Source organism: Lissotriton vulgaris, chromosome 8 (genome assembly GCF_964263255.1).
Source record: "Lissotriton vulgaris chromosome 8, aLisVul1.2, whole genome shotgun sequence".
NCBI classification, from domain to species: Eukaryota; Metazoa; Chordata; class Amphibia; order Caudata; family Salamandridae; genus Lissotriton; species Lissotriton vulgaris.
In genome coordinates, this window is record NC_141696.1 from 368308990 (window position 1) to 368381078 (window position 72089).

The 72089-nt window shown below is 44.7% G+C and overlaps 1 long non-coding RNA gene across 1 annotated transcript; it reads right to left on the reverse strand.

Moving 5' to 3' along the window:
- Positions 1–1750: 1750 nt before the first annotated feature.
- LOC147697057 (uncharacterized) lies at positions 1751–60459 on the reverse strand. Its single transcript, XR_015299137.1, has 3 exons — positions 60300–60459; positions 11554–11706; positions 1751–2100 (listed from the first exon to the last, which is right to left on the reverse strand). It is a non-coding gene; the product is annotated as an uncharacterized LOC147697057 (long non-coding RNA).
- Positions 60460–72089: the final 11630 nt, after the last annotated feature.

Consider the following 72089-nt stretch of genomic DNA (forward strand, 5'->3'; position numbering starts at 1 on the left):
GGCAATCCGGGGACGTCCGGTCCACAACAACTTCCTTAGAAGGCTCTCGATCTCATGGAAATAGCTGGTAGGTACAAGGTCAAGAGGGTTTTGGAGTGCATACAAAAACCTGGGGAGGGACATCGTTTTGAAGAGAGCTGCCCTGCCCACTAGGGACAGCGGCAGCTTACACCAAGCTTTCACATCAGCCTTCAAACGGAGAAGCGGAGGGAGCAAGTTGCGTTGATACCTAACAGCAGGATCAGGTGAGATATATATACCCAAATACTTGAAGCCGGAGGGCGAGACTTGTATCGGGCAGTTGCGCGGCACAAGTGGCGTATCGTCAGTGAGCGAATAGACACAGGACTTACTCCAGTTGATCACCAGTCCAGAGTTTCTGCCGAAGGAGCTAAGGACATCGAACAGTACCCCCAAAGATTTCCGAGGGGAGGTGAGATAAAGGAAAATATTGTCCGCATACAATGAGATGCGGTCTTCGAAGCCAGGGGACCACCGAATACCCTTAAGCGAAGGTTCCCACCGCAGCCAGGCGGCCAGGGGTTCCAGAGCCAAAGCAAAGAGCAGCCGGGACAGGGGGCACCCTTGTCGCGTACCTCTCCCGAGGACAAAAGAAGCCGAAACCCTACCATTAACGACCACCTGAGCCAGGGGCTCTTCATAAAGTAGCCAAACCCAGCTAATGAATATCGGACCAAAGCCAAATTTCGTCAGAGCCGCCCATAGGTACGGCCATTCCACGGTATCGAATGCCATGGTGGCATCTAGAGAAACCAAAATGGCCCGCTCACGTAACGTCTCCGCCCTCACCAGAACGCTGTGTAGACGACGTAAATTCAACGCAGTGTTGCGGGTTGGAATAAAGCCAGACTGATCCGGGTGCACCAAGTCCCCAATCACTGTAATCAATCGATTCGCTAACAGTTTTGCCAGGATCTTGGGTTCGGCATTGAGGAGTGAAATGGGTCTATAGGAAGTGCACAACTCACAGGGTTTCCCTTCTTTATGTATTACGGCTATAGATGCCAATCTCTGGTCTCGGGGAAGTGAGCCTTTCTCCCTGGACTCCATATACATCGAGCGAAAGTACTGCGCCATTTTGTTCGGACATGATCCAGCGTCACTGTAGAAATTCTGTCTCATATGCGTCACCAATCACTACCTAATACTCACCAAACTAATCAATAACTAGGCCCATGCAACCAGGACAGAATATCATGAAGCTGAATCATGTGGCCTAATTAATCACACTGTCTCATATATACATATTTACAACTGCAGTATAACATTTATATTCATGGATTTATCAAAGGAACATTAATTAGACCACTGAGGCCAATGGAAATATACTAATGGTAACGACTAAATAATCAAGACCAGCTTGACGTTTTAAGTCTTTTATTTTTAATATTCAAAATCTTTATTAGCTCATTTATTAATTCCAAGCATTTAATTTAATTAGTTTTATTCATTAAATCATTGGCTCAAAAGGTCTGGCACTTCAACATTGTATAGAATAATGAATTAGAATAATGAATTAAAGAAAACATCAACCCTATTCCCTAAGTTAGCTATCTGACCTGAAAAAGAAAACAATTTATTAAGCAAACATGCCTTACGTGTCCAAAGGAAAACGGAAAGCACTTCGCCCTCAGGAAACAGTCAGCCCGCTCCCTTCAAGAGGCCAGATTTTTATACCTTTGTTACTCACTAATCTAACTAGAAATGATATTTTTTAAAGAAAGCAGCAACCTAATTGGTTGACATCCATCAGACCACCGTGAGGCCAACGCATCAGTCTCTGTGACATCATTATGTAATTGTCCATTGACACGAAGCAACTTTGGCTTCCCAAAGTTGTAACATTTAACTAAAGTGCATATTCGTTTCCTCCAGGATTTTAGCCAAGCTGCCTCTACACGCTTCCTTGGCCTTGACGCTTTTACTTTCGGAGCTGTACTGAACGTCCATTGTTTGAGCTTCTGCACATTTCCGTGCGTGGAAGTTTTTCAATGACAACATCGTCTCTGTCACGCTCAGCTCCTTTTGTCAGGCCAACCAACTTTTTCATAGAACTAGGCCCCAAACCTTTCACTCGAGCTAGTATTTAAACAAACACAAAAAGGTGATTAATTCAAGTAAAATAAACCCTTCTGTTACCCACCCTACCATTGCTAATAATTAACCCATCACTAAATGTCACTCTTGCAAAAGCAAACAAATAAAGCAGCACATTTAATATCTACCATTCTTCATAATGTCCAGCTGGAATCTTTATGTATCTGAAAGAGTAAAAAGATGATCGAATAATACACAGACAAACAGTCACGACATAAGACAAACATATAAGCACACATAATGAAAGCACATGCCATAAAATGATCAGCCGCATTAATAGTGACAAGGACAATAGGACGAACAAGACAATATTAATCATGTTGTTACAAGACAAACTCGCAAATGCAACAAGAGCACATAACATTAGACCCGCGTGTTTGTGAGAATGCAATTTTACTCTAGGTTGAATTAATTAAACAAAATTGTGCAACAATTTATTAACAGATTAGTTCATGTTACAGAGAATTAATTTTGCGAGTCAGAATAAAATAATTTCTGAAACTCGCTCCATCAACTCCCTCATCTGGTGATTTAAAAATCACCAAACAACACCCAAAAATTTCAAGAAAATTTTGAACCCATTTTAGAGACATCACACTTTGAATTCTCTCTGTATTAGTCTCCCTAAAACCCTGTTTCTGCTGTCTGGTCATCTCTTTCAAACTGAGCCCTTCGCATTTCTTCTAACTCATATTCCTTATCCTGTTCCTTTCTGAGTTTGTAAATCCTCCTCTTTTCCTTCTGATGCTTCTTCCTCTTGTGAATCATGCAACTAATTTTTAGCAACATTATCACTATAATGATGACAATTACTGGATAGAGCACTTTGCCAATGATGGAGCTACCAACTTCCGAAAACCATTCTTTTATTGCCTCCATTCTTTTGCCTATTCGTTCTGTGAAACTTTCTTCTTCCGGGGGTTCTATTTCTGTGTGAAATTCAGTGATATTTTTAATAAGCGACTCTATATTCCGACTCTTGTCAGGAATATAAGTACAGCAATGCTGGACATGTAAGACCCCACAGACTCCTCCCTCTTTTGCAAGCAGAATGTCTAATGCAAGACAATTCTGCATAACCATGCTTCTGGTAGCAACAAGTTCTGTATTGACTAATTGAAAACTACTTGCAGTATCTGTTGACAATCTATCTACTTTTGTAGAAACCTTTCTGATTTTGATTGAATTCATGGTAATTCCTACCATAGGAATGACAGCACCAAAGATGTCTCCCAGGACTTCGGTAAAACTTTCTCTTTTGTACCTATTCAGATGTTCACCAAATTCAAGGGTACCCTTTTCATTTCTGTCAACATGAAAAAATTTTGGAAAAACTAATCCAAGATAACATGTCCCATACCAATGGTCTGGGAGGCTAAAATATGCTATATTGCCACAAATAAAATAAATTCCAGGAAAAATTGGATCCTTACCACCTTTAAATCCCAATCCCCCTATGATACGATAGGTATCCTCACATTGACTAGCACCCACAAAGAAGTTATCATAAAGAGTGTTATCTCTTCTAATGCAAAATTTACCACTAACTGGTTCATCTATGTGTATAGCAGCATTTGTGTTAACACCGTTAAGCTTAGCGTCCTCCATTTGCCAGTACTTTGACTTGACATGTTTAAGCATCTCATTTCTCTTGTAAACAGCCCTTCTCTCCTCAACCATGTTCAGGAAAGTCTTTTCTTCTGTTCTCATTTTGCATGTTAAATTATTTCTATAAGCATACTCATAGTTGAGTTCATTAGTAACTAAAAAGAATTCCCTCATCTGTTTCGCAGGTTTTACTTTATTCAAGCTATTTACAACTTTGAGATTCGCAAAAACCTCATCAAAGTCTGAATAATAATATTCCAGACGACCAGTTTGATAAAACAAGCTAGCAATTACACTGCAAGTAATGCCATAAGTGAGAGGTAACATATTATAAGTCACCCCCTCTGAAACAGAAGCAGGCAGCTTCACGCAAACATAACAATCTTTAAAATTCATTACTTTAACATATTCAGACAGAAGCCTTGAAAATGAATTGCTTGAGAAATCTCCAACAGATCTGTCTTGATGAATCTCTGGATCATGCTCAATAACTCTATTAGACTTGCCAGCATGTTTCTCATGTTTAGTCTCTGCCTTACTTGTTATATTAGTCTTGAGTTTTTGTTTGTCAATACCAAAAGGGTAAACGACAGCTAATATTAACCAAAGTAAAATTAATAAAACCACACAAATTGAAGTCATTTTGCAACATCTTCTCAGTATTGAACACCTTGAAGTATCTGATCTAGGCATTCTGAAAAACGATTTGAAAAACAAAAATTTAAAATAATGTGAATTAACTAAAAATAATGTGAATTAACTAAAATGTGAGTAAACTATTAAACTATAAACTATATCCCCCCTTTTAAATTTTTTTTTTTAGAATAAAACCCTAAACAGCTTTTCTTCGACCTTGTGTCACATAAATATGTGCTTTCCAACTAAACACAATTTATTCGACCTAAAGTCACCTAACACATTTTCTTCAGCCTTATGCCAGGAAACAAAACCCTTATCTAAAATTTGAACAATATCAATCTTTGTCACTGAGTTCTTCCAAATCTTCCTGACTACTGCTTTGCACCTCTACAATTGGTGGTATTATGATATAGGTCCACTCTGGCGACTTATACTTTTGGTTCGGCTTTATTACTCTTTTTGTCTTTCGAGTGATTACTTCAATCTTTTTATTCTCGTTTTTCTTATCAAAGTCACCCCCCTGACTAGAAATTTTGTTGATCTGCTCTTTTGATTTCTTCACCAGTTTGAATTTCAAATTATCTCCAGGCCAAATATCTCCTTTCCTCAGGTTTTTTTTCTTTGGCACGTTTTCATTACATTCAGCTTTCCAAGCTCTTTTTCTGAATTTTCTTATTTCAGATTCTTCATCCCTCTCATCAGTATCTGTATCTGAGACTTCAAATCTGTACCTAGGAACTTCTTTACTCAGCAGCTTCACTCCATTAGGAACAATATCCTTACAACTGGTACTTGGTAATTCATCCTCTTCTTCAGGAATCACCTTCAGCTTCCCAGTTTCAGGCTTCTTGCTCCTGTACACAGAGTTACTTCTTTGCTTTTCAATACTGGATTAGATTTTCTTCTTGCTCAGAATCTTCTGCTCCTGAATCTCCCTTTTCTTTTTGAGATTCTTTTTCTAGCAGGTCTTCATCAACACCTTGATTTCCAGCCTCGATATTCAGATCTTCTTCATTCAAGTTCTGATTCTCATCTATATTTTCTTGATGTTGATTTTCTTGTTGATCATCAGACTCAGGATCTTCTGGATCTCCTTCTGAATCTGAATCAGTTGTCACTTCACTGTCTTCGTCAGGAATTTCAGGAGGTGGTACACGAATTGTGTGGCTCGCATGCACCCACCTTTTCAACCCCTTACACTTGACAGCATTTGTTGTGACCAAAATCACTTGCCTTGCTTTTTGCCACCTTGGTACTAAACAGTTTCTTCTTCGATGGACTTTAGTCCTCACCCAGTCTCCAGGCAACAAATCATGCGCTTGCACTTTCTCCTTTGAGATTACATCTGTTCCCACCTGATGAAATACAGAATTAACTACATCAGAAAGATTCTGACAGTATTCAATGATTGCACTATCATTAATACTCAATAATTTGCCAACTGGAACAAATGCTTGCCTCATTACTCTACCCATTACAATATCATGGGGACTAAATGATTTGATTTGATAAAAATTTATAACGCGCAGAACAATAACCCGCAGGTATCAAGGCGCCTAACAATACCATCAGAAAATTGAGACATACATCCTTACACATAGGCTTGCAGAAAGAGGCGAGTTTTAAGGGCACTTCGGAATTTCTGTAGGGAAGGTAGAGACCTAAGGTCCAGAGGAAGATCATTCCACCATTTGGGAGCCTGGGTAGAGAAGGCCCTGCCACCCCACTTGGCTGTCCGTATGCGGGGAACTGTCAAGAGCGATTTCCCGGAGGAACGCAAATTCCTTCCGGGAATGTAGTGGGAGATGATGGAACCAACTCCCATAACGCTGTTTTTTGCAATGGCTCTATAGGTCATGCATAGGACTTTGAACCGTACTCGGTGTTCTACCGGTAGCCAGTGCAGCGTTTTCCTGGCCAACGTGGCCGAGGAGCGTCTGGGAACATCCAGAACAAATCTGGCTGTGGCATTCTGAACTACCTGTAAGCGCTGCAGGAGGCTCCTATTTAGCCCCGCATACAGCGCATTACAGTAGTCCAGACGTGAGCCAATGAGTGCAACAGCTATTTGCTTTCTGGACTGTAAAGAGAGGTATTTCCTGATCCTTCGCAGGGTGTGAATTAAGCCCCAACAGGTGGAGATGGTTCTACTCACCTGCCTGCCCATATCCAGGGCAGGGTCTATCATCACCCCAAGATTCTTAGCAGATGTTGTGGGGGAAGGGCACTCTCCTAGCGAATCAGGCCACCAGCTGGCTGACCAGATGTTCTCTCTCCCTCCAAAAACCATCACCTCAGTCTTCTCCCCATTCAGTTTGAGTGAATTCTGGATCATCCAATGACCAACCGCCTCCATACAGGATCTAAACTTGGAGGCAGTTTGTACATCTGAATGGGGAAGAGAGACGAGTATTTGGGTGTCATCTGCGTAAGAAACTACCTCCATCCCGAAAGTTCTTATTAGTCTGGCTAGTGGGGTCACGTAGATGTTGAATAGGGTCGGACTAAGGGCCAACCCTTGTGGGACCCCCACACAGCACTGGTCGGGATGGAGATAGGAACTCCCCCAGCTTGACTCTTTGTTCCCGCCCATCAAGGAAGGAAGTTAATAGATCTAGAGCTGCGTCCTTCACCCCCACATCCCTCAGGCAAGATGTAAGTACTGAGGGGGAGAGGGTATCGAAGGCCGCAGTTAGATCTAGTAGGACCAGGAGGGTGGTCTGGCCCCCATCCACTGTCGTGCGGATCTTATCAAGCACGATGGTGAGGGCCGACTCGGTAATATGTTCCCTCCTGAATCTGTGCTGGGAGGAGTCCAAGCAACCCGAGCTTTCCACAAAGGCAGCGAGATGCTTGTTTAGATGTGACTCTAGCATCTTCGCTGGAGCTGGGAGCAGCAAGATTGGACGGAAGTTTTTTAGAACTTCCGGATCAAGGGAGGCCTTCTTTAGCAGGGGTTTCACTACTGCGCTCTTCCACTCCGAGGGGAAGATACCGTCTCTCATAGCTAGATTCATTATTTCTAGCAGAGGAGGTAGGAAGGTCTCCCTACACTGCTTGATGATTTTCAATGGGCAGGTATCCAGGGGGAACCAGATTTGGTCTTATTAAGCAAGATCTCCAGATCCTGCAAAGATAGCGGGGGAAAGGAGTCCAGAGTGCATGATGGGGAGATGTCAATAGTGGTCATATTCATCTCAACCCGACCAGGGGGCACACTGGTACATGCTCTTCGCTCCTCGAGAGCCAGGTGGATGTCCTGTGTTTTGGTGTGAAAGAAGGAGGCAATCCTATCACATAGATCTTGCGATGGTACAACAGGGTCAGGGGCTTGTAGGTTGACTAAGGAATCAACGATTTTAAAAAGCTCCTTCGGCGAGGAGAGCGACGTTGTCAAGGCCACAAAGTGATCTTGTTTGGCCTGTACAATCTCAGCCTTGTATTTCCTGACAAGGAGTTTATAGGCTTCCTTGTTCTTAAGGTCCCAACTAGAGTGTCAGAGCCTCTCCTTCCTCCTCACTTCTTGCCTGAGGAGTCTAAGGGAATCTGAGAACCATGGGGCAGATGGTCTCTTTCTGGCTCGGCGGCGGGTCTGTACTGGGGCCAGTTCATTCAAGGCCTTAGTAGTGACCTGTTCGAAACGGCCAACCGCGGTCTGTACGCTGTCCAAGCCAGTAATAGAAAGGCTGGCAGCCCAGGGCGCAAAGGAGTCACTGCTGATATTCCTAAAATTTCTGGCAGTTTCCATTATGTGAATCCCTTTTTTAGGCCTGTCTTTTTCTCAGGAGTACTTCTCAATGACATCAGAACAAGTGGAAGAGCATCTGTCCACTTTACTCCTGTAGCTAGACACATTTTTGAAATTCTATTTTTGATAGTTCCATTTATTTGTTCAACAACACCTGATGCTTCTGGTCTGCATGCACAATGCAGCTTTTGCTCAATATTTAAAGCTTCAAAAATCAATTTCATCAATCTGTTTTCAAAATGGGTTCCGCAATCACTTTCAATGGTCACTGGAAATCCATACCTAGGTATGATCTCTCTCAAAAGCAATTTTGCCACAGTGACTGAGTCATTGTGACGAGTTGGGAAAGCTTCCACCCATCTTGAAAACAGACAAACAAACACAAGCACATATTTTAGCCTGTTGTGCATCGGCAGTTCAATGAAATCCATCTGTAACCTGGTAAAAGGACCACCCTCCCGTCCTATGGTTCCCATGCTTACAACAGTTTTCCTATTCGGATTCATCTGTTGACAGGTCAAACATCTTTGGCAAAGTGACTCTGCAATGATTCTAAATTTTGGACTGAACCATGTTTCTCTGAATAGTCTAATCATAGAATCTCTCCCTAAATGCCCTGGACCATGGTACATCCGTGCCATGTCAGCAATCATGCAGTCTGGCATAACAGGCCTTCCATCTGTGTAAACCCAAACTCCATCTTCCCCTCGCTGTCTGCATTCTTTTTTTAACCATGTGTTTTTCTCTTCATCATCTGCCTCATCCTGTAATTCTTTTACCTCCTGCCATGTTTCAACTACAGAAATTAGCATGAGAGAATTCAACGTGTGACTTTTGTCTTTTTCCCGATTGATTGAATAATTGTTCTTTTCGCAGTACTTTGCGATTTCGTCTGCATAGGCGTTGCCTTTAGTGATGTAATCTTCTCCTTTCCTATGAGCCGCACATTTGACAATAGCAATATGCTCTGGTAACTGAATGCCATCGATCAATCTCTTGATCAATTTTGCATTTCGGATTGGCGTACCAGCAGAGGTTAAATAACCTCTTTGAGACCATAGCTGTCCATAGTCATGAACTACACCATATCCATACTGACTATCAGTCACTATGGTTACCTTTTTTGCCAGCTGCTTTTTCACAAGCTCGAATTAGACCAATTAGCTCTGCAATTTGAGCAGAACGAATTCCGTCAAGAGGTGAACCTTCAACAACATCCGAAACTGTACACACAGAATATGCTGCTCTCAGAATCCCTTCATCAGTTCTCAAACAGGACCCATCCACAAAGTACACTAAATCTGATTCAGGCAAAGGAACATCTTTTATGTCCTGTTGTGGTTTTGTACAGTAATCTACAACATCCAGGCATTCATAATCAATGTCATTTTCATTATTTACCTCAGTAACGACTCCATCTGGCAACAGTGTGGAGGGATTCAAGTCCACGCATCTCGCAATTGATACGTTATCTGATCCCAGAATTGTTTTCTCATATTTTGTCAGTCTACTACTTGTCAAATGTTGAGTTTTACTTCTGGTAAGAAGAATTTCAACTGAATGAGGTACATATACTTTTACAGGAAATCCCATAATGATACCCTCACTTTGTTCAAGACTTACACTTGTTGCAGCCACTGCTTTTAAGCAACCTGGCAAAGCTTTTGCAACAGGATCCAAAACAGTTGAGAAATATGGAATTGGCTTTCTCAGTTTTCCATGTCTCTGTATCAAAACAGACAATGCACATCCTTCCCTTTCACTACAGTACAGTTCAAATTATTTCTCATAATCTGGCATACCCAGAGCTGGAGCTTCACATAAGCTCTTTTTTAATTGTTCAAAAGCTTCTAGTTCCATTTTTGACAATCTGATTTGATCTTTTATGTCTGCTTTTGTTAGTCTCTGAAGTGGCTTTGCAATTACTGAAAATCCACTAATTCATTGTCGACAGTAACCAACCATTCCCAGAAACATTCTGACCTGTCTTTGTGTTGTCGGTGGCTGAATTGCTCGAATCATTTTATTCTTTCAACTGTCACTTTTCTTGTTCCTTTTGCAATTCTGTGACCAAGATACTTTACTTCTTGTTTACAAAACTGCAATTTTGCAGGTGACACTTTATGTCCCTCATCTGCCAAACGATTTAAAAGAGTAATGGTATCAGTCACACAATTTTCTCGTGTTTTTTCTGCCACAAGCAAATCATCAATGTACTGTACCAGTGTGGAATTACCAGGCAATATCAGATCTTCCAGAGACTTCTTTAATAACTGATTAAAGATAGATGGACTCTCAGTATACCCTTGTGGGATACGACACCATGCTAGGATGCAATTCTGGAACCTGAAAGCAAACATTTGCTGGCTTTCTGGATGCAATGGAACTGTAAAGAAGGCATTACACAAGTCAATGACTGTGTACCATTCTGCATCATGCGGAATCTGGTAAAGAATTACCGCAGGGTTTGGAACAATTGGGCAACATGGAACAACAATTTGGTTAATTTTTCTCAGGTCCTGAACAATTCTATATGTTCCTTTTGGCTTTTTAATACCCATAATCGGTGAATTACATGGGCTGCTCTCAATTTCTTTTAGCACACCTTGACTTATGAATTTTTCAATGACTGGAATGACACCTTCAATTGTCTCAGCTTTCATTTTGTATTGAGGAACATTTGGAAAATCTATTCCCTGCTTTACAGTAATTTTTACTGGGTCTACATTTTTCATAAGACCCATGTCATTTCCTGTTAAGTCCCAAATTGCTGGATTAACTGGCTTTTTGAGCTCTTCTGGCAAATCATTTTTATCAAAAACAGGAAACAGTAATGTCTTTTCTTCATCAACCATTAACATTGTCAATTTATAAAGCCCATCTTCTTCTGATGTTTGCATTTCAATGCCATCTGGTGAGCAATATATCTTGCAATTCATTTTGCACAATATATCACGACCCAACAGATTCACAGGACTGCTGTCACAAACTAGAAATCTGTGTTTATCTTTGTAGTTCCCTATTTCCACTTTAACTGGTTCTGTTAAACTTGTTTTAATTTGCTGATTACCTACACCTACAACTTGCATGGACTCACCAGAGAGAGGAAGATTTTCTATTTCTGCTGATCTAACAGTAGAACGGGTAGCACCTGTATCCACAAGGAAAGTGATATCAACGTCATTCACTTTCCCATTTACAAATGGACCAGACTGATCTACCTCAAGAGTGGGTCCAAGCACACACTCTTCTTCCTCTCTCAGGCACCGTCATGAGTAATCTTCTGATGAATCACTCTCTTCTTTATCTTTCAGCCAAAATTGAGAAGCGTTTGACATGTTAACTTTTGGCACATTATTTACCAAATTACCTCCACAGAAACCTGTTTCAGGTGAAAAACTCTAAGCATTAGCACTATTAGGGAATGGTGCTTGTGGTACCTGACTCTGCTGAATTTGGCTCTGCTGTATCTGGCTCTGCTGAATCTGGCTCTGCTGATTTGCTATCTGTCGCTGTAGCTGTCGCTGCTGACTTAACTTGTTTAACTGTTGCTGTAGCTGTTGCTGTTGCTGCTGATTTAACTCACACTGCACCTGTGGATTCAATTAATTATTTTTAAAATTTCTGGGCGGGTATTCACACTCGCGCTTCCAGTGTCCAATCTCGCCGCAAATTAAAACATGGGAGCTTCTGTTTAAGCTCTTCAACATTTACATTAAATTTAGGCTCGTTATTATTATTAAAATTATTCTTGAATTTGCCTTGATTCTGCTGCTGCATAGAAGCTAACTGCTGTTGTTGCTGCTCTGCTACCTTCACTTGTGCCCACATTGCTTTTTCCTTGAGATTTTTCTGCTTTGCATCTATCTCATCACTACAATATTTTGCCTTTCTCAGGATGTCATCAACTGAAAGTGATTTCAAGCACACAATCCCGTTTCTAATCATATCGGCAGTTTCAGGTCTCAGGCCATAAACAAATCTGTAAATAAAGTGGCTCATGTCCTTTTCACTTAATTTTTCGTAGCCACTGTACTGTTTGAAGACTAACAGTAACCTTTCATAAAATGAATGAAGCGATTCTTTTGGTTCCTGGTTTGTTCTGTCAATTTTAACCCAGTCCACTTCTTTCGGGGGAATTTTCCCTTTCAGCCAGTAAATTACCTTATTTTAAATGTCCATGACATCTTTTGATGGGGCACCTGTAATTGGGTCTCGGGCAGGTTCTTCTTTTGTCCAATCCACAGAAATTTTGCATTCTGTCCAAAGATCTGATGGGACAACAATATCAAAAAATCCATCCAGATCAATCCACAGAACTTTTGACACTTTTATAAATCTGTCTACCTGTCGATACCACTCAACTGGCTTCTCTCTCAAATGAGGGAAATCGCTGGTAAACAACAGAATATCCTGTCTGGACCAAGGAACATGTACATATCCTCCTCCTGCTATTTCCCTCATTGGAAATTCTGAAACCACTTCATTTTTCAACCTTTTATCCTGTTCTTTATTCTTTGACCATTTTATTCTCCATTTACCTAATTCGCCTAATTTTCTGAGAAAACGTATTAATTCTTTTATATGGGCCATTCTTCCAGCATTGAGATTGTCAATATCTCTTTCAGAAAAATCCACTCTGTTGTGTTTCTGTAAATGTTTCTGTTTACTCAAATCAATTTCTAATTCAGCAGCCATTTCTTCCAGTTGTTCATACCTATTTTTCGTTTTCCACTGAATACTTTTACAGATAAAAAGGAGTTCATCATCCTGATACAATTTCAAATTGTCAGTACCAATTGTGCCAATTATTAATTCCTCCAAATCAGCTTTTAATTTTGCAACATCAAGCTTTTTATAATCAGGAGCTTCAGGAGACAATACATTTTGAGATAAATCTATTCTGTTTAAACTCTTCTCTGACAGACCTGAATCTGATTCTGCCACAGATGGTGTTTGCGAACCTGACAGACTTCCATTTAAAGTTAAATTTGGCATCATAGATTTTTCCCTATGTATCTCTGAAAGTTTCGAATAAATTCTCTCAGCCACTTTTTGAATCTCTGCATTTAATGGAACTGTCAAGGCAGAATGTCTCCTTGATCGAAAACTGGTACCACAGGACCAATAGTTACTGGTACTGTTACTGCTTCCATGCTTTTTGTCAATTGTTGAATTAAATCTTCCTTTGCTTTATTGTAACTAGAAATTTCCTGAATGTCAGCAGTTATTCTTTCCTGATTTCTTACAAAATTATTTTCCTGTTGGGGAAATCTATTTTCTCTAGGTGTACTACAATTATTTACTGACCCTACTCTTTCAGGTAATTTAAAAAATCTGGGAGAACCTTCCTCAGTTTCCCTAGGAGGTGCACTTGGAGAAGTTCCTGTAGAAACTCTCGGGGTAGATTGAGAACCTGCTTGATAAGGTGGCGGTTTGCGTTTAGTAGCATAAATGTCTTCTAAAACTGCATCATCCAATTCATCATCAAGTCTTTTTCCAGCTTTCTTTTGTTCTAGATATTCAGTAATCATTATTCTCACTGGATATAAACCATCATACATATCTGCCTTTCTCCAGCATCTCACTTTGTCTTCATGTGTTTCTCTATTTAGAATATACTTAGAATTTCTAGGTGCCAAGCATTTGCTTTCACGCTCAAGTTCCATCATCTCAACCTCCCATTCAACCAGTGCCTCAAATTGTGTAGGTCTAGGCTTTGGCACAAGATCCATCATTTTTCCTCTCAAGTTTCTCAAAACTTTCATATTAAATGACCCATCTTCCGGCCAAGCTAATACGCCATCGTTTTTAGTATAATGCATCCAATTGTCAAACCAAATTACAGTATGATAGCCATATTCACCTTCCATATAGGCTGCGGGTGTTTTGTACTTATGAAGTAATTTACCACAACGCGTTTCAATTTTCTTATCAGGTTTAAACAAATTTTTCACTTTCTGAAACCATGAAGGCTTTTTTATCTCACTATCGTTCCAATAACTCATGTTTTAAATCAAAATTGTTTATTCCGTAAGCTTCGAAATGTTCTCTTGGTGTTCCGCTATTCCAGCCAATCCGTGCGCGAAAGACACCAACAAGTCAATCAGGTTAAGCCACGTCACCACCTTGCTCCACCAATAGAAATACAGTATTCAGAACTGACCAATCTGGTACCAGCTCGTCACTATCACGTGAACCAATCAGTGCGCTTTCTGTGACGTATGTTAGCCAATCACAGCGCGAACCGAAATGACGTATGCTGCCGCTGCAGCTTCTCTGCGTGTTACTCCGTAAACTCACCCCTCCTTCACGAAACTTTTTCACAGCGCCATTTTAAACCATACTTTCCAATGAATTTTAATTAGTAACTACAAATAAACAAACCACTTGCCTGTTTCGCTAATAAAGTGATAGTTTTCAAACATTCAGAACTCTTTCTCCGCATAAAATAGACGACGCTATTTCTATACGATCATTCGTGCATTCATACGAAACCCCTAATCATTCACACACAAGATCTTGGCAGGACTTGAACCAACCACAGAAAACGTCAAACGTTAATAAGAATAGACGACGCTATCTCACCCTTCTCTCAAGCTTGGATAAATCCTATTATTCTTTTCACAAAAAGTTTTAAAACAGGCTCACCAGGTCCCTATGCTTAATGCTACGATTTCATAGGCAATCCTCACTATAACATTCAACCAGTCACATCGAAGGTCCCTAAACTTGGGTTGTACGTCCACAACACGTGATATATTCTATACCACAAATTTTGAAACAGAGCAAATGCACTGTGTAACTTTTCTAGTCACACTACTCTTTGCCGGCAAATAACCAGGAATTTTTCACACTGCTGGAAAAAATCCTTTCGACTACATACAACAAGTGAACAAACCTACCAACATTTTTTAGACATGTATCCTATGTAAATTACATGTAACATGTATGTTACCATAGTAACCGGAATCTGCTACCAAAAGAATTGATCCAGCGTCACTATAGAAATTCTGTCTCATATGCGTCACCATTCACTACCTAATACTCACCAAACTAATCAATAACTAGGCCCATGCAACCAGGACAGAATATCATGAAGCTGAATCATGTGGCCTAATTAATCACACTGTCTCATATATAAATATTTACAACTGCAGTATAACATTTATATTCATTGATTTATCAAAGGAAAATTAATTAGACCACTGAGGCCAATGGAAATATACTAATGGTAACAACTAAATAATCAAGACCAGCTTGACATTTTAAGTCTTTTATTTTTAATATTCAAAATCTTTATTAGTTCATTTATTAATTCCAAGCATTTAATTTAATCAGTTTTATTCATTAAATCATTGGCTCAAAAGGTCTGGCACTTCAACATTGTATAGAATAATGAATTAGAATAATGAATTAAAGAAAACATCAACCCTATTCCCTAAGTTAGCTATCTGACCTGAAAAAGAAAACAATTTATTAAGCAAACATGCCTTACGTGTCCAAAAGGAAAACGGACAGCACTTCGCCCTCAGGAAACAGTCAGCCCCGCTCCCTTCAAGAGGCCAGATTTTTATACCTTTGTTACTCACTAATCTAACTAGAAATTATATTTTTTAAAGAAAGCAGCAACCTAATTGGTTGACATCCATCAGACCACCGTGAGGCCAACGCATCAGTCTCTGTGACATCATTATGTCATTGTCCATTGACACGAAGCAACTTTGGCTTCCCAAAGTTGTAACATTTAACTAAAGTTCATATTCGTTTCCTCCAGGATTTTAGCCAAGCTGCCTCTACACACTTCCTTGGCCTTGACGCTTTTACTTTCGGAGCTGTACTGAACGTCCATTGTTTGAGCTTCTGCACATTTCCGTGCGTGGAAGTTTTTCAATGACAACATCGTCTCTGTCACGCTCAGCTCCTTTTGTCAGGCCAACCAACTAGGCCCCAAACCTTTCACTCAAGCTAGTATTTAAACAAACACAAAAAGGTGATGAATTCAAGTAAAATAAACCCTTCTGTTACCCACCCTACCATTGCTAATAATTAACCCATCACTAAATGTCACCTTTGCAAAAGCAAACAAATAAAGCAGCACATTTAATATCTACCATTCTTCATAATGTCCAGCTGGAATCTTTATGTATCCGAAAGAGTAAAAAGATGATCGAATAATACACAGACAAACAGTCACGACATAAGACAAACATATAAGCACACATAATGAAAGCACATGCCATAAAATGATCAGCCGCATTAATAGTGACAAGGACAATAGAACGAACAAGACAATATTAATCATGTTGTTACAAGACAAACTCGCAAATGCAACAAGAGCACATAACATTAGACCCGCGTGTTTGTGTGAATGCAATTTTACTCTAGGTTGAATTAATTATACAAAATGTGCAACAATTTATTAATAGATTAGTTCATGTTACAGAGAATTAATTTTGCGAGTCAGAATAAAATAATTTCTGAAACTCGCTCCATCAGACACAACTTATACAGCTCGATAGGTATGCCGTTCGGGCCTGTGGCCTTCCCGGAGCGAATGGATCGAATAGCGAGCGCTACTTCATCGGTGGAAAAATCTACCTCCATAAACTCTCTGTCAGAGTCGGACAAGCTAGGCAAAGTGATATCCCTGAGCAAAAGATGCGTGTTCGCCTCCGGCCGATCAGAGATCGGTGCATACACCGCTTGGAAGTGACAGGCAAACTCTTCCACGATCTCCAGTTGATCCACCACACGTACACCATCCACACGTTCGACAACCGGCACCACTCGATTCAGTCTTTCTTTCTTGTCCAACCATGCAATCAACTTCCCGGCCTTGTCACCCACATAATACAAACGGCCCTGTTGCTCCCGACTCATAGCTTTCGCAGCATTCGTCACCACGGCTTTATAGTCAGATTGTTTCAGTCGCAAAACATGTATCTTGTCTCGCGTGACCCCCGTCTCAAGGTCTGCTTCTAAAGCAGGGATGTCAGATTCCAACTGCTCAACCTCCTCATTGTGGCGTTTCTTTGAACTGGCAATCAGCGATAGCGTCTGACCCCGAATAACAGTTTTAAAAGCTTTCCACAGGGACACAGACGAGGACACCGATCCCTCATTCTCAGCAAAGTAATGGTCAATTGCCTTAACCACCCCAGCCCTGGTCTCCGGAAGACGGAGATGCCAGGGATTGATCGGGGCGACCCGGCCCCCGGAGCCCAGATGGAGATCAATGAATATCCACAAAGGGGAGTGATCCGAGATGCCTCTGGGCAAGTGTCGGACCTCTCTCACGGATACAGCCTGGGCTGCAGGCATGAGGATTTAATCAAGCCTAGCCAAGCTCCCATGTGCCCCAGAGTGGAAGGTGTACTGAGACTGCCCGGGGTGAAGCATCCGCCAACAATCAACCATGCCAAACGTTTCCAAGAAGCCACCAAGGCCGGACTGCGACTGCGTGAGGGCCCTGGGAGGATGACTATCCACCAAGCCGTCAGCAACCGAGTTAAAATCACCTCCAACCACCAAAATCCCCTCGGGAAGTCCCAACACCAGTTTCCCCAGGTCGGCAAAGGTGGTGGTCTGCAGGCCCGGGGGAACGTATACTGAGAGGATGGAGATCGCCTTCCCTTCCCACCTTCCGATAATGGCCGCATACCGCTCCCTATCGTCTACTACCGTGTCATCAATCTCCAGGGGGAGGGAATTTCGGACCATAACACCGGTCCCTCTGGATCCCGAGGTGAACCCTGAGTGTGCAGTCAACCTGTAACCCCTCCTATTCATAGCATGGAACGTGTTCCCCACCAAGTGTGTTCCCTGCAATAGTACAATATCTGGTGAATGGCGTTTCAAGTATTGAAGTACGATCCCCCGTTTTATCTTGTCCCCCAAGCCGTTGACATTCCAACTTATAACTCTCAGCCCCCTATCCCCCATTCCATAAGTATTGGCAGGGCCCCCCAAACCCTGTGAAGGAAACACAGATCACAATATGCGACAGTTTGCAGCCTCTGAAACAGTGCAAACAGAAAGAAAGAACCCCCCCTCCCCCAAAATGTCCCACACACACATCCCCCCACCCTGCACCGCTGCGAAAACACAAAAAACCACCCCAATTTGCAGTGTGCCTGTCGCCCTACCCTAGAAAACTATTCTACAAGAAGAAAAAGGATCACCCCAGGAGGAGGACAAGTCCCCATGCCCCCGCCGCCCCAGGGTTAGTGTCATGAAAATGTCAGTGACCCAAAAAAGAAAACGAACCACCGCAACGTGGTACGGCAGTTACACATGCCGATTTCCTTACTCCTCCTGGTCCTCCTGGCCTCCCTCTGCGCCCTTGGACTGCTCCGCAGTGTCCCGCTGCATCGACAAAGTGTCTAACCAGTCACTAACCACCCCTGGCATATCAAAAAATAACACACGCTCATTATGTTCGATACGTAATCGGGCAGGGAAGAGCATGGCATATTTCATGCCCAAATCTCTCAGTCTACGCTTCACTCCGGTAAATCCCAATCTCTGTTTCTGCACCGATTGAGTGAAGTCGGGGTAGAAGCTGATGGATGCATTCTCAAATTTGGTGGGGCCATTGGTCCTCGAAGCCTGCAAGATGGCGTCCCTGTCCCTGAAGTTAAAGATCCTCGCAATGATGGGTTGTGGTGTAGCACCCTGTGTGCGTCGTCCACCCGGAACTCTATGGGCGCGCTCCACCTCGAAAAAGTTACTTAGGCCCTTGGGGGCGAGATAGTTCAGAATCAGGTCCTCCACAAGGAGATCTGTTGATTGATCGGCTGAGGACTCCGGAACTCCGACAATGCGAATGTTATTTCGCCTAGCACGGCTTTCAAAATCCTCGAGCCGGCGGGCAAACTGTTCATTCGAGGTTCGTAGGGTCCGGACCTCGGTCTGGAGATCCGAAACGTCGGTGGTGAGACTGGCAGCTTTGATGTCCAGCATATTGACTCTCTTGTTTGTCTTAGCCAAATCCGCCCTAATCAAACTGACATCCACTGCCACTGTGTCAATTTTAGCAGCCAAAGTCTCATATTGTTGGCCCATGGATGACTTCACGCTCGCGATGGCGCCCATCACATCTCGAAGAGTCAGCTCCTCCGTTTCAGGGGGGCCTCCACCAAGGTCCTCAGAAGTTTTGCAAGTTCCGCTGGGTGAACCCTTGTGGCGCGCAAAGCGGTCCATAATGGTAGTTTGGGTAATGCCACCCCGAGATGTGTTCTTAGTTATCCGCTTGTCGCTATCAGGCTTGCCCGCCATGGTAGTCTGCGCGCCCCTTGGGGGCCTTTGGGACCCGGTGAGAATGGCTCCCGACGGAGAGAAGCAGCAAGAAATCAAAGTGCAGGGCGCCGGTGAAGAGCAATTAAGCAAGTGAGCACACGGGCCAGCTAGATCAAGAGACAGTCATCTCCCAGCCGTTTTGGGCGGGGAAAACCGAAACCGAAAGTAGGCCCCGGACAGCGATCCCTTCCACACGCCGTTGTTGTTCAATTACTCTCGGGGTATTCCAGATGCCCAAGTCCCTGGATGTCGCACAGTGTAGGCCTCCAGGCTTCAGGACGGAGTATTTCAGGTGTCCGGCATCCGATTCAAATTTCGAAAAAGGCCATCTAGGTCAGGAGAGTCTCAGCTACAACAACCCATAGTCAGAAACAGGATACGTGACAGGATAGATGGCTTTTTCCTTTTTAAGAGTCTCAGAGTACCAGGAAGCTGAGCTGACCGAGTCCCGCGTCTGTATTACTTTAAAAGGCACAATAATGTTTAGAGGGTCTTCAATAGAGGCCTCCCATTTATCTAAGGCCCTGTCACTTTCCTCTTCCATCACAGACCCCCCAATTTGAATATTTAGGTGGCGGTACCCGGGGCATGTGGGGGGGCTTGAGCCCCCCCACACAGGCTTTTTTTTTTTAAAGCCCCGGTGGGTGGCAGTTCCCGGGGCTGCGGGGGGGGGAACAGTGTGCCCCCCGCAACTATGAATACTTTGCCCCGGGGGGTGGCGGTCCCCGGGGCAGTGTGAATGGGATTGGGCCCCTCCACACTTTTTTTTTTAGCATGACCCCGGGACTTGGCCCCCACGGGGGCTAATTATCTTCGAAGCGCGGGAGCCAGCGCTTCGTTTTTCTTTTTCACAGCAGAATCCGCGCACCCTGTGTGGACTTTGCTGTTTACATTTTTTTTTTAAAGACTTTGGGATCTGGGGGTCCTTGTGGGACCCCCTAAGCAGGCCTAGTGGGTCAGGGTGTTTTTACCCTGCCCCCTTTTTGCGTTTTGCACACTTTTTTCAAGGATTTCTTGTGCCTTGGTTCTACCGAGGCACAAAATGGCTGCCAACACTTCCTGGTTTGGAGTGTTGACAGCCAGTTGTTAGCCAATTAGCATGCAGCTCGTGCTCGGGAGGGTGCATGCAGGGTGTGCTCAGGATGCGCGGATCCACCCCGGCCATAGATATATATGTGATTTTACTTTTGATTTTCTCATCAACTACTGAACAGATTTTACACCATTTAACAAAAATGCACGAGTCTGAACTAAGGACTACTTCTTTGCCAAATATGGTGTAATTCCGTTCAGCAGTTCGGGCTCTAGCTGCGACTAAATGTTCCTATAGAAAATTTAATAGGGAAAACACGTTTTGGGACCCCCTTTTTTCTCTGCCCTCGCTTGACGAATCACCCCAAGGCTTTCAGGATAGGGGTGGACCGGAGCTGGCCAAAAGTTTTGAAAATTTTGCGAAGATTCTTCAACCTGCGCTCAAAGTTATTGGGAATAGAATGTTGCAGATTTCCTATGGAAAATAGGTCCTAACTATAACTACCTATTGGCAACCGCCAGTAAGTTTTATATATATATATATATATATATATTTATATATATATATATATATATATATATATATATATATGTAACAGAAGTCCACTCCCCAATCAAATCTTCCATGTTTGCGGGTTAAGAAGGAGACGGGCCGCCACTCCTGTGCAATTATGAGCATGTAAGGAACTTCATCTTTATTTATGTTACTCCAGAAAGGACCAATGGTTTCCTCCTCCTTACTTCAGTTGGGTTCCCATTGAGCAATTGCGACATACATTATGCTGTTTTTATGGCTCCATTGTGGCAAGGAGAGGTAATAACATCATAATACAACATTGAGAAAGGCATCTTCTTTCCTGCTGCGTGAAGCAGTCCCATATACTTCCTTCACCTGTTTGAGACCCTTCACACTTGCACCCAATCCACCTGAGGCACTCCAGCTTCCCCCACCAGTCCCTCAAAGGCATACTTGTGTGCTCTCTTCTTCCCAATGCACTCATATCTGCCTCTACTTAAGACTCTCATGCTAGCTCCCTTCACTTCACCCCAAAGCATTTCCGAAAGACCCCCTTCCACAAGCCACCCAAGGAGCTCTCATCTTCAGCCTCCGACTTCTTGGAGTGCCAATTGTTAAGCATCAGTTAGCCATAGTGCGCAAGAAGTGGCATACTGCAGCAAGAGGCTGGATAATAGCTTGAAACTATGACAGAAGCAGAGCAAAAGTCCTAAAAAAAAAAGGTGGGGGACTCACCAATTCAGGCAGAATGGGCATATCACCTCGCGTGACATCGCCAATCGTGACATAAAAGTAAGTGACATGCATGTTCAGTTGGTCTATCATGAGCACAATTGAATATATTAAGAGATGCATCAAGTATTTTTGTGATCAGTACTTAAGCCTGTGGCACACTAAACTTGGCCCCAAGAACAAAGCAGTTAACACATTGCAATAAAGATGCTAAAAACATCACTTGAGAACGATAACATTTATTAATCTCCTCAAGATAGCACCATCATATACACCGACAATTACAAACACTGTGATCATTATAAGCAAAAAATGCAAGTTGCACACTATTTCATATTCTGAGCATAGCAATCTGTGTTGTCTCCTGGCTGTGTATGAGACCCAACAGGGCCATGCTGTGTTGGAGGATGGACCATGGCAGGTGTGAGCAGGACAGCGAAATGGGGCTTCAGGCTAACATGTAAGCAGGGAGCTCTCTTTAATTGGGTGGCTCCCCGAATAACGTCTGTAAGTTGTGGCACATAGGAAGGCTAAATATATTAGAAGACTGTAAGCATGTTGGTAGTTGAAGGACAGATGACGTCATGCTGGCCTGATTATTCATTCCTTAGAAATATTTCAGAGGCGTTCCATGCATATCCATCAAGCTGGAACCCATAAATATTAATATTCCAAAGAGCCTAAGGGATTTTGGCTGCTAAAGGAGGAGCATGTTGTCTTTAGTGAAAATTAGATTAAGTTCCGTGGAACAAACTGTGGTCCCTGATGCAAGGAATAATGAAAATAGATTGGAGATCTTGCATCATAGCCTACACCCATGTACAGTTACAGGAGGAACGGTGTTCGTACGAGGAACGGTGTTCGTATAAATACTGAGATGAAGGAGTGAGAATCAGAGTGCGAATAATTACCAGTAAGTAATCAAACCATTAAATCTTCATCCTCATACACGTCCCCTTACTTACTCAATGAGGATATATGTAAGTGGCATGCCTTCATCATGATCCACCAAGACACTGGTAACCACTGCACCAAAGACACAGGCAAGCATATGACAGCAAACAAACCATCAGTGCCATTTGTCTTTAAACTACCACAAATTATACACACTCAAAATTACTCTTACGAATTTGTGTGAGGGACCTGATAGGGTGGTGTTTCTGTAGCTGTTAGTTTAAATGTTACTTGAGGACATACATGAAGATATAACCTTGGCAGCAAAGTCCTTAAGTGCACAGTTCCTTGAGTTTTAACCTCACAACTTGTAACGCTGTCAGCAACAGAAATAAAAGAAAACATGAATAACATTTCCACATATAATAATGAAGTGGGCACGCCTCTCTTCAAAAGGGAAGCAAAATAAATTATTGATAAGCAAATTCCTACCTTAAATCTACATAATTACGACCCCAGCTATACAACCTCCTAAATTCCTCTACTCTCGAGTTAATGAGACCGCGAAGCGAAGACCAACAAAAAATCAATCTTGTTTTTATTGTTTCAGAACAATTCCCACTGCTACTATTCACCCGGACCTTTTTCCTACATGCTGCTACTTTTAATGCTATGTTTTTGTATACAATGTTTTTCACTATTATGTTTTACACCGTGCTCTTTATGTAAAGCAATCTGATACCCTACTTTGGGTCTGGTTCACGCCATAGAAAACTCTAAAAATAAAATAAAATAAATCATTAAATAAGCAAAATCATCTAAAGGCCGGTATTTCTAGCTGTTATCTATAAATACTTCAAATAGCAAATATAAATACCGAGCAGAGACGTTTTACGGCATGGGCAAAGTGGGCTCTGGCCCAGGGCCCCAGCCTTTTAGGGGGGCCTGATAGAGACAGCTATGTTCTGCAGAGAATCTTGCCATGATGACCTTGAATAATTGTTAAACACATTGTTTTAAATACCATTATTTTTAAATTCATTTTTAATGTGGGTGATGTAGGAGAGTCTATTGCAGACATTTTGCAGAGAAATGTTCTTTTTACGTTTCATGCATTATCCATAAAAAGTTTATTTTATATCCAAACAGGACCTCACATATGAGAAATTGGAGGGTGTTACAGAGATTATTTGCAATAACTTTGATAAACTGCTGCTCTGTTACAACACTGAAAACACAGATCACTATCCCTTAATATTATATGTAGACACAATTAGAAATTGGAGGAGTGTGCCTGTGCACTGTCAGTGACATGGCCAAAAAGGGCATGAAAGAGCTGATATTGGGTCATAAATTCAAAACTGTTTCAAACTGGGGTCCCCAAAATACGTTTGGCCCAGGGCCCCCAAAATCCTTAAGATGTCCCTGATACAGAGCACTTGTAAATGTTTTCTAGAGCTTTGGTAATGATGTATGGCTATTAAATAAAGGAAGCAAAGACATAAAAGAAATGTCACAATAGAATACATACATTTTGTTTACAATCCCATCTGTTATCATGTGCAGGATGTGCAGACTCTTAAAACAAAGCCAAAACTTCACCCGCACTCTAACTGTTTTTCTTTAGATATCCCTGACCCTCCGGTACCCACTGGTCCTCCACTCTAAGCACTTTTATATTTCGCTATGGTGGGCGCAGCACACATTTAATAATTATGGTACATGGAAGGGGGGCAGAACAGGCTGATGAGATGGGACCCCAACAAGATTTATGTCAGCAGTGCGGGCTAGGGCAGTCCTCTAAAAACAGTTCCAAAACACTACGAACTCCCTCCCAGTGTTGCCAGTTTTTAGAACACTCTCTAGCCAAAAGCAAACCAAAAAAAGGCCAATATTGCTACCCTAAAGGATGGGCTTGGAGACCGTCATGCAGGCATTAAATGACGCTTGTTGATGGGCCATCTTACAGAGGTGGTGGTAGGAGGAATGCCTGCCCTGCTAACTGCTTCTTTTGTCTCTAGTGAGTCCTCACAGCAGCCATGTGAAGTTTCCAGGTCCAAGCGTGGTGCTGCTCCAGTCCAAGGTTTATTTGGGATCCTGGGACTTGCAGTCTTGTTTATTCCATTATATAACAGGACTACAAGTCCCAGAATTCAAAGATAAAACCTGGACTGGACTAGAACATCAGGCATTGACCTCAGAAACTTGGCAGCTATGTCACAGGGAGGGCCACACAATGTAGCAGCACAAAGAAATTGAGCTGTGAACTGTTTGGATAGTACAATACAGTAATTGTCAAGTATCAATAGACCATTCAGGGTTTTGGGTTCTGGTGCCGCTGCACCTGCTGCACCAATTGTAGCTATGACCCTGGAAGTACCCCCTTTCTTATCCACATGATTTAGTCACGATCAGGTGGGCAACAGGCTGTCATTCCTTCAGGGAGTTTTAAAACTTGCAAAAGGTGCTTAATAGTAGCATTTGGTGCAAGTGAAAGCACCAGATATGGCACCTGGATTGGCTTTTGTAGAAATGCCTGTCTATCAAGATTTTCAAGTAGCTTGGAACTAATCTCCAAATGTATTTAACCTCAGTAAAGCATTTCACTTCTATATGTGTTTCACACAAACTGGATGAATGTGAATTGAATTTAACAAACTGATGGATGACTAGTCCTGTGTGTTAAACCAGCAACACTTTCGTACATAACAGATCACGGATTCCAGTGCCAACAAAGTAGAGGATTTTAAAATGGGTCATAGCAACATGTTATTGCTCTTTGAAGCCAATTTATCATTAACCTGAGAATTGTGCATAGAAGCTTCTGCAAATGCAGGTGAATAATAAAGGCAGGTTTGTGAGAAAATGTGCGTGACAAAGCTGCTCTTTTAAGTGCTTTAGCCACACTTCATACAGGGCAGCTCCGCATTGACTGAGAATGTTATCAACAAAACTTTCTAGCTCAATACCCTGAAAATAGCACAAAGTGATTGTATAAAATATTCCAGTATTTGGCAACCAGCACAAATCAACTATGCCTCTCAGGGCACAAATCCTATAAGAAAAAAAAGTGGGGGACTAACCAAGCCAGGCTGTATGCAAGTGACAACATGGCGTGTGACATCATGACGTGTGACACTGCATGTGGAATCACAGGAAGTTGCATCACAACCCATGACCTTGCAGGAAGTGACATCAGATCTTAAGACCTCACATATGCCTAGCAGGTCTATCCTGAGTGCATTTTAGCACATTAATATATTTAACAAGAGATTTTGCATTGGGTTGTGCGCAAACCCGGTGAAAAATCTGTGCCTCTACTTATACATTTTTTAATCAATCCCACAAAGAAATTGGCAACAAGGAGGAACGTGGCTGTAAATCTGTTCTGCTTAATTGGTTGCAGTGTCTGTATTTTAGAATATCTTATGTGGTTAAGGCACCTGCTGCAGACATCTTTGTGTGCCAGCTAAATCTCAGGGAATAATAAAAATAATGGTAAGACAAATCTGAAGGATAACGTATTTGGTGGAGAGATCTGTTTTTTGGCAAGTCCCAGTTTCGAATCAAAGTAATATGCCTCCTGCAAAGCAGATTATGTAGCACACAGATGACAGATTTTTATTATATGGAAATGGGTGAGTGGGTTACTGCTTTTAACAAGTTTTAAGACAGAGATCCTTTTATTTCTTGCAGTTCATAAATTGTAAACCTTCTAATATAGCACAGTGAGGTATGAAGGACATGGGGTTCCTACTCGGTGTAATCCTTACTGTCTTATTTAGCATACCCTTTAAATTGATGTACACAATACTGTAGTGCTAAAGAGCTATTTAAAAAATGGTGGTATTTCAATTATTTGTGTAAATACTGGGGTGACCAATACATCTGACATTCTTACAGTGCAAGCATATTTCTTATATAAAGTCACAGAACAAAGGCAAAAGCATTTCTCTCGTAAGTACATGTGAAGTGATACAATGTGAGCCTTTTTTTCTCCTCCATTACATATAGGTGTGAGGCCCCCCATAGCTCCCTGTAAGGATACTCCAACAAAAAGAGGCCTAATGGCCCCTTAACTTCAGCTTTTGCTATGGGCGAAGCTGGAATCTGATAAGTCACTTCCTTGCCTGCACCTTGCTGCTAGGAACGAAAGCAGACAATGTGTAGACACTACTGAAAATGCCAGTGTCGGAAAATTACATTGGGACGTGTTGAGCATATTTCTGTGAATTTCGGGAGAAGTAGAAAAGGAATGTGGCACTCTGCTGAAAGTGACCAGCACGTCTACCCTCTGGAAATAGTGGGTAGACGGCGTCTACCCTCAATTCGGTCCCTGGCAGAAGATAATCATTTAAAAAGAAACAAAAGTGTCCCGTTTCAGAGTACTTGTGTACCCATGCAAGTTTGTGAATGTGTGCGTGTGCAGGAATTAAGAGTGTGTATGAGTGTTGTACGCACTGCTCACCCTGGTAAAATGCCTACCCTCACAAAATAATGGTAATTCTTGGCAAATTGTGGGCATCCATGAGATGATGCCCTTTACCACTTGTGGTAAAACGCTGACCCTCTTGTGGGCATCCATTGTATGATGCCAACTCAGTGGTAAAATATATTTGACCCTACAGCACTACATTTTTTAAATGGGAGCTCATCCAAGGAACAAACCTCATTGCAAACACCAGGTAAAATGCCTGCCCTCACATGCTTGTGTTTTTTCTTAGAAACTTGAAGGCATCCATGGCATGGCTCCTTCCTACCACTGATAAAATACTGGCCTTACACATTGTTGACAGCTCTCTGCAACTTGTGGGCACCCACTCTTCATAAAATGCTTGTCCTTCGAAAATGCTAATAATTCAGAACATATTGTAAACAATGGGGTCTGACAGAATGCCGTCATGCTTGATATACTGTGTACATCCATGGCTCAGTGGTGTTCATCCATGACATAATAGTGGTCATGACATTATGTGATAATTCTTGGCATATTAAAAGATCCATTGGACAAGGTGTCCAACCCTGAAACAACAGGGGGGTGTAGGTATGCAGGGAGCATCTATGGGCCAAAGATGGTTCTTGCACAACTGCGAGAATGCATTGTACACATTTAATGAACATATCCCTGTTATAATGGTCATTCCACCATTGAACGGGTAATTTATGACAAATTGTGGGCATGTACGACTAGCTAGCGGAAACCATGATATAATTGTGCCAAGGTACAAATATAATAATACATTACATTTCAAGCAGGCTCAGAGACGAGAGGAACCAGTGCAGGTTAACATGTGCAACCTGAACGGTGTGTATATTTTCTTAGCCCACCCTCTCTCCAAAATACCCATCCTTTGGAAAGAGAGTTGAGCAAGGCGAAACCAACTGCATTAGTAAATGTGCATTTAAAGAAAGTCAACGAATGGAGAGGCAGGTATGGAATTTGCGCGGAGTCTCAGGGTTGAAGAATTCTACCAGGAGTCCAGAAGGCTCAGCTTTTCATCTTTCTGGGGCAGACAAAATACTTTACACGTTTACATGGGTAACGCAACACTTCAAACGCTTTACAAAACAAATCGGACAAGTGATGTGCTCTCCAAACGGAGAAGTGTTTAGGTAAAAGATTTATAAGGCCCAGGCGTAGATGTTTTGTTTTTCGTTCTATACAAATACATGCCATTGATTGTTTCTAGTTTCCCCCCTGTCTCTGGCGTGGTAATATGTTGACGTAATATCAAGCTACGTTTATTGATATATAATGTCACTTGGCCTCTCTCTGCTCACTCGCTGCATATTGTTATTAAACGGCATGAATTGCAGTTTGCCTTTCCTTCCATTTGAACGTTGTCGGAAAATGCAAGACAAGTGCCGCAAGATGCCGCCTTTGACTGTTATAACTCGCGCGACTTCAACCCCACACACCGCGCACTTTTCTTTTTTACCATTCACATGTCGCTGCCTCCCGCACCGGGGATTCATCTAAATTCAAATAAAACTTGACACGTTGATGGACATTTTATGTGGTTCGCCCTGAAGAGCGACTTAAGCTCGACTCTCTGGGCGGCCATGAATAATGCATGCTCGAGGTGAAAGCTGTCGACGGCCGCTACGAAGAAGAGGTGGCTGCTGGCTCTTTCCAGCGGCCGCATGTTAAGCTTTGCGACGAAAGTCAATCCCCAAACCCCGTCCCATTACCGAGGGGCCAAGAGCGGCCTGACAGCCAATCAGAGCGCATCAAAGACGTCGGTTTATCCAGAAATTAGAGCCTGCTGCGCGGTGTAATAATCAAGGTGTCAGGCAGCGCTCGCGCGGCGGCCTGCTGCTGCCACGAGCTCGCGCAGCTGCAGCCCCGACAGGCCCGGCTGCATCTCAGTAGCACCGAGCGACAGCCCGCCTGCTTCTCTATTTACTGAATTAATCATCCTGTGGTATTGTAGTCAGCCTTCGGTATGTTTGCATTCAATATGTGATGATGCTGGGCCTCGGCCTTCTAGGCAGTCAGTTTCTTATTGGAGTTTTAAAGTTTCTTTTTTTTTTGGTAAAGGTATTTTTTGGAAATGGGCCAAACTTAAAGTAAGGAGGGGCAGATTTACAAGCCCCTTGCGCAACTTTTGCGTCATTTTCCCCATGTTAAAAATGACGCAAAAGTGGTGCAAGGGGCTTGTACATCTGCCCCGGAGTGTTTTAACGTCCCCTGGTACTTTGTGGATGTCAAACTAAGCGCACTTGTTTTCATGTTCAAAAATAGGCCCGGGCACCCTATCAAGGAAGTGGCCCACATTGGTGGATTGCGCCTTTTCGCTTCGTTTCTCAGATGACGCATGTGTTCTTAACTGAATTGAAAAAATGCAAATGTTGCAAGGACTCTTTTTGCACAGATTGGTTCACAATGGTGAGGGCCACTTCTTCTCAGGCCCCCGCTCAATCTGCAAACATTAATGGACCGGCCCAGCGAGAGACTGGGAATGACACCTCCATCCAGGTGGTAAGAAGGAGGTAACCAAGTCCCATCTGCCCCAGAAAGGCCGTTAAGGCCCCCACTGGGACTCTGGCGGCTTTTAAACAGCACAGGCACAACCCAAATCGGCCACAACACTAGCCAAACAAGCATTTACAATGCAATGGTTTCGCCTTTGGAAAAGTTTGAGCTATTGGCATTGTAAATGACAAAATTTGTATTTATGTGTTGGTTTTGAAAACAGATAAATAAATGGCATTGTCATTTACATTGCCATTAGCTTAATCTCCCGCAAATGTGAGACCTATTGTACCCTATGGACGAGCTCAGCAGACAGCAATTATTACCACACACACACACACACCCAGAGCCAGCAACACACACACACACCCAGAGGCAGTCAGCAGGGCCCGGTGCAGCTCTTCCTGGCTATCACCTCCTTTCCCTGCTGGTCTTTCCTCCCCACTGACCACCTTTTGGTTGGTCACAGCAGCACATATTCTCCAGTGCCAAACGTGGAAAGCTACCGGCAAAGAAGGACCAGCCGCTGACAATAATCTCTTCCAGTTGAGAAGCGAGGACTTCTCAAAGTCCAGGTGAAGCACCAGTTACTGGTGCTAAGACACTGATAACTATCCTACTTTGGGTGTGCAAAAGTTAAAAAATCAACTACCAATTCTGAGACACAGAGCCCTCATCGCCAGGCAACAGCCAGTAGTATAAGAAAATGAAGTGATTTTACCACACTCTCCAGTAAACTTTTACAGCAGTGAAAAGGAGGAGCTCTTCACACACCCTGATTTAGATCTAAGACAGGAGTCACACCTTAAACGAACTTGAGTACTGTTAAGCGGATGAATGCAAAAACAAAGCAGATCAGAGAAAAAAGTCACTTAGGACAGGACTGCGGTACTGAGAGGGTCTAGGTTCAGCAGTGCTTCCAGCAAGAGTCGCTACCCAGATTTGGTTTCTAGTGTGGTAGGATCAGTCAGGCTTACTCTTTCCCTGGAACTCCGTATTGCCTCAACTGTAAAATACAGCTAGGTCTGTGGACCTGAGGGAACCTGAATCAAAGTACTGGCTACGCTTCCAAGTGCATACCCCCTGAGATACCCAGAACTAACCTTAGCTCTCTGGCATCTGCATTTGTTTTAGGAGGCGCCACAAATCAAAGCACCTCATGAACAGATCATGCCAGGGCTACGGCACGATGAAGCACTCCTGATAATGTTTCAACCAGCTCAGGCAGTGGAGTTTATTGGGACCAGACTGTAGGCCAAAGTCTTTGTAAATGCAGATCAGGCAAGTGAGAGGCGAAGTGGATGCACATTGGTAGAGGCTCTAAAGGCAAAATGCAAAGAGAGGAATCTGATCCCCCACACACAGAACCCTGTAATTCTCTATAGCATGACAGAGAGAATGCAATGCACATTTGAAAGCATCAGTGTCCGGTGACACCTGTGCAACCTTGTACAAAGCAAAGCCTTCCATAATTTTGGCTTGCCACGTTCAGAGGCCATAAAATATTCCACAGCACTCTGACAGTCTGCGTTACGGTATTTTGAGACAGGATACCGTGTACCTTAATCTAGGAGCGCTCTACAAATAATCAATCAGTCAAATAATGACACTCCCAACCTGACGATTTTTGTATCATGCGCAAACTGGACCTCAAGCGTCACTGGGTACAGAGACAGTTCTGTCTATCTCTAGGATTGCATAACTCCGCTCATCTGTGGAAGTACATTATCACCCGTCTCTGGGCCTTCCAGACCCAAATCTCTGAGCTGCATGACACGCCTCCCCCCTACCCCTGCTCCAAATCAGTCTCCACGTCAAGGTGGTCACGTGCCATGGGGGAGGACCTTCATATTTGGAAAGCATTGTAAAACCTCAGTGCTGTAAAACTCACAGCAGTATATATTAAAACCTGCATTTTATGAGCAATATTGAGAGAGCGCAAACTGAGCAAAATGTATGAGTGCACCAAAGTTAGAAGTAGTACGCACAAATCATAAGAGAAATGCTATGAGTGCTGAAAATATATTCACCTATACTTCGGAAAATGTAGCTAATCTAGAGATTTCATATAGAAGTGGAACTAATGCAGAAATGTGTGAAAATGTATACCTTTATTAGACGTGATTAATCATGATCCATGTCATGTAGCTGCTAATAGAAGAATGTCATGCTGCAAGGCATAGAAAGGAACGGGCCTTATGGCTAGGCCAGAAGGGTAGAAAAGTATATTCCTTTGCATTGACATGGATTGCACTAATGTTACAAAGATTTGTTTATTCGTTAGATTTATATTCCATAGATGTGTTTCTTATTTCGTTAACAATGAGAGGCTAACATGTTATTTTAGTTTAACCTTTGCTAGAATTGTTGTAGGCCTGAAGAGATAAAAAGGGTTTCTGATTTGCACGTACTGGTACAGGCCGACTTGTGTCAGGAACATGTTGCAAACTTCTGTTAGAAGTTATGAGAACGGGGATTCAGCTATGGATGTCTGTCTGCAGATGTGAGGGGGATCCAATTAATAATTGGATGAATAGAGTTCTGTTCAAGAGACTGGTGCAGACATGGAGGAGGGTTCAGGAATGTTTTAGGGGGTATCGGTGGGCCGGAGAAGAGTCTGAGAAGCATGGTCAACGCTAAGGCACGAGGCCCAAGGGAATATCATCATGGAAAAAGCCAGAAGCGACACCACGTGAGGGGCGTCTCACGAGGGGTGTCTCAAATGTTATTGTGTTTTCGTATTAGGGTCAGCACCCCGGGGTGGAGTTAGAGCAGATGCCTGAGGACCCTTCAGAGAGCGGATGGGTAGGCAGAGAGGGGTCATGACTGGCGATCATAGGTTTTCACCTAGAGACTAAGTGTGGGTGATCTTCTTAGGAAGTCATTCACAGCTGACACCTTTTGATAGGTTGGGACTCTGTTAAGTAGGGATACCATCCAGAGCAGGGTAGGGACAGCCTAACCTGAAACCTTCCCTCCTCTTGTAAATGACGGAGAGATCACAATTTGTGTCTATGCTTGCAGCCCTTTTAATTCTGGAACTAGTCCTAGTTGTGTTCTTTGCTCGCCTAAGGGCCTTTCGAGAGCACATGTATGTAGTGGTGCCTGTATATCTTTTGAATCTCATTTTGAGATGCCTGTACTTGCAGTTAACTTTGACTCTGTAATAAATCTTTAAAAGCTAGAAGTAGTTTGTGGTTTTTCAGAGTCGAGCCCATTGTTGATCAACTAACCTGGTATTGGATGCACTTTCTTTCCTCAACGGCAGGCAATAAAGGTTCAGTCGACCAGAACGGGGTTTAGATCTAGAGTGATAAGATAGAGATCTATAATCTCGCCCTTGCAGTTGGTAGCTATAGAGGATGGTTGCCTTCTTGAGGAAGGTGATCTAGGCCAGGTTAGATTACCCCAAGGCCCCTAGAGATCGATGACCGGAAGAACCGCCCGCCGAAGAAGGTCCGGATGACGTGAGACAGAAAAAGCAGCAGTATCGGTCGAGAGTGAGTATAAAGGGTCATGCGTGTTAGATTGCGGTGTTTTTGTGTTGTATCTATGTTGTAATGTCTGGCGGAGTTGAATGCCTGTAGAGTGACTGCGGAACAGGTTGTGAGCGCGCGCAACCGGTGCAAATCTTAAGTTCAGATGAGAGCTTAAGTGGTTCGGGTGTATCGGACATCCAGAGTAATTGTCAACCCAGTGTGAAGGGGGTCATGAGGTACCATTGATCGCCCGCAGGACCGAGATAGGGGGAACGTAAGAGTGAGTGCGTGAGTAACGGACGCTGGTCGGAAGTTACTGTGTGTAAGCAACCTATCAGAGAGACGGAAGACATTTCGTCAGTTGTGGTGACAATTACAGATAGACTGTGGACGTACAGTCAAGAGAAGTGACGGCTTGGTCGGAAGTAGTCATTTTTCGGTGTATGAATGGGACGCATGTGTGACCGGGAGACGAGCTGAGAAAGGAGGGGTGCTGCTGCGAAGCGGAGGCGAGTGACGTCAGAAAGTGCCGCGCTGGGATTGGCCGGCTGGAACAAGACCGCGCTGTGATAGGCCAGCTAGCAAAGCCGCGCTAGGATTGGTGGATTGTCATCAGGAAGTAAACAGAATAGCGAGCCTGGAAATTGTACGTTTAATCATGAAATGTTTTAAAGGGTTAAGAGCGGCGTTTAAAAGAGAGAGGCGGAGATCTTATGATGGGGAAGAAGCCCCGCCGGAGGGTACGCCGGCTTATTATAGGGCGACAAATGTTGGGTTACACACTATATTGTGGATTTCAGAGTGGAGTAAGATTACAGAAGGAAATGAGGAACTGACGTTTCCAATGTACGGGACGTTCAGATTAGAGGTGCTACACCGATTAAAAGCTGTCATGACCTCAATGAGACCTATGCCTAGACCGACCCAGTTTGAAGCTCTCAATGCATGGATTAGGGCAGCACACGAGAGGAACCTGAATAGACGACAAGAAAGGGTGAAAAGATCGGTAAGAGCAGTGCAGGATGCCAGATGGGATGCGGATGCTAAAAGATGGAGAGTGAATAACCTAGAAGTAAATAAACTGTACCCAGTATTAGAGGTGGCAGGAAACAAGAGTCCATTCGAAGAGGATGAAGAGAGCGAGACAGAAGATAGCCTGATAAATAGGTTACTAACAGATAGGCCACCCCCGTACAATAAAGAGACAGGAAATGTCGAGCCATGCAGAGAAGGGGGGCCTGGGATAGGGGAGTATGGACCGCTTCCCACTACAGATTGGGATCCCACGGCAAGTAAAGAGTTGTCTCAACCTAGTCCGGTGCAGAAGGTAGTCGGAAGGTTTGTGGTACAAAGGGTGCCAGAAACGGAATGTGCCACTTCCTACGCACTGCCAGATGCCTTGCAAGTACCTGTTACTATAGGTCCTATAGTATCGATTTATGACCCAGAGAGAGCAAGAGGGGAGGAACAGGTACGAATGGACAGGGAGAGAGCAGAGATGGCAAGGAGGAGCGATACAATCAATTCCCCAAGTCAGTTGCCAAGACCAAAGGAGTGGAGCACCCCAGTACATTCGGCAGTAGATACAACAGGAGATCCGGGGGGCCTTAGATGGCCGATGGACCTGAGGGGATCAGGACGGAAATCCTTCCAGGAGCTAAACGAGTACATGAAGAAATGGGATGAGGCCGTAGAGGCTCACAAGAGCATCATAGCAGCGGAAGCTGGAAGGGAAAGCCAGGATAGCAGGACCCGGACTCACTGTGGGGCTGACGAAAGCAGTCCGGAGTGGGACGGGAAGGGTCAGGACGGTAGCGGAGACACTCGTCATACCAGGAGTGGAGGGAGACCAGACCTGGAAAGCAGGAGCCCCGAGTGTGGGGGGGTGTCTCGCCCAATTCACAGCGAAGGGCGCCCAATTCACAGCGAAGGGGATAGGAGAACGCAGGAGTACAGGAATAGTTTTAAGTGCACCCACTATGCGTCTGGCAATAGTGGACAGAACGAGAGTTGCGAGAGGCCTCGCCATAACCCCTGTGACTACGGACAGGAACGCAGTCCTAGGGAGTTGGGGAGCCGAGAAGGAACTTACCGAATCCTGAGTGACACTAGACAACGAGAGGATAGCGACAGGAGGGAGAACAGCAGGGAATCCTACCAGGGAGCGAGGGAGGACGGAGAGAGTAGACAAAATGAGATTGGGGGAAACAGGCCCGTGTTTCATCACCTTCCAAGACAGGATGGACGAGCATGGGACCTAGAGAGATGGGAACAAGGGAGAACTCTCCTTAACTCCCCTGAGCCCAAGCGTAGGACTCGGAGTTGGGACGGTAGAGAGACTAGTGAACCCCCTAAGAAAGACATACTGCGAGCCGAGATAAAAGCCAAGAGACTTGATGTCGCCAGCCTAAAGTCAGATCTAGATGACATGGTGGATGGTACCTTGCCTCTAGAGAGAATGGAGATGTATGAGCAGGATGAGATACTGTTCATGGCAAAGGACATCACACGGAAAGCGAGAGCGGCTCATGAGAAATTAGTCGAACTGGCAGGAAAGTATATGGTAGACCTGTCGAGGACCAAAGCATTACAGGGTAACCATAGGCTACATTATTCGGATCAGGACCTAGATGAGAGAAGAACAATAGGATTAAAAACACACATAAGGGAACTGATCACGGGAATAAGGACATGGAGAGCGCTGGATAAATGGGAAGAAAGGTGGTCCAAGAAAGGGACCGTTAGGAGAAGCATGCTTGGGATGACCCCAGAGGGAGGACTGCAGAAAGTAGAGGCATACCCTTTGCGTGAGGTTGCAAACGGGAACTATGTGCATGTACCATGGAGTAGGGGGGACTTAGCAGCCTTTACCAACTCCTTCCCTAAATTGAGGGAGAATCCAGTTGAATGGTACAAACAGGTGGAGAGGTTCGTAAAAATCTCCAAAGTACTATGGATAGATCTGAACACACTGTTTGACATTGTCGTACCAGGAGACTTGTGGACAGCATGTAAGGTTAGTGCTGAGTGGCCCACAGCAGAACCAGAGAGAGATGCACGGACCAATGGACCGTCCGAGACAGTAATGGTAAAATACGAGAGAGTGATGACTTGGCTGAAAGACAAGGTGCCAATGCAGGACATAGATTGGGTCAAAATAGATCGAACTAGGCAGGAACCCAAAGAGACAGTTCATGAATATTATGAGAGACTGCTGAAGGCGTTTAAACAATATAGCGGGTTGGACGTAATGGACCCGAAAGACATAGGGCAGTTTGTGTCTAAGTTTGTCTTGGGTTTGAGACCGGATATTAGTTTAATGATTCAGCAACACTTGATTTGTTGGCAAAATAAACCTTTGGATGAAATTCTGAGATATGCTAGGTACTGCTGTGATGAGATAGACTCAAAGGCAAAGAAGCTAAAAGAAAAACTGATGGTGGTACAGATGCAGTCAGCTGGTAAGGGTGGACAACAGCAACAGCAACAGGGAACAGGAACTGGGGGTAAGAAACAGTATAGTCAGAACAAGGGCAATGAGGAGAACTCCAACTTTAGACCTAGGGTAGACATTGCGGCATTGAAAAAGACGACCCGGTGCCACCAGTGTAACGAGGTGGGGCATTGGAAACGCGAGGTGTCCCTACAACGTTGAAATTGGAGAACAAGAAGTAGAGGAGGAAGAGGTTCAAAGCACTCCAGGAAGAGGGGTAACGCCGTACCAAGGAAAGGTGGTCAAAGGGGGGACCCCAGCTCCGCGAGCCCAGTTCCCACAACCACCCAGAATAGGGACAACGGGAAAGACCTATAGACAGATGCCTCTGTTCGTAGGAGGACAGGAGTGCTATTACGTTGATCCCTTAACAGGACAGAGAGTAGAGAGAGAAGACTGTACCCTCGGGGCAGCCTTAGATGTGGACCAAAGGGGACCCTACGTTGAGGCCGAAGTGGCAGGGTGCACCACGACATTCTTAGTAGACACAGGAGCCACCAGATCCACGATAAGATCAGCCGCAGTTCCAGGCCTGCCCATGTCTGGAGAGACAATCCAAGTGGTGGGGGTCGCAAACAGGAGAATAACAAGCCCATTGACAGAACCAGTACAGGTGAAAATAGGGAAGTACAGCGATGAGCATCAGTTTGTGGTTTGCGATTCTAGTCCTGTATGTTTATTGGGAAGAGACCTTTTGTGTAAATTAAATTGTACAATATATTGCACCCCGCAGGGAGTGGAGGTATTAACAAATGATGATGACGCTGACTTCAAAGTCGCAAACTCAAGAATATGTGTGGAACTGTATCCCACTTTGACAGTGGATGAGCTCCCATGGGATCTAAGGGAGACTGTGGCACCAGAAGTGTGGGACTTCACTGGGGAGGAGATTGGACTGGTCAAAGGAGTAGACCCAGTGAAAATCATAGTGAAACCGCATGCTGAGTTTCCAAGAACACCCCAATATAAATTAACTCCAGAAACGATTGCAGGAATAAAGCCCGTGATCGAGTCCATGATTAAGCAGGGAATACTGAAAGAAATCGTGGGAAGTCCGTGTAACTCCCCGATTATGGGTTTGCAGAAACCAAACGGGAAATTCAGGATAGTGCAAGACCTTCGAAAGATTAACAACATAGTTGTCTCATGTTGTCCAGTGGTACCGAATCCATCAGTGATACTGTTTCAGATACCGTTCCAAGCAGAATGGTTCACTGTGATAGATCTTTGTCAGGCTTTCTTTTCGATCCCTCTGGACGAGGAGAGCCATTTCCTTTTCGCTTTTAAGCTGGAAGGTCGCGTATTAACATGGTGTCGTATCCCCCAGGGGTATACAGAGAGCCCATCGATCTTTAATCAGCTGTTGAAGAAAAATCTTGAAAGTCTAGTGCTGCCCCAGAAGTCTGTTCTGGTCCAGTACATAGACGACCTTCTGGTGGCGTCAGAAACTGAAGAGGCTTGCAGGGAGGACTCTATTGCTTTGCTAAATCACTTAGCTGCAAATGGACACAAGGTGTCCCCGGGAAAATTGCAGTACTGCCTGACAGAGGTGCAGTACTTGGGGCACAGAATAGAGAAGGGGAAGCAGAAGGTGTCCCCGGACAGAATAGAGGCGATCATGAAGATGAATGCGCCCAAAACACAGAGAGAGGTCAGGATGTTCCTAGGGATGGTGGGGTATTGCCGACAGTGGATAGCGAACTTTTCACTGAAAGCAAAACCCTTGCAAAAACTGACGCACAAGGAGGTGAGTGATCCGGTACCATGGGACAAGGACTGTTTGATGGCGTTCCTGCAGCTGAGAGAGGACTTGTGTCGTGCTCCTGCTCTGGGAATGCTAGATTACGATAAAACATTCTTGCTTTATTGTTGTGAAAGAGAGGGTTGTGCTTTGTCTGTCTTGGTCCAAATCCATGGGAATGCCCGTAGACCAGTTGCCTACTTCTCGGCTACTTTAGACCCAGTAGCCGCAGCGTTGCCCGGATGTCTCAAATCCGTTGCTGCAACAGGTGTCAGTATCGAACGTTGCGAAAACATTGTTATGGGGCACCCGTTAGAGGTGTATGTGCCGCATTCTGTTGAACTGTTAATGACCAGGACCAAAACACAGCATCTGACCAATAGCAGGCTCACGCGCTATGAGCAAGTCATTCTTGCTGCAGAGAACGTGACCCTCAAGAGATGCTCTGTTTTGAACCCTGCCACCTTGATGCCACTCCCAGGTGACATTGATGAAGATGTATGTACAGACCATGATTGCCTCGATGTGACTGAACTATGCACCAAACCGAGACCTGACATCGTGGATGAGCCACTGACTGACCCCGATGAAGTTTTCTTTGTCGATGGCTCATGTGTAAGAGACGAAGTTGGGCAGTTGAGAGCAGCTTATGCTGTTTGTACAATTACCAGAGTTGTGGAAGCCGATGCCTGGAAGGAGTACACTCCGCTCAGGTAGCTGAAATTATTGCATTGACGCGTGCCTGCCTGGCAAGCAACCAAATTCGAGTCACCATATACACCGACAGCCAATATGGTTACGGGGTAGTTCATGATTACGGGCAATTATGGTCTCAAAGAGGTTACATGACTTCTTCAGGTTCACCCATTCATAATGGAGAGTTCATACGTTTGCTGTTAGAAGCTTTGCAATGTCCAGCGGGTATTGCAGTTGTAAAATGTACCGCCCACACCAGGAATATGGACTTCGTGTCCCAAGGCAATAGATATGCCGACAAAGTCGCAAGATATTGTGCAGAACAAGGGTACTCTTTCACGGAGGTGGAAGTGGGAGGAATAAATGTAAGAACTGAATTAGCCATGATATTGGAAACTGTAGACACGTGGGACGAGTTAAAATGTATGCAAGAAAATGCACCCGATTTTGAAAAGCAAACCTGGGAAACTGCAGGATGTGTGATAGGTGAGGCGCATTTCTGGGTTTCAGCAGATGGAAGAGCAGTGTTGCCTAATGAGATGGTGAGCCCAATGGCCAGACAGATACACGGTCCAGTACATCTAGGGAGAGATGCTATGCTGAGAGTGTTTAGACAAACCTGGTACAACCCTAAGTTCAGAGTAGCAGCAGAAGCCGTGTGCCAGCGTTGTGTGACCTGTCAGCAGTTGAATGTAGGGAAAAGAACACCAGTTACATTGAGTCACATAGGGAGGTCTGGAGGTCCATTCAATAGGATGCAAATCGACTTTATTGAAATGCCAAGGTGCAACCGCCTTCGTTATGTCCTGGTGGTTATTTGCATATTTTCCAGATGGGTCGAGGCATACCCTACACGCAGGTGTGACACCCTCACAGTAGCCAAGTTATTGCTTAGGGAACTCATTCCGCGATTCGGGGTGCCGGCCTCTTTGGAATCAGATAGGGGAACACATTTCAACAGCGAGCTTGTGAAGATGATTTGTGCGGCCCTGAACATAGACCAGAAATTGCATTGTAGTTATCGTCCAGAAGCTTCAGGAATTGTGGAGCAGATAAACAGCACCATCAAGTCCCGAATTGCCAAAATGTGTTCATCAACGTCCCTGAATTGGCCCGATGCTCTGCCATTGGTCCTTATGAGCATCCGTAGTACCCCAGACAGAAGAACGGGACTTTCCCCGCACGAGGTGTTAATGGGGAGGGCAATGAGATTGCCATCAGTACCAACTGCTGCACTGTTAAACATCACAGATGATATGATCCTGGACTATTGTAAGGGGCTGTCTGACGCCATTCATTCTGTGTCCCTTCAGGTGCAGGCTGCCGAGGTTCCGTCGTGCCAGGACCTGTGCCATGACCTGTGCCCTGGAGACTGGGTGCTTGTGAAAAAGCACGTAAGAAGAAGCTGCCTAGATGTTCGTTGGCGTGGGCCCTACCAGATCATCCTGATCACGAACACCGCTGTGAAGGTGGGAGGCCTGCCCAACTGGATCCACGCGTCTCATACGCGGAGGGTTCCAGCACCTCTGGAAGAAACAGCTCCTCTCTCGGATGGAAGTCCAGCTGCGGACCGAGAAGCCATAGAGGGGGCCAGCCAAGCTGTAGAGGTGCAAGAAGAAGAAGGGAACGTGTCTGACCAAGCTGAGGACGGTCAGTACAACAGTGAAACGGACGACGCTACAGAAGGAGGAAGCAGCTGGGAGTACGAATCAGACACCGACCAGTCTGAAAGAGAGCGTGAGCAAACCAGAAGGACAAGGAGCAGAAGGGTAAGGCGCGGTGAAGCCAGTTGGCCGCAAAGAAGGAGTTCTAGCCTGAGGTCAACTCCAGAGAGAACCCTTGCTCCAATATCGGAAGACTCAGACCCGGAGGAAGGTGCTCAGGGCGCTGAAGCACCAGATCTAAGAAGATCAAGGAGAGTACGTGTGCCTAACAGAAGATACGCCACTCCTGAGTGGTCATATCTGGTGACAAATGTCTTGGGAACGAGAGACAGGGAGGATACGAGCGGTGCTGGTGACCAGCTCTGAACCCATCCTCACAGTGGAAGTACAGCTGTTAGTGCCCGGAGTCGAAGCAGAAGGGTCACTAACGTTCACACTCCCCAACCCTCCCCGCCTAAGCCAGTTAAAGCACATGTTTTTCACCGAATTGCAATTCCCCGACTTTGGAACAAAGATAACAAGCCATGAGGAGCACATTCTTCGTCTGGAAATATTGAACTATGCTATCCGAGCTGCAGGCACAAGCCTGATTGTAGATGCTTAAAGACTTTGTAAATAAGCAAGAAAAGAGAAAAGAAGATTACCTAGCGCCTAGGAAGCAGAGAATCTTAGGGACCTTCCTATCAGTTGACGGAGAAGGGCTAGGGTTGTCTGTGTTAAAACTCTTAAAGGACTTTGCAAAAGGAGATTGCCAGCTTCCAATTGTGTGGTTCTAAAGACTGAAAGATTAAAAGAGACTGTAAAGGAATAAAGAAGAAAAGAATTTTGAGTTGAAATGAGAAGGAAAGAACCATACTGTCTGAAGAAATGGAGGCCGGTAGCCCAAATCGTAGAGCCAAATGTATAATAGGCACACTAATAGTAGGAGTGATACTTCTAATAGCTTTAGTAGTTACTGTATCATATGTAAAGGGACATGAGAGTGAGGCAAGGGTAGCAGACGAGAAGTCTGTAGTGACACCAAAACCCACTGTTGCTGGTAAGAAAGGGGAAAACATACAGGAGAAAGCGTTATTAGCAGCAGAAGCCCGTAGGTTACACATGGATGAGTCCCAAGGAGACTATAGGTCAAATGCTTATGCCAAACTATTGTATGAATACGTGGATGCCATGGAGGTCAAGGATTGCTACGTCTGCATGCAACTGCCGGCGTCTGTAGAGGAAGGCATTAGATATCATCACCTCCCGTTGACATATGGCATTACATGTAGCTTATTGCTTAGTATGTTTTACGGAAGAGATAGTTTTGAGTACTATTTCTCTAACTATGATTCCGTGTTACCAGAAGTCCCAAATTACAAGCAAATGAACAAATGGGACTACTGGAAGAGTGAAGACAGATTGGCCAAGTTCTTCATTCCTTGGGATACCTTAGATACTTCACACGCCCGCAGAAATAACCTGACATGCAAAGTGTCAGAAGTTGAAAAGAAGTTTATAGGGCAGGTGGATGATTGATATAGAAGGCAAAAGATTTTGAAAAAATCAGGACAATGGAAAACAGATTGGACCGAGGAAGAGAAGGCACACAAGAGAAAGGGTAGTAGTGGTCCAATAGCTTTGGATAAAACGCAGAGAGGGAAGTTATGTCTTCACAGAAGTAAAACGTACTACGAAAATGTATTCGTAGGAGAAGTCAGTTGTGAACATGCTTTTAGATTAGAATATTACACTAAGGATTTCTTGAAAGGAATGCAAGTGATTCCAAATGTATATTTTGTATGTGGAAGAAATGCCTACGTGAGACTACCTGATAACTGGTATGGATCATGTTACCTGGCAATTGTCTTTCCCAAAATATACCATGCCCAAGACTTAGAGATCATCGAGGGCAAGGCCTCGTCAAGAGGGAGAAGAGATCTAGGAGATGCAGAATTAGTTGGAGATGTATTTGGAGCTGCATTTCCTCTCTTAGGACTGATCCTCAATGATGTCAAAATTAGGCGACTGGCAACAGTCGTAGACAGGTTGTCTGCCAGCACTGCTAGATCCTTAATGCTGGTGGAAGGAGAGATGCAATCGATAAGGGCCATGGTGCTTCAGAACCGTCTTGCGTTAGACGTCCTGCTAGCAAAAGAAGGCGGAGTCTGCAAGGCTTTGAAGGTCCAGGAATGTTGCACTTACATTCCAGACAATTCAAAACCTCTTGAGAAGGTTATTATGAATATAACTAATATTCACAAAGAGATCGAGGACCTAACTAAAGTAAATGTTTGGGAAAAAGTGGGTCATGGAATGGGCGAAGTTGGAGGTTGGTTTGCTAACCTAGGGAAGAGTTTTGTATGGTATGTGCTGAAACCTATCATCATAATAGTGATCTGTGTGATCCTGTTGTGGGGATTGGTGAGGTCATACCAATGGTATAGATCAAATAGATTGGAGAGATCCAGGAGAGAGCAGTTACAGAGATTGGCTGCAATGCAAGACAATCAGTACCGGAGTCTGAGGGCTCTAGAAACGCAGAAACGAGGGGCATTAGCAATTAGTTCAGTTTAAATGTTGGTGATGACCCCTAGAGGTCATCAAAGGGGGGAACTGAGAGAGCGCAAACTGAACAAAATGTATGAGTGCACCAAAGTTAGAAGTAGTACGCACAAATCATAAGAGAAATGCTATGAGTGCTGAAAATATATTCACCTATACTTCGGAAAATGTAGCTAATCTAGAGATTTCATATAGAAGTGGAACTAATGCAGAAATGTGTGAAAATGTATACCTTTATTAGACGTGATTAATCATGATCCATGTCATGTAGCTGCTAATAGAAGAATGTCATGCTGCAAGGCATAGAAAGGAACGGGCCTTATGGCTAGGCCAGAAGGGTAGAAAAGTATATTCCTTTGCATTGACATGGATTGCACTAATGTTACAAAGATTTGTTTATTCGTTAGATTTATATTCCATAGATGTGTTTCTTATTTCGTTAACAATAAGAGGCTAACATGTTATTTTAGTTTAACCTTTGCTAGAATTGTTGTAGGCCTGAAGAGATAAAAAGGGTTTCTGATTTGCACGTACTGGTACAGGCCGACTTGTGTCAGGAAAATGTTGCAAACTTCTGTTAGAAGTTATGAGAACGGGGATTCAGCTATGGATGTCTGTCTGCAGATGTGAGGGGGATCCAATTAATAATTGGATGAATAGAGTTCTGTTCAAGAGACTGGTGCAAACATGGAGGAGGGTTCAGGAATGTTTTAGGGGGTATCGGCAGGCCGGAGAAGAGTCTGAGAAGCAAGGTCAACGCTAACGCACGAGGCCCAAGGGAAGATCATCATGGAAAAAGCCAGAAGCGACACCACGTGAGGGGCGTCTCACGAGGGGCGTCTCAAATGTTATTGTGTTTTCGTATTAGGGTCAGCACCCCGGGGTTGAGTTAGAGCAGATGCCTGAGGACCCTTCAGAGAGCGGATGGGTAGGCAGAGAGGGGTCATGACTGGCGATCATAGGTTTTCACCTAGAGACTAAGTGTGGGTGATCTTCTTAGGAAGTCATTCACAGCTGACACCTTTTGATAGGTTGGGACTCTGTTAAGTAGGGATACCATCCAGAGCAGGGTAGGGACAGCCTAACCTGAAACCTTCCCTCCTCTTGTAAATGACGGAGAGATCACAATTTGTGTCTATGCTTGCAGCCCTTTTATTTCTGGAACTAGTCCTAGTTGTGTTCTTTGCTCGCCTAAGGGCCTTTCGAGAGCACATGTATGTAGTGGTGCCTGTATATCTTTTGAATCTCATTTTGAGATGCCTGTACTTGCAGTTAACTTTGACTCTGTAATAAATCTTTAAAAGCTAGAAGTAGTTTGTGGTTTTTCAGAGTCGAGCCCATTGTTGATCAACTAACCTGGTATTGGATGCACTTTCTTTCCTCAACGGCAGGCAATAAAGGTTCAGTGGACCAGAACGGGGTTTAGATCTAGAGTGATAAGATAGAGATCTATAATCTCGCCCTTGCAATATCTACTATGACCAGCAAAGAGGTTTGTAATCCCTCTGGGGGAAACATGTAACATTAAATCCAGGAGAAAGTGTGGCAGAGTTTGCCTGCAAAATCTGAATATCTAGTGCTCGGAGCCCCTTGTTAATGCCATGCGTGAGTCACCCCTGCTCTTGTTGGTGGAACGTAAAAAGACCTGATGGCTCTGCTGGAGCTTAAAGTAAACAGATAGAGTGGTATATTGATTGTTACGGCTTCAGAATTCAAAACATGTGCCTCACGTACCCTAGCATCCCCTTTGCCCTATTGTGAAAAAAAACTTTAGGTAAAATGGCAGGGTTCACTAACCACTAACAAAACACACGTTTTCAAATTGTTTCTTAAGCATAAAAAACAACTTTTGAAATACGTGAACATCACAAACAATTCACAGAGATGAAGAAAAACACGGGGAACAAAAGGCTCAAATTTCACTGCAGGTTTTATGCTGAACTTTGTACTGCAAAGGTATGTGCAAAGTATAAACGTGTAATAATATTAACTAAGCGATTGCGTCACCGATGTGACATACATTGTTTAGCTCTTGGCTCTGCGTACTGTTTAAAGACACATTGCCTAAAACAGCCAAATGTTTACCACGCAGCTCAGCATGGCAGCTGCTCTAAAAATAGCTGAGGAACCGAACCCCGGGTAAAGCTGTGCGCAACACAGAGGGGTTGTTTCCGAGTTCTGCCACTCTGCACGCTTCCTCCTGCCACAATCCTTTTCAGTGTCACTCTGGTGATGCCTGCATAGCTGCGTGTGCGCCTGCCCTCCCGGTGGCGGGACCAGAGTGATGAAAGAAAGGCTCAGCCTGCTGCTCTCCCGCCCTCGGGAACATGTACACAACTTTGTGGCTTCACACTACGACCCTTCAGATGGTGTGGCGCGAGCCTGCCATAGAAACTGGAGCATTAAAAGGGATGCCTTTCTAGAGAAGCAGACGCCGTCTGTCCAAACAAGAGGGAATGCTAATATTACTAACTCGACATAACAAACATTTACAAGTGGTGTGGGAACGGGCACACGGGGAGGGGGGGCAGGGGCGGGAACGGGCACACGGGGAGGGGGGGCAGGGGCGGGAACGGGCACGGGCACACGGAGAGCGGGAGGGGGGGTCAGGAACGGGATAAAAACAAAATGCTGCTTACCTGATTAGCGGCACTCACCTGTACTTCTTCCGGCGGCCGTGGTCGGCATGAAATGACGAAAACAAGCACATAAAAAAAACGAAACTCCGCCCACCGCCGCGATGACGATTTGAAAAGGGAGGAGAGGGAAGAAATCGCGGGAACGCCCACGAATCTGGTCCGGCCAGGACGGACAGATCTCTGTTCCAATGGCTAGCCTCCATTTATGGAGCTAGCCAATGGAACAGAGGGCGTATTCCAAAGCCACATATTCTTCTCATTAGTTTTCACCTGCGTGAAAAGCCTGCGCAGTGCGCAGGCTTTCACTTAGGCGAAACCTAAAAATGAGCCCACAGCTGAAACTCAGATACCAGCTCATTGCCCGAGTGGTCGCCTTACAAGTCCGACCCTGAGGTGCATTCCATATCATTAGTGACACTATTTTTCATTCCAGGGCTTTCCTATTGCAACATAATGCATTCTGGGAGTTTGGGCTTTGGTTCTTTTCATCCGAGTCAATTACAGTAACACAAATTAATCCTATTTGCGAAAATGAAGCTGAGGTTTGGAACATGATGTACCTGATGACCAGGAATCACATGTTAACCTTACCAAAGTGTGTGTGTGGGAGAGGGGTGGGGAGGGAGAGGGGGGGCAGTGCACTTTCAGAAATGGTACATTCATAATGAAAATTAAACCTTCATAATTCCAAAACCTATTTCGAGGTCACACCTCTTAATCGCTAAAAAGTATATCTGGTGTGTTCTTTTGAATGTCAGTATGAGGGTAGTGTAAAGTAGTGGGCTCTAGGCCCACATACTTGGAAATTGTGCAGACTGACACATAGTATTGTTACTGGAATTGGCTCAGGGCATGTGCACCCTGCCCCTTTTATTAGCAGTGTCACCTGACCAGTGATGCCTGTGATGAGTGGGTGTAGAGTGTAGGTTTAGCACATTCCTGAACACTAGAACGTGTCCAGCAGGACATTACATCCCTCCCAAACTTTATTTGAAATGATGTGAACAAGTCTAACCTGTGGGAAAGAACAAACAAACAAAACACAGCACCATTCAGGCCATCTGCAGGATCTCTTGACCACGTGTCCATGACATTTTAGTCTATCTCTATGATGTTGTTCGGTCCGGCCTGTTTTCACAGTGTTGGAGTCTATTTTCATAGTTCAGTGTGAATGCATCTGTAGCGCTGGGGGAGTTCACTGCAGCCAGGCTCCATGGATGGCCGACCTGCAAAGACCAAGGACGACATTGATGAACGGGGGTCTTCCTTGAAGGCCCTGATGCATCCCAGTACCCACTGTTGGAGCAACTTTACACTTCTCTCTCATGTCAGAACTTCCATCTCACAGGAATTTCCTCAAGGCCCTTTCAGCCGAGCTGTCATGGGACTGTTTGGAGCTGCTGCTGCATACGCATCTCTCTTGTTGGGGTTCCCCTCTCACCGGAATTCCCTTGAGACCCTTGCCCCTGGATTTCCACGGAACGGCGTGGGCTGTGCGGGCCTCTTGTAGGCCTCGCAAAGTGGTTGCTGCGGAACTCTCAACAGGGCCATGTGTAAGCCTGGGGAGAGGATGTGGTCTCACGGCTAGACTGCCGACCTTGGAGCTGAGAAACCAAGGTTTGAGTCTCGGGGTCCACTCCACATCCTGTGATTCTGGGCAAATCACTTAATCTTCCCGCGCCTTCGGGTCGAGTTCACGCTATTCAAGTGTGCGAAAAAAACCCTTGTTGAATCCCAAGGGTGGATGGTCCAATGGTCGAGTATGTGCTCTTCGGCAGGCCTCAGGTTTTACGGGGGCTCACAGAAGGTTTCTGGGTGGCCAGCCTCCTACGGTGCCTGGGATACCTTGTTAACCTCTGATTGTTTGGCAGGTGCATGGCTCCACTCTGGTGGTGCAATGCTCCTTCAGGGACGTATGTGATGCATGTGCCAATGATGACAAGTGTTTACCACTGGGCAACTCGTGCTGCAGGTGGCGACGTCGTGCTTGCAGTAGTGACGCTTGTCTCTCTTTTTCCTTCCTCTTGCACACCTGGGGTTGTCGGATCTTCCCTGTGACGGGTCCATCACACACCTTTCTCTCCTCTTTTCCTTTATGCTGTGGCGTCGTGCCACTCTCTTCTTTTCCACTTATTCACAATGTGGTGTCAGGCAACTCTCTTCTCCCTTTCGACCAGGTCTCTCGCGGTGGTGCTCTCTTCACCGGGACCTCCCAGGTCGCATCCTTTCTTCAGGACTTAGCTCATGTCCTGTCGGAAGAACATACTTCTCCTTGTGGACCTCTCGTAGGCCCTATACCTTCTTCAGGGATCTTGTCAGTGCTCCACTCCCTGGATGTAGGTAGGGTCACCTTTCTTCCATCTTCTTCGCTCAAGGGTGTAGTGCTTGCGCCTCGAGTCTGCCTCATCGCAGCACTTGCTCCTGTCTCCATTTAGGCAAGCTTGGCAGAGTCTGTCGCTCTGTGTGACTATGCTCAATGCTGGGCCAACAGTGGCCATTTTGTGCTGGAGCAACTGGCTGGGGTGGCCTCTGTCATTCAACTTCACTTCTCGCTCTCCGAGAGCTCACACTTCCCAGGGCTCCTGCCAGGAACCTGGCAGATTTCCAGGTGCCGCCCTCTGTTCACCTCTGATCTTGTGCTCTCAGTCCTTCACCCTTGGATGGTGCAATCTTGTGAGGTAGTGCCCCGTCAGGCAGTGGTGAGACTACTAGACAGTCTCTTGGTGGGCCCCCTCTGCTGACATCTTGCATGACAGTTCCTCTCTTGCGGTGGTTGCCGCTCATCACTGGGGCGTGCAGTGTTATCTCCTTGCTGCATTCTGGCCACACGGGGCCACCTCACCTGTTGTCTCTGGGGGAATTGATGGCTTTGCCCATGTTCCATATGCCTGACTGTGTTTTTTAGGGTTATGGGCCTCACTGTGCTCATTTCCACCTCTCTCTGTCTGGATGTAGGTCTTGGTGTCTGTGTTAAGGTTGCCTTCTTTCCATGGCTTACTGGCTCTTTTCCAGATGTGTAGTGGAGACAGTGCTAGACAGTGCTAGACCCTTTAATTATAACAATAGACAGCTCTGTAGGACTGCTGGCTGCACCAGTATGGTGATGCCTGCGAAGTCTTTACTTACCTTTGTTTTTTTGGTGTGTGGCGTGGCTTCTCATCACCTGTGTCTCTTGCTTTGGTGACCCCTTTTGCAAGGACTGGTTGCCTTCATTTTGTATTCATATTCTGACACAGGGTGGCACGTTCTGACAGCGCACTTGCCTTTCAAATGGGCTTCTAACGAGCTTGGTTTTCTTAGGACAGTGAGGGGAGGTGGTGGTGGTTGGGAGTGATTGGGGGGTTAAGGGCATTTCAATCAGCCTCTTCCTTGGGCTCCAAACCTGACAGCAGAATTTATAGCCACACTTGGGGGGTGGAAGACAGCTGGAGTTTACAGTTGAGGTAGCTGGTCAGTGTTTCAGACTCCGCTCTGTTCCTCAGATGTTCCCACCCTTTTGTGGATAGCTTGACGGGACCCCAACACTGTGGCAGAAGCAGGCTTGTCCCACGCCACCTTTCCCCACATGCAGACTCTACCGGGGAGCTCCTCTCTCACCGCGCAGCAGATGCAATTCCCTTCTTGCCACAAACTGGTGAGTGATGATGGACCTGGTGGGAGAAGACTTTCTACCCCTTTCCTCACTGTCGCGTTAAGCACGGGGTAGTTTCCCCATGTACATCGGGCTGGCTAGCACTTTTAGTCTTGCTGGTGGCATCTCTGGACCAGTGGGCATGCTCCTCCCTGTTTCTCTCAACGCTGCTTCCTGTTCTTCCTTTCCGGGGCGTGCACTCGGAGGGCTGCATCAGCTCTTGCTGACGCAGGGCATCTCCTTAATTTGTGGCGCCTCACCTCCTCACCTTGCGGGCCAAGGATGCTCCCTGCTCCCTTTATACAGTGTGGCCTTTCACCAAGCGGCAGGGCCGTAGTGCTCTACAGCTTCTCGTGTACGCTTACCACTACTTCTATGCTGGGAACTGCTCTCCATGCAATGGCACTGCTTTCTCACCCCGGAACACTTTTGCAGCGCTACTGGCTGGCGGACGGCTGCAGAGACCTTGAGAAGCAGGTGCCCTCTTCCTCTCACCGGGTGGCCGTGCTGGCATCAGGTGCCTTGGGCTCATTTTACATTTCCCCCACAAGGCACAGCAGAGCGGCAGCCAGCATATGTGGGGTCAGACCCTCTCGTCGCCATTGTAGAGTAGCGGGCTCTAGGCCTACACACCTGGAAATAATGCACACTGACACAGTAGTATGGTTACTGGAACTGGCCCAGGCAGGTGTTCGAGTCGGGGTACCACATGGGTGCTTATTTTACGGGGGGGGGGGGGGACGCCATCCCCACTGCCAAACAGCTGGACTTCACTCTTTGGCCTCTCTGGGAGCTCGGCTCCTTTCGTAATGTCACTTTCGGTCTTGACGTCACTTCCGGTGACAGCGTCCCGCCTCTTCTTTTTTTACGACTTGTGCCCTGGGCCCAGGGCACTTGCGCCCGGCCCCTTTTATTAGCAGGGTCACCTGACCAATGACGTCTGTGATGGGTGGGTGTAGAGTGTAGTTACAGCACACTCCTGAACACTAGAACATGTCCAGCAGGACACTACATGTAGTAGATCACCTCTAGAATTATTTCCCGTGACACGAGATGCACTTGGGTGACTGTGTGCTTCGAGGAATAGTTGCACCATGTCTGATACCACCACAAGCACTGATTTATATGAAAAGAACGTTTTCTTCGTGTTAAACAACCAAACCAAACCTCACTTAGAGGCGGATGTTAGATGCATTCATCACTGCCTCTTAGAAGATAAAACATCCAGGGCTGGAGATGAAGAGCAAGAGGGGACTGGCACATGGATTAAGAACCAGCCCCCTCAGAGGCAGAGCTGGACACGTGCCAAATGCAGCTCTGGAAGCCCCTCACTGCACTGAGTGAGCATGTGCAAGGATAGTTGAGGGGTGCATATGCTTTCCAAAGGTATTTAGAGGTTACCTCCATAATACATTTTGTACAGATTTGGCCCAATAGTGCATTTTGCTGCAGAGCTTTATGTTTTATAGGCGGCTCTGAAAGGCAAATTAATACACTATTCCAAAACTCCATAATCACACACAGGTTGGCACGTTATGCAATATCTGAAAAGTTATTTCAAAACACTTCTATTTTAGCCCTTACTGTGCATTGGTACCCAAGTAAAGCAACATCCAAAGAGATTTCACAGTGCAGCATCACTCGTGAGGTCGGTCTTGCACTAGTACACTAGGTCTGAGTCATCGGCAGAGGTCTCACAGTGCACCCTCACCCTTATTTGTAGTGTAACCTGGCATTCTAATGCTAAGGCAGCCACAAGACTCTTACAATACACCCCTGACCTTGTATCACAAGCTAGTGTGAAAGAGCACAGAGCTCCAAACACTACCCGTCAATCGTGATTTGCAGAACAAACTGCTGACTCAGTATTGACTCATCCTTTGAGCTCCCTTAAGGCACCTCTGTTCGGATGTGCAGTTCTGCTGGGATCTCAGTACAGAGAAACTCAATGTACACTTCAAATTCAATTTATCTCATCCCTTTCAGTAAGGAAGCGGAAGCATGTCCTTCTGTCTAGTAAGCAGGCTCAGTGGGCTAACATGTTGCGCAGAGTGGAGGGGCCGTCGACGCGTTTCACCCTTCTGTGATTGATAAAATGAATAACAATGAATATTGCCACACTGATACATGTCAGCTGCATATTTCATCTGCATTCCTCAGGCAAGCAGTGCTGGCATTGGTGGGGACCCACACAGATGTAAGTCAACAATTCATGAGCTGAATCCAGGGTCTGGATCGGCCCCAGGAATTCATCGCTACTGTGATCCAATGCAGCGTGCTATCAGCAGGGCCAGACAGGCCCTTCATTCTGCCAGGCATTTCCCCAGTGGACTGGAGCCCACCCAGACTAATATTTAGGGTAGGGAGCGCTGCAGGATCCAGTTTCACTTGTCCCAGCTCCTCAAGGTTTATTGCATCAGGCACAGGGAGGCTTCAAGAGAAGGACGTAGGGGAAAGGCAGAGAAAAAGTGAGAAGAGAGAGAGAAGAGAAAGAGGAGAGAATGAGAGGATGGATGCAAAAAGAGAGATTGCACAAGGAGATAGGGGGGGAGGTCAGGGCTAGTTTGAGCATTTTTGCCAGGACGGCTTTGGTTCCCAGTGCTGGCCTTGGCTCACACTTGGGCACAGGCAGTGGTGTAGCAAGCACTCAGTGTGTGCTTTATCCCAAAAACCACCAGCCTGCAGGGAGATGGAGGTTCTTATCTTCCTTTCAACAGAGCCTGGCTGCAGATCCCCGCACTTCCGGGCAACCAGTCATTCCCTTTGTCCCAGTTGGATCTTGGCTTGGAACAGTGGAGGCTGAATATAACCCTGTTAGACACTCACACCTTGCCAACAGACTTTGGAGCCAGTGAGCGAAAAACAAAGGCACACCCTGCCTGTTATTTAATAATTTGCCAATAGATAAACTCTTGGCTGAAAATATTTTTTACCTTCTCAAGCTCTGAATCTGCAGAGGATAATGTAATTTGTCTGAGTATTCTCTGTATGGATGTCAATTATGCCTGTGTTACCTCACTAACAACAGTCATTTATATAGCACTGAATACAAAGGGACTCTGATGTTTTTGGCATTTAATGATAATTGGTTATCACCACCCAATTTGTCAACTTTAGAGTAATAATAGATTAAGTTAAAATCTGCAAGGAGGCAAACATATGTCTGCTGATATCAGACAGCTACTTGCAGAGGGGATCCACATTAGTGGGTTGTAATCTGTGATATGTAGGTAACACAAGGCTTGCATCAACAAAAACATGAACCTGCTGAGCTATTTTAAATAAAATACAGTTCTCCGACCTAGAGGTTAACACATTGCTATGCGTCTGCATATTAACTCACCGAGCTGTTATATATTTTTTCAGAAGTGTGGTCATAGATTACATATTGATCTATACTGCAACAGCATTAACCACCAGCGCTATCTAATAGTATTACATGCTGAAACGTGATGGATATACATTTAGGCACTGCATCTGTTGCCTTACGCCCCTACGCTGTCTTAAAATATAGTATGTCTATGACCAATTAAGTCAGATCAACTTTATTATTCTATATTTCTTCATTCCAGTTTGCTTTGGGCACAATTAAAATTGTGCCCAAAGCAAACCAAGCCACCAAGCTTTCTGCCACATGTTTTGGCATACTAAGAACACTAAGGAAGGTTCTACCTCTCCTACCTATGGAAGCCAAACAGGTGGCTATACAGGGCCTGATTCAGTCCCGGTTAGACTCGAACAATGCCCTGTATGTCGGAGCCCCAGAGATGACCCTGCGAAAGCTACAGGTGGTGCAGAACTGTGCAGCCCGCACCCTGTTGCAGATCCCACGGACCCAGTCGGCTAAACCCGCACTGAATAAACTACACTGGCTTCCAGTGAGACAGAGAGTGGCATTCAAGGCACTATGTATTGCCCACTGGGCCTTCTGGAAATCAGGCCCAGTTATCACTGACAAACTAGTCACGCAATACCACCCTAAGAGAAACCTCAGATCTACAGAAGCCTTTCTGGCCATAGTACCCAGAGTAAAGAGAGCCAGGTCAGGAGGCAGGATGTTCTCCTTGAACGCCGCCAAGATGTGGAACTCACTCCCCTTACAGCTCCGGGCCAACCAAAACCTACTCTCCTTCCGCAAACAACTGAAAACCTACTTGTTTGCGAGGTCCACTGTACTCTAATTCCTTCCGTTTACTCAGCTCTGTCTTAGGCCTCAGCGCTTGGACGCCCACTGGGCAGCAATCGCGCTATATAAATGACAATACAATACAATACAATACAAAATATTTCAGGCGGCACACCAGGATTTTAATTTCTCAATGAATATCTCAACATCTTAAAGAAGTGATTTTGCTTACCTGAATCCCCTACAAGTTTTATTGCCAGGGCTTGTAACTAGAGCAAGGAAATGCATCTTATATTTCACCTAGAAAGTATTTTTGGTCTATTTGCTGTTTTTTTTCTTCTAAGTGCGTATGTTTTTGGAGGTACTTGGTAACGTGTTCTGTTGTAAGGAAACCTGGTATGTTGCCAACGTTTCTGATAAAGTCTGTTACTTACTTTATGCGAAATTATGCCTAAAGCGCCCTCATCCTTGCAATTGCCATGAGCCATCTCTTACTTTACTGGGAGGCACCGTTTGGACTGGGTTACTACTAGACAAGAATCGTCACTCTGTGAACACAGTAGTAGCAGGGGCATAGCTTCGGAGGGGGTGCGGAGGGAGGGTTAACACACACACGTTCACACTCATACACACACAGACATACACTCTCTTCTCTCTCTCTCCCTTTCTCTTTGTTTTGAAGTTCTTAAAAATATCAGTAATTTAAAAAAAAATCGTTTTAGGTAATGCTAACCATCTGTACTGCTCTCCCTTTCCACAGATCCGTAAGCCCCCCTCGTGTCCTGTCCCTCAGATATTGTATGTTAACAAGATATTTTTGTTTTCACACAAAAAGAGTTGCCAGAGATGTTATTTTCTGGTTATGGATCCCTCATGATTCTACCCAACATAGTATCCGTTATTGGACATATACAAAAATGTGACGGGATGTCCTCACACACCACCAGGTATCAGGCTTCATCATAGGGCAACCTACGCTCTCCAAAAACCCGGTTTGATGTAGAGCGGGCTTTCACCTAACAAGATATGCCAGCCTGATTGTTGGGAAATGTGAAGCTCATACCCCTCTCAATCTTACTGATAGGTTACTCCCCTGAGTAGTATACGCAAACCACACACTCACCAAAGATGCAATCCTGCAGCAATTGTGACCTCTAGGAACAGTCTGCAGTTACATTTGGGAAACCTTCTGAATCTGTCCATGTGTGGAATACGAATTGTACAATTTATTACATATAATGCATTATATTGAATATGTAATGGGTTGACAACCTGTATTTTATTGTTCTTTAAGTGAATTGACACATTTTTTTATCTTATTGTACGGCACTGCAATTTTGTATTTATTAATGCATTATATGTAATAAATTTTTATATGTTTATATTTTTTATGTAATATTCTTTTTATATTTGCTCTTATTTTTGAAACGTGGTTGCTAATTTGTTGGTACTTTGAGTTATGAAGGGCTATATAAAATAGGTTTTTCCCTTAGGGAAGCATTGGGACTTCTCCCTTTTTGATTACATATCACTCCTTGTCCTAGATTGAACCTGTAAGGAGACCTCCCTTCTTTTTGACACATGTGTGGAATACCCCAGTACAATTTTAACCTTCTCATTTCTTACATTTCCACAGTAGAGTGCTTGCTATCATATTGAGTCTTAGTCAGGCAAAGTGTGTCTTGAAAAGACTAATGGGCTTAAACAGCAAAGAAAATCCATAGCTTTTGTAGAGTCCAAGTTCTAGCCCTGAAATTCCTAACCTTACACCGGAAAGATTTTCTTCAATGAAAAGTCTGCCTATCTGAAAAATAAAAAACTTTGATGGCTAGCCGTCATGTTTGATGGTGCAATCAGGACCATACTGGAAACCAAAACTGGCCCTGGCAAAGAGCTCGGCCGGCCCCCCTGGGAGCTGCCGAGCTGTTTGCCGGGGCTGATTTCGACCGTTTTTGTTACAGGGGCCGATTTTGCTCCTGTAACAAAAACGGCCCCCAGGAGCACAAAATCGGCCCTCACCCTAGTGGCTCACCGGGGAAACGCCCGGTGCCCGTTACCACTAGTCTGGACCTGGGTGCAATCGTTCAAACTTTTCCAACATTGACAGGAACTGTTGTGACTATGGTTCCTGCCAATGTATAAAGTTGTTAGTCGGGCTGACACTTCAATTTAGCAGGCAGAGTAAAGGCAGGATGCTGCCTCCAAAGTCCCTCGCCTCCCTGTTTGCCTTTACTCCATCAGCCAAACCTTAAATCAGGCCAAAATGATAATGGCGATCGATATCCCTTTATGCTTGAAGAAACGCTTTGTAATTCTTTTCAACAGCAGCTCCATGCACTATGCATTAACCCCTTAGCTGCGGCGGCTATTCCGCCGCAATGCTAAGGAGGAGGGGGGGGGGCCGCGCGGCGCTCCCGTGCTCGTGACGGAACCGCTCCGTCACGTGCCTCGGGTGGGCTGGGCTTGTGACGGAATGGTTCTGTCATGGCCCGCCCGCTTAATAAAACGCGCCGCGCAGGCGTGAAATCAGCGCCGCGCAGGCGCGGCGAGCGGGCCGTGACAGAACCGTTCCGTCACCAGCACAGCCCACCCGAAGCTCGTGAAGGAGCGGTTCCGTCACGAGAACGCAACGGGTTAAGTGATGTGAATTGACAGATCTGCAGTGTGCTGTGACCAAACAATTCTTCTTTCTACTGCTCCTAATAGCAAATGTAAGCAAATGTATTAACCTTTTTAAGATGCTGCACTAACTCGCTTATCTCTGCTCAGTCACTTAGGATTCGTCATTGGTTGATTTAGAATTTGCTCTAAGACATTTCTTCTAATATGCACCTAACTGTGCTTTGTACTCAAGGTGCATTTTTTTCTGGAAAATGGCACTGGGTGCCACAAGAGGCTGTCTTAATATTAAACTGATGTTTTGAGTTGAAAAACAATCACCCACCAAGGCACTCATTTTGGTTTCTGTCAAGTTAAATGATTTGACCAAACTTCATTAATGCAGATTGGACTACTGTTGCAACACTACAAGCCTCCCTAACACAGAGATGCAGGGGGAACATCGTTTACAACGCGGTGTTTACACCGCACTACCTTAACAACACTGCCATTACAACGTAAGTCGTTACTACGACTTGCGCTGGATGGCGCTGTTGGTTAAGGAATATTGTAATTTTATATTCCAACACCTTCCCTACTGTTACGTGGACTGGTGTTGAAATATAGAATTATAATATTCCACAATCCACACCATCCGAGATGCGGATGTATGTCAGTACAACGCGATCTTTTAGATCGTGGTACTTGACAACGCTGCCATTACAACGCAAGACGTTACAACGACTTGCGTTGGAGGGCGTGGATTGTGGAATATTATAATTCTATATTCCAACACCAGTCCACGTAACAGTAGGGAAGGTGTTGGAATATAAAATTACAATATTCCTTAACCAACAGCGCCATCCAGCGCAAGTCGTAGTAACGACTTGCGTTGTAATGGCAGCGTTGTTAAGGTAGTGCGGTGTAAACACTGAGTTGCAGGTACAGCATATGCAGATGCAATATGCTCCACTGCCACTCACAAAAGAGTTACAATATGTGAAGGAGCAATGCATGCTTTTTTAAACACTAAGAAGAGGTATAGCATATGCACTGCATGCTTCCCTTGCATTCACAAAACCTTTTCGGCACATATAGGTATGGTGTAAATGTCACACTCATTCACACAAGAGTTGGAGCACAGGAAGTGGATGTGCACATTTTTCTTTACTTTGAACATCTCCAGTTCTCATACAGGATGACCTCAAAGTGAGCGAACAATTTGGCAACATTGGAAAGGGCAAAAGAAATATTTATTTGTCTAGGAAGCGATGCTAAAACCAGCAGAAAATGGAGATAGCTGGCATCACTGGCAAGGTCTCATCTTAATCCCTGTGTCTAATTCTGAGTGTATGGTCTGGAAAATTAAACGTCATTCACAGTTTTTCACTTGGAGTGCTGCTATCAGTTTTGGAGGCCACATCAGACACATTGTGAACGACTGCTTGAACTTGGGTAATTGGTTGACTGGGATATGAACCCTGATCATGCAGCAACCACAATCCTAATATGGGTAAAATACAGGCTAGCCCTAAATTAACCTCAGTTCACTCTCTGGTAGCTTGGCACATAGCAATCAGACTAAACTTAGAGGCAATGTGTACAATATTTGTGCAATACTTCAAACAGTAAAAACTGTGAAAACACTACACAAAAAGATCCCATACCAGGTTTAGAAAAATAGAATCTATTGTAATAAATACAACTAGACTAAAACAACAGAAATTCAGTCTGGGAAACAGGAGAAATTGAATACATTTTTTTAGGGTAAAATAGTGCCAAAAGCACAAAGTGCCAAAAAGCGATATCTGGTCGTGCCGGACTGGAACAAAGTCATAAGTTCAGGCCGGCTGCGATGAATTGCCGACCTGCTACAAGGACCAGGTTAGGTCTTCTGAACATAGTACCTTAAATTCTGATTGTGGAGCATTGCATGGACAATAGGCTCAGAAGCACTGTGCAGTCGAAGCGATGCAATTGGTGCGAGATATGGTGGGCTGCGGTGCGAGGTCCAGTTACATTGATGTCAAGGATTCCGTCAACGGGGCTTGCAGTGAGAAGTCCGGGCGTCAAGTAAGGGGTGTGCAGCTGGTGATGTATTGGTTCTGAGGAGCTGCGAGGCTGCAATGCCAAAGCCATCTTTGAGTTGCCGTTGACGAGAGACGCGAGTACCTGGATTGGAGAAGCGCCACACCATCGGCGATGCGTCGGTTCTGAAGTTTGCACTGGGGACTTTCTGCACCAGGCCCACGCCATGCAGCAGCAGCAGTGTGTCAGTTCTGCTCGAGGATGAGTTGCTCAGCAGAGAAAATGTATTGATTCCGTTGGTAAGCACTTTTAGGCCCACTTCCAAGGGTCCAGGAGTTTAGTGGCACCACTTGGCAGGTTAAACTCACAGCTAGCAGTATCCAAGTACAGATGCAAGGTTGTTGGAAGCCTGTTATGTTCGTGAGGCTTCAGATCAGGAGCCAGCTAACCAGACTTGGAGTCACTCTAGGTTCTGGGTTCAAGTGATGCAGGTCAAGTCCTTCTCACCCTGTCAAGGAGGGCAGCAGGTCAGCAGAGCAGGGCAACACGTCTTTCAAAGAAGCAGCCCAGCAGAGTGGCATTCCTTCAGCAGCCACAGGTACAGACGTATACTGAACTGGTGTTGTCTAAGGTCCAGTACGCATAACCGGTAGTGCCTTTGAAGTGTGGTAGACTTCAAAGACAAGCCTTTGAAGAGCACAGATGGACAGCCATGTCAGCCCTGGCTCCAGACTAACCACAGGGGGTTTAGCAGTCCTTTGTGTGGGGACAGGACACAGCCTTTTCAGGTGTAAGTGAGGCTGGATCCAGCTCCTCACTCCCACCCTATTAGGATATCCCACTCAGTCAACCCTAAGTTCCCATTATGTGTGAGTGTCTAGGTGGAATACAAAAAGTCCAGCTGCCAACTACACCCAGTCATGTGACCAGAGACAGGCTGCAGGAACCAAATGGCTAAGGCAATAAAATGCCAACTTTCTAAATGTGTCATTTTCTGAATTGTAATTTAAAATCCGACTTCACCATAATAGGATTTTATATTAGGATTCCAGAGACACAATACATGAACCAGTCACATCTTCCCATTTTACAATTATGCTTAAAAAGTGTAATAAGGTAATACCAATGATATACTAAGGGAGATATAGGCCTTGCAGTAGTGAAAAACAAATCTAAGAGTTTTTCATTACGAGGAATTGTTCAACTTAAAAGTTGATGTCCTGCTTTTTTAAAACATTGCACCCTGCCCTCTGGGCTGTCCATGGCCTACCCTTGGGGTGACTTATAAAAAGGAAGGTTTGGATCATCAAGATGTTTAATTTGCCAGGATGACATGCAATTTTAAAACTGCACACACAGGCTCTACAATGACAGGCCGGAGACATATTCAGAGGGCTTCTTCCGTGGGTGGCACAGTCAGTGCTGCAGACCCACTAGTAGCATTTAATTTACAGTCCCAGGTTACATGTAGTGCACTCTTCTAGGCTGTTGAAAGGATGAAATGATTTGGAGGTGCCTGCACAGCTTATTTGAGGCATTCTAGTTTTGGAAGCTATTAGTCTCACACTGTCAAACATCAAACATTTGCAGAAGGTCATTTTAACTGTGTAGAGTATTTGCGGAACAGCACAACGAAGTAGGTATCTGACTCAAGAATGCATTGAATAATTACAATGGTGCTAAAATGAGCTATTTCCATAACATAATAAGTGCAAGTCAAGCTGATGAGATGGTTAATTGTTTTTATTTTTATTATTGTGTTGCAAGTATATGCCACAAAAATAAAGCGAATACAACAGAAATGAAGGTGCCATCTAACCGTGGCATCCACATGCTTACAATAAATCATTTAAATTAAAAATAAATAATTATTCCATATAATTTGGTAGAACAAAACTCCTACTTCCTAAGTGGCAAGTCTATTAGAACAAGTGCAAAAACCCATTTTAATTTTATTTCACATCACAGGAAAATATAATTAATATTTGTGCTTTTGGCTTTCAAATTAGTATAACTAGAAGGCATAGTTTAAACACACAAGGATAACAAAGAATGAATTAGGACAAAGTATAGAAAGCAAAAATCATTGGCCCACCTGTCCTGGCACTTAAGTGCGCCTGTTTTTTAGTTGGATGTAAACATGGGAGCAGGAAAAATGCCACAAATTTCCACAGCATTCTAAGATAGTCAAATGCTGAAGTTGCCTGCCACATGACCACATGCTGTATGCTGTGATGGGTGGACGCAAAACGTGAATGACATTTGAACAGACTAATGCGAGAGGAAGACTGGCCGACACAAATCCCTACTATATATGTTTTTGTGCATTTTGTAATTTATAATACATTGATTAACTGCCTGCAGAGCAGATCTAAAATGTGAACTTAATAGTCACCAGTCATCGTGCAAAATGTTACTGACGCACAAGATAATGGCCTTTTTACTGCATGTATATCATTCATGTGTTCACAGCGTGCACATTATGAGGAAGTCAATTTCATATCTGGTTTTGCAATATCTAACAGCAGAGCAGTTACTTTAACTGCTGATAGAGATATTGAAAGTCATTTGTCCCCAAAGAAATAGGAGCCGCTGAGCTGAAATGAGCAACACAAATCTTAACTACTTAGAGTGCAGATAGGGCAGGTTCTCTGAGAGCCACTCAGGCTCCTGGTGAAAAACAGACAATAGCTGTTGGACCCAGGAAGTTATAAAACAGTATATTTATTACCTGGGTTATCTCTCACTCTCCTGTTTTCCCTTAACCCTAAGCATAAACGATTCTTTTGTAGATTTGAGAGGGGTGGGTGGGGGTGGGGGGTACATGAAGCTGAGATAAGTTGGTGAGTCATATACAAAGTATTTTAAAAAAATCTATCTCACTTTTCAATTTTTTGCTGTAGATATTACTTTTCTTAATTTTTTTTTCAACAGATTAAATTGACCACCATGTACAAATACTCTACCCTGCCAAACCACTGGCAAAAAATACCTTGTCAGCCAGTCCTTGCCTTAAAAATACACAGGATGGCTCATTTACATACAATCACCCCCCCCCCCCCCCCAGCGCCTTGAGACCTTCACCGGTGAGTAGCGCGCTCTACAAAACCCTGATTGATTGATTGATTGATTGATTGATTGACAACCCGCCTACTATTTGCTCTTACCTACGGTACCCCGTTTATTCTGTTCATTACTAACTTACTACACACTATGAGTAGCTCTAACCATTCCTAATGTGTAGCATACAGGGTCTTAGCCAGTTTATTATTTTCACCTAGTGTTACCGAGCGAATCTACCACAAACAAAGCTTAAAGGTACATAGTGCCTATTATAAAAATTTCTCTCAAGGCTTGCCAATACTAAGCCCTATTTTTTCATGGTGTTACAATTACTCGTGTATTAAAAACTTCCCTCCACTCGTTTAAGATTTACCTGCCCTGGTAGGTAATTTATTTATCTGGCCTTTCAAGTGTTTTTTCATGAATAAATAGAATAATTACAGTAAGAGCTATTTACTAGGCACTATTAACCAATTGCCTCTGCTATATCTCCGAACTTTAAAAAGCTCCCAGTAAATTGTAAAGCTTCTCCCTGCAAGCAGGCTATTACTGCTTGGTGGCATGTTCGTATAGCCTGGCGATTAAAGTGCTGCTTTAAGAGGCTTCTGCGTCCAGCTGATAATGCTGGGCAACTACAAACAATATGGTAAATATCTTCTCTTTTGTAGTTGCAGAGGCGGCATGACATTTCACTACTCAGCTTTTTTCCAAGCTGGTGTGTCACTGAAAAATTGAAAATTGCCAAGCCAGAGTCTCATAAGCTTCAGCTTTGCATTTAGACCATTCAGGAGACCATCCAGGTCCCCTAGATAATTCTGAGGGTGTAACATGCCATATGTTGCAATTCAATTCAAAAGTACTTTATTCGTTTTTTTACATAAAACCATAAAAGTTCACAATATAAAATAAATCTCAGTTTAAAAAAAAAAAAGGAGAACATGTTAAAATATGTATTGGTTAAAACAGGTATATCCTGGCGTTAAAAAGAAAATTCATCTGTTCCACATTTTAAAATGCATCATACAGTTCTATACATCCAGACATATGTTGCAATTACCATCCATTCATGGGATCTTTTCTTCAACGCCTCTCTATTCAATGGTGATGACATTTTCTTTATGGCACCTATTGATAACTCTATTAAATGCAGCCTGGGAGAGGGATAAGGCCCCTAGTTGTTCTGCCTTGAACGTAGATGAAGCCAAATTAAAATATTCAGGGACCTGTGTGTGTTTGCAATCACTTATTGCCTCCCAAACAACTCATAAGTGTGGAATTATTATCATTCAGTTCGTGGCAGAATTTCAAGTATGCCCCTAAGCTGTTTAAGTACTGTTTAGGTACTGTCTACTAAGCCAAACCTCTAATCGATTTGTGCTGGTTGATGCCTGCTGAGGGAAATTGAACAGGTGATGGACAGTTCCTGGCACAAGCATATCTATAATGTTATCAGCCTCCCCTCTAAAAATCTCCATGCTGTATGTCAAAGATGGAACATGTTTAGCTGACATAACTTGTAATAGTGGCTTGAGGGACAGCCCTTTTAAACTATTCGGGAGTGAATCAAATGCTAAATTTAAGGAATCATTCCTTCTTTGTAGTGCACCACACTGGTTCTTAAGTGAGCCACTCGCATCTAGTATGACACCCAAAAATGTAACCGACTCCAGGGCAGATCCTTCTGTGCAGAGTATAGGGCGAGCTGCTATACCGCTTGACACCAACATAGTTTTTGTCTTGTTTAAGTTGACCTTTAACCCTGTACTGTAGCGATAAGATGCTTCTAAGGGCCATATGTATCATTGAGATTCGCATTCGCCAAGGCCGAAATTCGCAGAATTTCCGCCTTTGCGAATGGGAATTCGCAATATGATATGTATGAAGGAAAATCCAATGCAAAATAAGGAAACGCAAAATTTGCGATTCCTTAATTTGCGATTGCATTTATGGAATAGTAAATTTTGCGATTCCTTACATGCAATGTAAGAAGGCAAAAAAATGTGCTAAATGGCCTTAAGGAATCGCAAATTACCACCAACTTCTAGTTGGTGGTAGGTTGCGAATTCCTTGAAAAAGGCACATTTTTGCATTTTTCAAAGTGCCATGTGACGCACATACATGCCCTTAGGGCATGTATGTGCCCCACATGTGCACCTATGCTTATTTCAGGGGTGCAACAGGGTGTCCTTTGGACACCCCTGCACCCTTGAAATTATTCTCAAATTGCGATTAGCAAATTGCGAATTCGCAAAAATTGAGAAAAATTCCCATTCCTCCCTATGGGCCTCCTGGCCCATAGAAATGAATGGGAAAGTATTCCTTAATTGCGAATTTGCAATTTGCAAATTCGCGATTAAGGAATATCAAGAAATCGCTAAAAAATGCATTTTTCTTGATACATACCATTTTGCGATTCTGAAATAGCGATTTCTTAAAAATCGCTATTACAGAATCGCAAATTGGTTCCTTGATACATATGGCCATGAGAGAGGTAATCGTGTGGATGGGCTTTTCGGTTCTGAAGAATGAGCCAGACTAATTTGGCCTAAAAGGAGTCAGACGCATGATTGCACTTACAAGAGTCAGTGCCATACTTTGTGTTTTTAATAGAGTGCAAGGTTTACATGAATAAAGATTGTGTAGATAGTTAAAATTGACAGATATAGTAAAAAAAGTCTGTTTTTGTATATGGAAAGTACTGATAGAATAGGAGGATTAACCATGTTTAGGTATATTTATGCGAGTGGAAATGGTATCACACCAGTGAGAATATGGGGCACAATAGGATGTTTTGAACTTAATATCACAAAAAAAACATAGCATGCCATCAGCTTCATGTGTGATGCATGGTCACAAGGGTAAGAGTGTGTACTCCATGACCTCTGGTCTTCAAAGAGAACATGTCGTCCTTACTTTAGTTAAAAAAGGGTTCGATGATGACTCTAGAGACAGCAAGGAATGGTCTGCTTTTGCCTGTAATCACAAACCAACTGCCACCTGAAAAGCACCCTACTTCTGAAACAGCTGACCACACCAAGATCAACTTCTGTGCATGTTTACAACACCTTGATTACCATCTGTGACCTCAACATAATAATTACACACGGAAACAAAGCGTCTGCTGTCTAGATATACCAATATCTGTAGTAACTATCACTCTCGTTGAACTTGCCTCCGTGTCCCACTTCCTTAACCTGCTGTTAGTCGCCAAAAGTGCAAGACATATGTAACCTTCTTTGTATTTCCCATGTCTCAGAATAATTCAAATAGTTTTTTTAATTGCGCCCTGATCCATTCTGTTTTCCATGTAAAACAAACTAACATCCCCTAGAATTATGACCATGATATTTAAACATTTAAATAAGTTAATACAAAATAAAGTTGAGGACCTGCTTTGGTGGCAGGTCATTTTCATTCCTTGGCTTGAAGCTTTGGACTTCCCTACATCAGTCCTTTAAGCTCACTGACCATTATCTTGGCTTCAGAGAAGCTCCAAAACATTTCTCTTTGCTGCTTCCTTGTATCTTCCCCTCTTTTGAATCATTCCCAGAAACATCATTCGGTTTGGGTGATAGTGACCTCAACAAGTATGAATAGGATAGAATAGAATAGAATACAATACAATAGAATACAATAGAATAGAATAGAAGAGACTATTTTTCAAGTGTGGTCACAAACTCTAATAAGGTTGTACATGTGGACATGTGGAATACATATAAAAAAAAGTTAGAGGTTAGCAGAGTCACCAGTCTTGAAGGGAAGTATTCTAGAAAGTGCCTAAGGCAATGCCTAGGCAAACTTGTATTATAGACTGGGTAAAGAATGTATAAGTATGAGAGTAGTGTCGAGGGAGAGGTTAGATAGGGTGCAGCTCCTACACAGGGCCTACACTGTCCCATCCTGTACTTATTTGTGACTGTGACAACACTGATGGTCATGAAAGATTTCTGAAAAACATTGTCCTATTACCACATGAAATCACAGGTGGAATAAAGCATATAAGAAGGGCAGTAAAGTGCTGATCAAGTTCCCTAAAAATATATATTGATTTGGTGTGGTTTGTAGGGTTGTAGTGTAAATCTGGGAATGCTCAGTGATTACAGGGCCTGCACAGTCACCGGGCAACAACAAAGATACTTCGAATGATCTTACAGCAAAAGAACCTAGCAGTAGAGATAGATTTTCGCTCAGTGTGAGATAGAAAATATGGCACAAAAGGAAAAGTGTCCTTTCTTGAGTCCCCCTCACTCACAGGGTTTACCCCACAGTGACATGCTTCATGATCGGGGCCATCCCAACCCGCTGCAGGTTGAGGCGTGCTACGACTTGCGAAATACGTAGGAGCACTGTTGTGAGGAACTATGTGTTGTGCAGTGTTGTATGTGGAGCGAAAATCTATCTCTACTGTTAGGTTCTCTATCCGAGATCTCGGATTTCGTATGTCTATATCTAGAACAGGAGGGTGGACCTAGCATATCCCTCTACCTCCCCCTTTTTTTTGATCTTACAGAAAAAGAGACAGGCTAAACTCTTTCTAAAAACAACTGAAATGGGTTGTTTTGTTTCTGGAAATAACTGAAAACAAGCTCTGTACTCCCTCAAAGTTTCTATTTTCCAATACTCCTGTTGTGGTAGAGCACCATTTCATGTCCTGAGGCTTGAACTGTGAATGGTCTTTCTGTTGAGAATGCCTATATAGCAGTGGCGTAGCAAGGTCAGGTGGTAACTGGTGCGGAAAAATTCTTGTCACCCCCCCCCCCACATTGAATATTGAATATATATATTCTTTTTTAAAGTTTTGTGAGCACCAAAATATTTATTTTATTTTGAAAACACATATTTTTGCCATTTTGTCACCCCTCTCAGTGCTGAAACCCGTGGCGGCCTGCACCCACCGCACCCCGCTTCCTACCCCCCTGCCTAATAGATGACCATCTCCAGTTTGATAGAGGTATGAAGACAAACATCATCTGCTATTCCCTTCCAGTGTCACTTTTCTTGGTTGGTAGTAACATGATACCTATGAGTGAGCATGCACATTATAAATAAAAACTACAATGAAAACACTGTTTACATTTAAAGAAATCCTGTTTACTTTGATACATTTTCTTCCTCTACCTCCCCTTCCCATGGTCTAATTAAATCCTTTGGGAGTGCTCTCGCTTTAGATATAGCACATAACAGAACTTGTGAACTTCAACCCAGAGGGAGGAACTTTAGCAGGGAACTGTAGCAGGAAACACAGAATGAAGAACTGTAGCAGGCATTTACTGATAGTATGAGTTGAAGGTTTCACTGGAGGCTGTAATTTAAGTTGTGAAATAATTAGAAGTGAACCTGAAAGTTCAACACATAGAGGCTGAAAGTGGCCGAACATTCAATCATGGACCTCCAACAACCTTGACAACACAGATGATCTCTATTGGTAAGATATTTATATTGCTGGAAGCAAGAGATAAGGTTGCTAATGGGAGATTTTGGTTTGAAGGTGGAATATGGTTGTGAAGATTTCTGTGAAGGTCAGAAGGGCCAAGTATGAAGCTGTTAATAGTAGACTTAATAAAGGGTTTCTTGAAGCTGAAAGAGGTGTTTTCTTCAGCAGGTGCCACTTGAATAGGCACATCCACATACCATCAAACCCAAGTTTTCAACTACAAAGGCACGGGTGTCACTTAAAAAGCAGCAGTGATGATGCTTAAGGCCCAAAAGATATGAAAATAAGAATGAAGCAAGTACAGAAGAAGATGAATAGTGTGTAAAATTGTGTAGAGTGAGGAATTTGAAATGCATGCCACTTTTCCCAGTAAGTTGAAGGTAATTGAAAGTCGCAAACCTTTATTTTGTACTGACTTGTGCACTCCTAGGACTTGATCAAATGCCTCTGGTCTGAGGTGCAGAAGGCTAGACAGGATGGCAGAAAAGACAAGATTAAGGCCCATACATACCAGATGCATTCATGTAATACCCTAGTATAGGAGTACAGAATGACAACAGTTGGGCCAAGTAGACATTGAACTGCAGTTGGGTACGGGGCAGTATCCTGAAGGACGCCGTATTTAGTGTCAGTTGTGTTAGAGAGGAGAGGTCCTATATTGAACTGGTGAATGCAGTTCTGCAGGAAGAAAGTGAAAGAAGCCAGTGCTCTCCTGCTCATAGCATCTGATGTAGTCAGTACTTTGATTAAGATACACTGGTCAATTTTGTCAAAGCCTGCCAAGAGGCCTACAAGGATGTGTGCGCAAATACAGCCCTGATCAAGGGCACTGAGGAAGTCATTCCTGATGTTTAAGTGTCGGCTCTGTGCCAGTCAGAGACTGTAATCCGACAGAAAGCCACCTAACAGCTTCATAGATTCCAAGTGGGTGGATAGTTAGTGGGTGATAGCAGTTATATCAGTTTCAAGCACATTTGTTATACAGATAAGATCTCCGATGGCTCTGTAAATTGCTAGTTCACACAGATCAGCAGTGAAATTTGTATATGAGTTAGATAATGACATAGTCTTTGGAATGGAATGGTTCCAGAGAGCTTGGAATGGTTCCACAGGAAAAAGAAGTGTTGATGAAGTGAATGATAATTGTAGGGAAGGCATGGTGCACTCCCAATATCCCTATAAGGTGAGGGGTTCTTGAAAAATAAAATGGTAGATTTAGTGATTGTGGCAATTTTAAAGAGAGGGCTAGCCCAGAGAGGGATAGAAGGGCCAGGCCAAGGCCAGGAGGCTTTAAAATGTCTGAGACGTGGGCCCATATGATATGTACATTATTGGTGAAGGTTGCCTTAGAAACTAATGGCTGAAATCTTGTGAGGGAGAAGGCAACCTGGGAGAAGAACTAGAAAAAAACACTTCTCTGTAGACCGGAAATCTCCCTTTAGCGGAGTTTGAGAATTTGGTGATGTGGGCCTGGAAGTGGGATTTCTTCACCCTGGAACAAGCAGCTTTGTAGCCTCTGGAATGAGCTGATCAATCCAATTCTAGGTTGGATTGAATTTAGTGAATTTCTAGTGCCCTGACTAGATCTTTTAGAAGCACATATCTTCATTGAATCATTTCTTGATATTCAGGCAGCTTTCTTTCTGAATGAAGATAGGAGTCAAAGTGTCCAGAGGCATAGTGGCTTTGCATTCCAAGTACAAGAAGATCCTATCAGGAGAATCTAGCATTTGTGGAAACATTGCTTAAAGGTCTGGCATTTGAAAACACATTGATTAAAGGCTTTGGAATCCATGTTCTAATTCAATGCAAGGAAGAGAGCTGGCCAGTGCAGTGGATGTCTTTGCTCTGTTTAACTCATCACTCATGTAGAATTTGATTAGATAATGGTGAGACAACATTGTTGAAGGACAGCAAGCAGTTGAAGCTTTAATGTAAGGGAAAATGATAGGTCCAGTCTGGTCTTTCCAGCAGTACACCAAAGTGTTTCTGCACCAAGTGGTCACTTACTGTTGGTCGCTACTGAGTAATAGACAAGTGTGCATTGACAAGAGGGGTAATTTCCAAAAACATTTATGAGTATGAGATTTAGTACCTCAGTATGAATTAGTCCTGAAAAGTCTAACTCCCTGTTAGGAAAAAGTTTAAGAATTCACACACTGCAACAGCACAGCCAGTTGGGCCTGTAATCTCCCACTCGCTGCTGCTGCCACTGCCACTGCCGCAAGATTGAGGCTCTCTTCCACCCGCAGGCTACCACCTGCGCCTCATCCCTGGTGGCCATTGGCAGGCCGTAGGTTGGTTTATTCTGCACTGTATTGCTTCTGTTGTTGTTAACTGTATTGCTTCAGTTTTTTTGTTAACGGCCCGTTTCTCTCCCCGTCTGTCGAATTTTGTGTCCATTTGCCTTTTCTCACATGCACTCTGTGCCCCTTGGTCCCGTGCTTTCCTTGCCCCAACTTTTCCCGCCGCTGTGTCTCCTGCGGCCCGCCCCCCTGCACTGTACTGTTTTCCCTCAGTTCTGCTTGCTTTTGCTTACTGTAATTGCCTCGTCTCTCACCCCCATTGCTGCTGTATCCTGTGCCCTTGTGCCCCTTTTTGCCTTCTGTTTGCCTTGTACTGTGTGCCCTTGTGACCCTTTTTGCCTTCTGTCTGCCTTGTACTCTGTGCCCTTGTGACCCCTTTGTTCCTTCTGTTCCCTTGACCCCGGTTCTTCCCGCCGCTGCGTCCCAGCCCCCTCGCTCACCCATCCATCCACCCCCTCCTCCTAGCTGCTCCTCCCTCTCACCTCCCCTTCTTATGGCGACCGCTGCATGGCTGCGCAGTGGGCGTGCCGCTGGCTTGCCGAAGGCGCACCTAAAGGCAAGCCCATCTGCGCCTAGACCGCGCCCAGCACCAGAACCCCTGGCCCCCTTGACCGCCACGACACCCGACACCACTACGATGCCAGCACCCTTCACGCACTCAACGCCGGACGATCACGCTCCTGCTGCCTGACCACCCCAAAGCGCACCCAAGGACCCTTCTCCTGCTGGAACTGTAGCTTCACCAGCATCCGACTTGCCAACCCACGATCAGGAAAGAACCCAACTACCTCAGATGCATCCTTCTCAACACCCGCTCCGCCTGATAACACGCCGTTGAACTCTGGGACTTACTCGACTCAGCCTCCCCAGACGCCGCCTTGCTGATGGAGACCTGGTTGAACTCCTCCTCAGCACCCAACATCGCCATAGCCATCCCGGAAGGCTACAAGATCACCCGCAGGGATCGCACGAACGGAGTAGGAGGAGGAATCGCCATCGTCCTCAAGAACACGCTCAGAGTCTCGACAAACACCAATGACACCCTCAGCACCGCCGAACACCTGCACTTCCAGATCCTCACGACCCCAACACCACCCTCAGAGGAACCCTCGTCTACAGACCCCCGGACCCCGACCACAGTTCAGCGACTCCATTGCAGACCTCGTCAGCACTCACGCCCTCGCCTCCATGGACCACATCCTCCACGGAGACCTGAACTTCCATCTCGAGAACAACAACAACACCAATTCCACCACCCTGATCGCCAACCTCGCCAACCTCGGACTCAGACAACTCGCCACAACACCCACCCACTCAGCCGGCCACAAGCTTGACCCCATCTTCATCGCAAGCCCCCACATCTCCTTCAACCGCACCACCGAACTCCACTGGACCGACCATCGCTTCATCCATTTCACCTTCGGGATACCCACCACGCACCAACGCACCCAACAGATGCCTCGCCGCTGCTCGAGCAAGGTCACCAAAGACCAGCTAACCACCACCCTCGCCCGGAGCCCACCCGCAAACCCCACCTACCCCAACACCACCACCCACAACCTCAGACAGTGGATCAATGACTGCGCCAACACTCTCGCCCCGTTCAAGAAACCCTCCAACAGTCACACCAGCAAGAAAGCCAGCTGGTTCACTGAAGACCTCTGGGCCTCCAAGCAAACCTGCCGAAAGCTGAAGAAGATCTGGCTCCATGAACGAACACCGGACAGCTACGCAGCCCACAAGAACGTCACCCGCAGATACCATCACCTCATCAGATCAGCCAAAAGGAACTCCTTCAAAGACCGCCTAGACAACAACGCGGACAACAGCAAAGAGCTCTTCAACATTGTGAAGGAACTCTCCAACCCCAGCTCCAACACCAACGACGTCCCACCTTCGCAAGATCTGTGCGACTCGCTGGCCACCTTCTTCCACCGCAAGATCGCAGACATCCACGACAGCTTCAATGCCACAACCGCCCCTACAACCACTGAGACCTCTGCCCCCATGGCCACCGTCCGCACCAACCCTCTGCTCTCCTGGACCAACATCAACGATGACGACACCATCAAGATCATGAACACCATCAATTCTGGATCTCCGTCAGACCCATGCCACACCACATCTTCAACAAAGCCAGCTCAGCCATCACACTCCATCTCCGGAAAGTCATCAACATCTCCTTCGAGACAGCAACCTTCCCGGAGAGCTGAAAGCACGTCGAGATCAACGCCTTACTCAAGAAACCCAAGGCGGACCCCAAGGACCTCAAGAATGTCCGGCCCATTTCCCTAATCCCATTCCCACCACAGGCCATCGAAAAGACGGTCAACAAACAACTGACCCGCTACGTTGAGGAGAACAACATCATGGACCCTTCCCAGTCTGGATTCCGCAGCAATCACAGCACCCAGACTGCCCTTATCGCCGCCACCGATGACATCAGGACCCTGCTGGACCACGGAGAAACACCAGCCCTCATCCTCCTGGACCTGTCAGCCACCTTCAACACGGTCTGCCACCACACACTACGAACTCGCTTCCACGATGCCGGGATCCAAGAGAAAGCCCTAGACTGGACCACCTCCTTTCTCTCCAGCAGAACACAGAGTGTCCGCCTTCCCCCCTTCCACTCCGAAGCCACTGAGATCATCTGCGGCGTACCCCAGGGCTCATCCCTCAGCCCAACACTGTTTAACATCTACATGGCACCGCTCGCCCACGTCGCCCGTCGGCACAACCTCAACATCATCTCCTACGCCGATGACACCCAGCTGATCCTCTCCCTCACCAAGGACCCCACACCGCCAAAACCAACCTCCACGAAGGAATAAAGGCCATCGCTGAATGGATGAGGAACAGCTGACTGAAGCTGAACTCTGACAAGATGGAGTTCCTCATCCTTGGATCCACCCCTTTGGCCTGGGATGACTCCTAGTGGCCAACCGCACTGGGAATCGCTCCAACATCCCCCGACCACGCACGCAACCTAGGGGTCATCCTCAACCCCACCCTCTCCAAGACTAAACAGGTCAACGCCGTCTTCTCCTCCTGCTTCAACACCCTACACATGCTCTGCACG